The sequence below is a fragment of the Gossypium arboreum genome, chromosome 3, assembly GCF_025698485.1.
Source record: "Gossypium arboreum isolate Shixiya-1 chromosome 3, ASM2569848v2, whole genome shotgun sequence".
NCBI classification, from domain to species: Eukaryota; Viridiplantae; Streptophyta; class Magnoliopsida; order Malvales; family Malvaceae; genus Gossypium; species Gossypium arboreum.
The window spans coordinates 133462750-133534838 of record NC_069072.1 but is presented as its reverse complement, the minus strand read 5'-3'; the positions used below and the strand labels follow the sequence as shown (position 1 = coordinate 133534838).

General features: G+C 33.4%; 4 protein-coding genes and 2 long non-coding RNA genes across 11 annotated transcripts; 2 read left to right on the top strand and 4 right to left on the bottom strand.

Moving 5' to 3' along the window:
• Positions 1–3336: 3336 nt before the first annotated feature.
• On the bottom strand, positions 3337–7503 carry LOC108471661 (receptor like protein 29-like). Of its 6 annotated transcripts, none has more exons than XM_053025958.1 (6): positions 7237–7503; positions 6085–6223; positions 5627–5798; positions 5306–5460; positions 4285–4401; positions 3337–3737 (listed from the first exon to the last, which is right to left on the bottom strand). In XM_053025958.1, the coding sequence occupies exons 3-6, from the start codon at positions 5745–5747 to the stop codon at positions 3654–3656; spliced, it is 477 nt and encodes a 158-aa protein (XP_052881918.1). In that variant the 5' UTR covers positions 5748–5798; positions 6085–6223; positions 7237–7503; the 3' UTR covers positions 3337–3653. The 6 variants fall into 6 exon arrangements, 3 of the variants coding, with proteins under 3 accessions (XP_052881918.1, XP_052881917.1, XP_052881919.1); XM_053025957.1 differs by having other exon boundaries at positions 6085–6218; XM_053025959.1 differs by having other exon boundaries at positions 5627–5785; positions 6085–7503.
• Positions 7504–7779: 276 nt separating this feature from the next.
• Positions 7780–8104, bottom strand: LOC128290428 (uncharacterized). The gene is made up of 2 exons (XR_008280275.1): positions 7966–8104; positions 7780–7829 (listed from the first exon to the last, which is right to left on the bottom strand). It is a non-coding gene; the product is annotated as an uncharacterized LOC128290428 (long non-coding RNA).
• Positions 8105–11745: 3641 nt separating this feature from the next.
• On the bottom strand, positions 11746–14635 carry LOC108474842 (uncharacterized). The gene is made up of 3 exons (XR_008280441.1): positions 13867–14635; positions 13082–13136; positions 11746–12139 (listed from the first exon to the last, which is right to left on the bottom strand). It is a non-coding gene; the product is annotated as an uncharacterized LOC108474842 (long non-coding RNA).
• Positions 14636–34842: 20207 nt separating this feature from the next.
• On the top strand, positions 34843–35253 carry LOC128290613 (glycine-rich protein 5-like). Its single transcript, XM_053026333.1, has one exon. The coding sequence runs from the start codon at positions 34843–34845 to the stop codon at positions 35251–35253; it is 411 nt and encodes a 136-aa protein (XP_052882293.1).
• A 10291-nt stretch (positions 35254–45544) lies between these two features.
• On the bottom strand, positions 45545–46710 carry LOC128290612 (uncharacterized). Its single transcript, XM_053026332.1, has 2 exons — positions 46525–46710; positions 45545–45985 (listed from the first exon to the last, which is right to left on the bottom strand). Exons 1-2 carry the CDS (start codon positions 46708–46710, stop codon positions 45545–45547), a joined length of 627 nt encoding a protein of 208 aa, XP_052882292.1.
• Positions 46711–47084: 374 nt separating this feature from the next.
• LOC108475204 (glycine-rich cell wall structural protein 1.0-like) lies at positions 47085–67242 on the top strand. The gene is made up of 3 exons (XM_053026331.1): positions 47085–47145; positions 66399–66466; positions 66865–67242. The coding sequence occupies exons 1-3, from the start codon at positions 47085–47087 to the stop codon at positions 67240–67242; spliced, it is 507 nt and encodes a 168-aa protein (XP_052882291.1).
• The last annotated feature ends 4847 nt before the right edge of the window (positions 67243–72089 follow it).

Sequence of the window (72089 nt, the reverse complement as noted above, 5' to 3'; positions counted from 1 at the left end):
TCCGTACTGTCATCTACCAAGATTAGTACGAAGCCTCGGTCGTAGCCCATCACAGGCTCACGAGTTTAATTCGAGGGATTACATTTACTTATGCCTATCCGGAGGGACAAGTTAACTCACGAAAGCATAAGTCGTATGTAATCCGAAAGTATTCACTAGCCTGTGCGGAGGGACGAGTTAACTCACGAAGGCATAGCGTTTACTTTCACTTAAACGGACCGAGTCCGGGTATAGAGCTCATATATAATAATGATATTAAGAATATGTACGCAGAATATATATATGTAAATAATAATAGTATTAGAAATATGCTATATAATATTCAAACATATACATGATATGTATAAAATACAACATTTAGAAGGTATATATATACACATAATATATGAAAATACGTATACAATACAATGTTAAAACACTTATATAATGTATACATACATAATTATAATGTTGAAAGAAAACATAATAATATTAATAACAATACTAATATAAAGATATACCTATATATATATTAAAGATATATACATGTATAATAAAATATATGAATAATATGATAAAAAATACATATACATAATACATATAATGAAAATAATAATACATATAATACACATAGTATAAGAATATAAGAGTGTTAAAACATTTACATAATAGTATAAAAAACATACATAATGCAAAGTTAAAAATAATATATGAAATATATATACATAATATCTATTAAAAGAAAATACACATAATATATATATACGCATGTATAAAAATAATAATGATATTTTAAAAAAATTATCAACAATGTTATATAAAAATAGGTAATTAATAACACTATGATATGAATACGCATATATGCATAAAAAATACATGCCCAAAATTCAATAATAATAATGAAACTAGAAATAATAACTAAACACACATAAATAAATAAAATATAATAATATTAAAATAAAGTAAATAAAAAATACTACATATAGACATATATACAATAATAAAAAATGTGATATATAAAAAATGTACATAAGGTCGTATAAAATATATAACTATGACACTAAAGTACATACATGATATATATGAAAACATAATATAGCATTAGAAATACATCTTAGAAATGTCTCTACGTAATATGGGGTTAAAAATATACATAAATAATAATAATAAGTAATGAATAAATATAATGAAGATAGTAAATATAAAAGTAAAAAGGAGAAAATATAATATATAAACAAAAAAACTAGGTATAATAATGATATAAAGAAAATAAAACAATAATATGTTAAAATAAATTATAATAATGTTCAATAGTAAAAGGCATGTCTATACGTATATAATAAAATATATATAAATAATAATAAGGATAATATAAGGATATATACATGAAATGGTACAAAAATATATAACTAATAATATTAAAAAAATAAAAGGTATACATGATATATACATAAACATATATGATATATATTAGAAATGATAATAATATAGAAAAATTATTAATATAATGCATAAATACATACATGTATATACACATATAAATATTAAATGAAAATCAATACTAGTACTAATAATATTATTAATAAATGTGATAATAATAATAGTATGTTAATAACAACAATAATACTATGGTAAAACAATAATAATGCATAAAATATAGAATAATGCGTGCAAAATAAATTTACAATTAATCAGGCTACAACATATAAATAAAGAAAATAATGCAAACAATATAATCAATATCAATAAATAAACACGAATAATAAAGAAAACTGTAAAAAGAATCTAAATAAAACTTAATTGAAACCGATTCAAAATAAGGGGGATAATTGATAAACAAAACAAACTACTGGGAATAAAATAGGGACCCAGGCGAATGCGTGAAAAACCAAGGAAGACCAAATGGTTAATAAACCCGTCCACTCAAAATGCACCGCTTGATTAGGGACCAAAATAAAACAGTAAGGAATTTCAGGGGGAAATTAAAAGAAATAAAAGTAAAAGGGGACCACATTAAAACCATCCTCAGAGGCAAAGGGACTGAGGGCGCAAATAGCCCCTCAGTCCAAAAACACGCGGATCCTAGGCGGTTTTCGGGTCGGGGTTCTGGTCAGGCGATCGAACGACGCCGTTTTGGTCCTTAAGTATTTGCCCCAAAACGACGCCGTATAAAGGGGCTATAAAAACAAATTTTTTCTGAAAAATTCATCATTTCATCAGTGCAGAAGAAAAAAAAAGAAAAGAGGGGTGAGACCCTTCGGCCTTGGGCGATTTTTGGTCGCCGGATTGATGCCCGTCCGTTGCCTGCGTCCGCCGTGCACGGCGGTCGGAGGTGCAAAAACCTCCAAATCTGCTCCCCTCGTTTCCCTCACTCTATATTCGAGTTTCAAGCAAGCCAAAAGAGGCCTAGGAGACCGGATCGAGCCATTGGAACCAATCGGTTCTGACTTCTCCGATCTTCGAGACGGTAACAAAATCCTTTCCTCCTTTTTTGAATATGAGTGTATTTGTGTGTGTATATGTGTTGAATCGACTGGAAGATAAAATGCTAGACTAATCGGTATGAAGAAACAACCTTTTCTCCTCTTGAAAATCTTTAATTTCTGCTATTTTATTTCTTTCTCATATGTGTTTTTTTCGTTTCTCTTTTTTTTTTACAATATTTTCCATTTGGCTTATATATTCCATCTGCTATACTGTCCGTTTCCTTTTTGTTGCTGTTGCGTGTCCTTTTTGTTCTGCAGGTGGAGCAGGTGGTGGATGCGGCAGATGGCATGGGGTGCTGCGGCGCTGAGGTGACCTTGGCGACAGGGTAAGTGGCTAGGGTTTGTTCTTCATTTGGGCTGCTTGGGGTTAGTTTGAGCTTAGGTTAATACTGGGCTTAGAGTCTGGGTTAAAGTGTTGTAAACGGGCTTGGGTTCACTATAGGAAAACAGACTTTTAGCGGCGTTTTTTTTGGCCTTTAGCGGCGTTTTCACAAGCGCTGCAAAAAACGCCTCTATAGCAGGCGCCGCTAAAGACCATGACCTTTAGCGGCTCTTTTTTTGCAAACGCCGCTAAAGGCCATGACCTTTAGCGGCGCTTTTCCCACAAACGCCGCTAAAGACCATGATCTTTAGCGGCGCTTTTCTCAAAAAATGCCACTGAAAACTATAACCTTTAGCGGCGCTTTTTCATAAACGCCGTTAAAAACCATGACCTTTAAAAAATTATATTATATTTAATTTTGGAATTTGAACTTTAAACTATATACTTTTAAGAATAAATAAAAATATTAATTAAATTAAATTTTCCATTAAAATTTAAACTTCAAAACTAAATATAAAAATTAATGAATTTAAATTTAACACATAAATATTGATTCAATATGTAATTTAATACAAAAAAAATACACAAAGTATTACAATTACAAAAACAAAATTCATCCTGGTGAAAAGATAATGCCAAATCATCATCACCTCTCATTAATCAAAGGAAAAAAATCAAAAAAGAAGAAGAAACAATATACAACAGAGGGCTGGCTCAAGCTTAGATGAAGCCAAAGTATTGCAATGCCTGCATATATAACTTAGTGAAGTACTTTGATCTTGATCTTAGTTAAGACTTGTTCCAGCAATAAAGAAAATTGTTAAACGGAATCTCAGTCACTTGATTGAGCAAAACCATAAATTATTTTATGGCCAAACCATTAGATGCAACGAATGACCCAACTGATGACATGGCTGTGAAAGTGGATGCCATCTTACTCTCTTAATAAGCTGAAAAATATTCAAAACCATGGTTTTAGAATGAAGGTTATCTCAAATGTAAATTGATGAATAATTTTTTTTCAAATATTTTAATTTCTACAACTAAAACACAGAAAAAAAAAACAAATGAAGGTAAAATTCACAGTTAAAACCAATAATTTTTGAAGCATTTCAAGTTTTAACAAAGTTCAAATACATAAACGAAGAATTTAATAGAAGGGACACACACCACATATATGCATGTATATATATATATATATATATTGTTTAATATGCTCTAACTGACAGAATAAATAGACAAAATTTAATATTAAAAAGAAAAGAAAAGAAGCATGCCTCTTGACAGCATTTAAGGCACTATAATAAGTTGTTCATCCAAATGAATTATTTAAATTTCAGATCATAAATACATATTAAAAAGCATAGTAAACTTAAAGCAGAATTGAGTCATTGACAATCCTGTTTTATCGCCTACACCTTAAGTAGCTAACAACTGACAGGTAAAAAATCAAAAGAAAGATCCAAAAGAAAAAAAAATGAGATCCAAAAGGTTCACCTGGGTATTTACTATAATCCATAACATGGGGTGTATCTGTGTATAATCGGCAGCCATCTCACAGAAGTGATTTGCAATATCAAAGGCAACAGGATTATAACTTGCATACTCATAATCCTATAAAAGTAGGCAGCCAATCAACATCAAGAGAATTACATAATCATTACTTTGAGAGAAAACAAGTCTCGGACAAAAAAGAATGATCACTTATCGAGTAGCAAATTCAAGATCATATGAAATTTCTATCATCCACTAATTATTTAGATCTCTTTCTGCTTGGTAACTTACATACAAGTACAACTTGCTCTCTTCCTTGCAAGTAGAATGAGTAAAAGAAATCAAAGTAACTTATAAGTAGCATACTTCTTGGTATAGAATGGTTGAAATCGTAGTAGACATGGGGCCATGGAAAAGGAAATGTACAAAGCTCTCCATATAGTTTCTGGAGGCAAATTTCAAGTCTGACAATCTGAATTATATATTGAACAAATCAAAGTAAAATTAATAAAGGGGTGTAAAGGAAAATTCCAAATTTGTGTAAAAAAATCAACGAAAGCTAATTTAAAACATTATATTCTCTTTTGTGGGCTGTGGCATATGCTCAAAAAAATTACAACAATTCTTTACATATTTTTGTTTGCAAAAAGTATGCTACATGTGTTACAGTATAAGAGGTTTTAGGTAACAAAATTATTTAATATAATGAAAGGTGAGATAAAATCAATTAATATATTATAGCATTAAAAGAGTTTTTGCGAAAAAATAAACTCATCCACAATGGTGGAATATTTACGTACTACCAACTAAATTGAAAATGAAAATAAAAAAGAGAGACATAATATTTTAAGAAGGTTTGCAGAATTTAGAAACCTTGTGGTTGTAAAAACATAATGAAATATAATTGCCCAAAAAGAAGACAAAACAGCAGAGGCAGATACTAATTTAGAAATGCACTTATAACTAACTACATATTTCAACTCATAACTTGGTAATTAAAAAGAATCAGGTAAAATCAGTCTACCTTGAATATGACCCTTCCTTCCAAGTGATTATCGCTCAATCTTAAATTCTTCAAGAATGAAAGATTTCTCATATGGAGAAGAACACTATTCTTCAAAGAATTCCCACTTAAAACAAGAGTTTCCAATTTGGTGAGTCTTGAAATCCATTGGAAACCTTATATATATTAAAATTACTTGTTAACTGTTTTTACTTTCTCAACTATATGAAAATTTTACTAAAGCAAAAGCAGAGTTACATTACAGGGGATAAAAAGAATTGAAAACCACTGTCAAACGCCACAATACAAATAAAAACTAAAACCGGACCATATTTAAATTACCTCTTGAATGACTTGATCCTTCAATTCGATTGTATGATAGATCTAAATATCGAAGAGATGAAAGCTCACTCAGAGATAACAGAATGCTATCATTCAAGTAATTGTATTTTAAGTCAAGCATCTCTAAATTACTCAATGTGGATGATAGCTTTGTAAAACCTGCAAGAGTGTTCTTTTAAATATAAACAATGGGTTAGTGGTTTTTCTTCAATAAAACAAAATAAATAATAAGTAATTGTACGTAGTAGAATAATAATATATGAAATTAAGAGTAAATTAAAAGTAAGACCTTCATTTTCAACACAACCAGCTATACTGTTTTTACTTTCTCAATTATAAGAAAAATCATAAACTACAATAATTCAATACAAATTATAAAACGGATAGCCTTTATTAGTACTTGTCAAGTTAATCAATAGTTTAAAGAACATCAAGAAAAAAGTGGAACTTCAACAAACCTGAGCTAATGTCAATCCTTTGTTTCCATGACACTTAACAAGCTGATCGTATTGTTGCTTGATATTTCTTTGCGTTGCACTACTCGTTGATGTAAAAGGGTACAAACAAACCAACTGGGGCTTGACCTGAGAACCTTTTCTTATAGTAGAAAGAAAATAAAAAGAACAGGAAAAAGAGAGCGAAAGAGAAGAGAAAGCAGATGAAAAACATTTGTAGGGATTATTAGTTTGAAGTTTATGAAACAAAACTAAACATAAAAAAAATGGAAAAGGAATGAATGAATGAAAGAAAAATTAGAGAGGAATAATATTTCAAGGTTCATTATGAAGCTCTATTCTGTATAACATAAAAGTGAATTTCCAACAGTATAACATAAGTTTCAATCAAGGATGTAACAGGTGTGCTGGATGCAGGCCTCTTGTAAGATCATAAATGAAAAGAAAAAAACAAGTTAGAGATGAAAATAGATAAGAAAACCTTCGAGTTTCATCTAGTGTATTAAGAGATTCTCAATGTACCATGATCATGAGTTCAAAATATCAAGAATTTAAGTCCACTCTAGTTTTTGCTACAAATGCATATAATCATATTGGTAGTCCTATAGTTATCTGAGTTTGAACAAGACCAAGTTCTGAATATAATTAATTAATCAAAGGCACTATGTATCAAATTAAAATTAGGCAATGCAAAAAGTATAAAGTAGCGTTAGAAAAGCTTGCTCGCCTATTAATTTCTAAAGACTGGAAAATGAGACATGCTTCTAAGTCTTAAACTATTCTAATTCATCTATGTCTGTAAGGTGAAATTGTCATCAATACGTAACATTCAATTGAAAACTTTCCTAAGTCAGCTTCTATGAAGATCTTAAGTATCTGACCAGGGACGCCTATTATGATATGTCAACATAATTGCCAAGGTCAGATCAAGTTATCTAGCAATTAGCAACAAACTAAATTCCCAACTTTAACAAAAACCAATTGAAATTTCAAGTCTTGAAATATATATGATGATTCAAGGCTCGAAAGTAATAAAAAAGGAAGGAAACTGAATATATGAAGTGGCAAGTGCATGTCATCTACAAAGAATGAAAGAACTCCAAGCTCCCACGCAACAATATGCAATAGTAATGTTTACAATAAGAAACCACATACCTCTGGGGAAACCCTCTTTACATAAGCAGCAATGCCAGCTATGAGCCCACCACCACCAACGGGAACAAAGATTGCATGCAATGGGCCTTGCATTTGGCGCACAATCTCCATTCCAATAGTACCTTGTCCCATGATAACGTCTGGATGATCAAAAGGGGGTATAAAGGTACGACTTTCCTCTTTAGCCCGCTTTTTAGCATATGATTGTGCCTCATCATAAGAATCTCCAACGAGAACAACAGTTGCACCCAACCTCTCAACAGATTGCCACTGCAAAAAGAGAAACCCACCATTCAAATTAAAATATCCTACAGACGGCACAATTGATATGAGAAACTTCACAAAGAAATACCTTAATTTCAGGAGTTGTAACAGGCATAGCGATAACAGCATTGCAACCAAGCTTCCTAGCAGCCAATGCAACCCCTTGGGCATGATTTCCTGCTGATGAGCAAATAACCCCTTTTTCAGGAGTTTAAACAAAGCTTGTCCACCGAGAAGTACAAGAATCCTCCGCCGGCGTGCGTCACAAACGACCCAAAACTCTTCCCCACTATGCAATGCCATGCCGGTCCGTACAACGCATCAAATTCCTGCATCCCCCAAAAAAACATTTTTTTAGGAAAAAAAAAACTCAAAACCCCCAACATCCAAAAATGTGACTGAAGAAGCAAGATTTTAGGTTTACCTTCTTAAGGCACATTGCGACCTGCGTAGGTTTGGTAATACCTGGGTTGTTAGCGTCGACTAAAGCTCTGGCTCTCCGGATAGCTCGCTCTTGCATTGCGAGAGGCATATCGGCGGATCTCAGGCGGACGTTCAAATCGATGGCCATTGCTGCTAGTTTCAATTGGTTTGGAATGCCATCACCTCCTATCACCACCTCTTCCACCACCTCCTCTTCCTCTCCCTCTTCCACCATCACCTCTGCCCCTAAACCCACCACCACCACGGCCTGAAAAATGATTAAACCATTAGGAATGCCATAACGGGAGTCTGTAACTAAAAATGATAGGAAACGTAAGAGACGTTGGTTACTTACCTCTTGGAGGTCTCATCGCTGAGAGAGTTTGAAGTAATGAAAGTGAAGAATCAGAAACTAAGTGAAAACAGAGAGTGTGAGGCGATAAAAATGTGTTAAGGCAAATGCTAGGATTAAAAATTGCATCGTATATTATATGCACAAACTGTAAAAATATAATTTTTATAATGTTTTGTATATTATGTAATTCGTATGTATTATAAAATTTATAATACATAAAAATTAAATTTATAATAATATTATATATTACTACAATGTCAACATTAAAAATGCTAATACAATTACATATAAAATTTTAATACAATTACATATATAGGATATTAAATATTAAATTAAAATAATATAAATATATATATTAAATTGGGTTTAGGTTAAGCCTTTTATTAATATGGGCATACTTAGATAAAATTTTAGGCTCATATATTGAATGAAGTGAGACTTGAATAAAAATAAAATATATTAATATCATGCTTAAAGCACGATCATGTTTAAGTTAAACAATTATGTTTTTTTATTAATATATATTTAATGACTTTAAAAATTAGGAGTTTTAGTGTCGGGCATGAGAAAAAGAAAACATTTCAAACAGGAAAACGACCCCGTTTAAGTTAAATTTCCAATTAAATTTATAAATACTTAACGTAAATTTACTTAAACCTAATGATATTGTTTTAATTTTTTTATAAATATATACATGTTATTTTCATTTGATATTTATTAATTTTTAAATATAAACAAGTTAAATATTTTTAATTATTATTATTTTTCTATTAGTCATTGAATTATATGTAAGTTGTGGATTTAGTCATTTTACTTTAATTTTGTTATTTTTTAGTCATTGTAATTTTGAAATTTTTAAATTGTAGTATTAATTAAATGGTAGCTATTAAATTCATTAAGTTTTGCTATTTCTAAAATCTAATGTAACAAACATATTACTCACAAAAAGCCGCTTTGGATTTAATGGTTGTCATTTGTGTCAAAATTAAAATTTCAAAAGTCGAGAAGTATAGGGACCAAGAATGATCTAATTGGATAACATGAACTCAACCTACAACTTTACGCACAATATCAAGACTAATAGCGAATTTAACCAAACATATATAATTGCTATCATTTGAGTGATCATGACTAAAATTTTAAATTTTGAAAAGTACAAAAGATAAATTTGATCGATTTGAAAATACAGGACTAAAACTAATCAAATTAAAATATAAGGACTAAATTTTAAGTTTAAATTTCACTTAAATAAATTAAGTGTAGAGGAATTAATTTGAATTGAATTATTTTAATATATCAAAATATTTTTAGATTAAATCTTAAACCATTTAATATATATATAAAGTTTATCTATTATCTCTTAAATAATTTAAACTATAATCATAAGTTTAATATATTCAAATTAAGATTATAGATCTCTTTTACAATTATATAAGAAATTATTTAATATATAAATTAAAAATACTAATTAATTTAAACCCTAAATCTCTTAACCCCTATCCCATAAATACTAAAGTCTAAACCCTTAACCCCAAACCCTTACACCTTAAACTCTAACCCTAACCCTTAAACCCTAAACCCTAAACCCATAATTCATCATAAACCTTCAAATACTAGTTAACTCCTAAACCTTAAACCCTAAACCATATATCTTAAACCATAGTTAACTCATAAACCTTAAACCCTAAATCATATATCTTAAATCATAAACCATAAACTATAATGATAATTAATTCAATATTTTAAATTCAATACTATCTCTTTTACGATTATATAAGAAAATATTTAATATATTGTATAACCATAAATTTTAATAATTATTATTTTAGGGGTTATAGATTAGTGTTTATGGTTTTTTTGAGGTTTAGCGGTTATGTGACTTTTAGCGGCTTTTTTCCAAAAGCGCCGCTAATGCTCTGGTCTTTAGCACAAAAGCGCCGCTAATGCTCTGGTCATTAGCGGCGTTTTTCCATAAGAGCCGCTAATGCTCTGGTCTTTAGCGGCGTTTTGCCAAAAGCGCCGCTAATGCTCTGGTCTGTAGCGGCGTTTTTCCATAAGCGCGCTAATGCTCTGGTCTTTAGCGGCGTTTTTCCAAAAGCGCTGCTAATGCTCTGTCTTTAGCGGCGTTTTTGTGAAAAACGCCGCTATTGCTCTGTTTTTAGTGGTGTTTTTGGTAAAATGCCGCTATTGCTCTGTGTTTTACAATTTTTGCGGCGTTTTTTGATAAAACGCCACTAAAAAAGCCGCTAAAGCCCTATTTTCCTGTAGTGGTTTTATGTTGGGTTAGTTTTTTTAATTGGGTTTTGGTTTAATAATTGGGCCTCTCAGGTTTGGGTTTGAAAGTGGGTTAAGGGGTTTGGGTAATGTATTGGGTTTTGGTTTAATGTAAATGTAACTGGGCTGGGTAGTTTAAAACGGCCCAAAATTGGCCTATAACAAATACTACAATTGTCACACCCCATACTCGGCCTAGGCTGTATGGTCGAATTATAGAGATTACATCGCATAAGAAAAAGCAACAAATGTTTAATTTTGATGGAATCCATTTTCAGCGGAAAGAAAATTCAATTTGTTCAACTCTTTGTAAAACATAGCAATTTCCGAAATCACATCTTAAAAGTATTACTAAATTCAAAACAAATTTATTTGAAAACATTTGCAAACTAAAACATTTAGAGAATTTCAATTGGTCTTGCAGTGGAAAAACCATATAGCATATTGTTTATAAAATCGTGGTTTATTATCTTTAGTTATCTTAAGTCAAGTGTCAGTTAAAAGATTATGGCTTTTGCATAATAAATACTAGAATAATCCCAACGACCTAAACAAACATAAAATGCCAAAAAAAAAAAATTCCAAGAAAGTCCAAAATGCCCATATTAAATAAAAATATAGTCCATAGCACTTAATTCAAAAACGTGAAACCCGAGCTCCAAAGTCGCCGTCCAATCTTAAATCAGAAGGTCACTTAAAACAAATCAAGCAAAAATATGAGCGAGCCCAGTGTGTGATTAAGCCTAGAATGATAGTTTAAGAATTAATAATCAACAGATTGTTTCATAGCATATTTTAATTCAATCGAAGCATATTTAGCCATATCATATCGTGTCACACACCGAAACCTGGTTTAGAAATTTTGACTGAATTTTGAAAGTGACATTGACCATCATAGTGGCTTTCAAAATAAATGACATACGATTTCATAAAACTCATTAAAAATCCATCATTGCGCGTTTTAAAAAAAAAATTCGATAATACCTCCATTAGATTTTTCAAACATAATTTTCAATAGTCGCTTAATTTAATTAAAACCTGTTTATCGAATTATGCACCAGTACGAAAGTGCCAGATCAAATCCAGAAGTAAACCGTAAATTTAAGACTTAAGTAGTTACCAGATAGACACAATCATCTAGATTAACCAAAGCCATGATTGAAAACATTAAATTAAATCAAATCCAAAAATCATACTACAGATCACTTAACATTTATTTTCAAAATCAATAAGACATAATTTACAAATTCATAATTAAGTTATTAAAGATCAAACTGAAAATGGAAAACCTTCGAGACTTTCGATTTGTTGAGTCTGAGATCTAGCTACTTGAATTACTTGAGAAAGAGAAATAAGGGGAGTGAGCTACATAAACTCAGTGTGAGTCCAAAACAAAATTAAATGACAAATGATGAACTAATCAAATATACAAAAAAGTATTTACTGACAACATACGAAAATCTTGAACCTATAGTCAAATGAATGCAACAAGTAAAATCCCAACCAACCATCCTACACCCCTCAATTAGGCTATGGTAGGCTTATCCACCTTGCACACCACAAAGGGCTATGGTAAACTCATTCACCCTACACAGCACGATAGTGGATTTAAGCCACTCAAATAGAAATATGCAACTGAGTTGTCATATATATTGCGGACATACTGCTATCAAAATAATTTGCAGTTTGGCTACCAAAATAGATTTCCTTCTCTTCACAACCAAAACCCAAGATTTTTATGCAAATGAAAATATGCACACAATATGCAAACGGACATACAAAAACAAGAATACACATTCGGTTGAACAGATTCAAAATCAGAAATACTTGTATTCAGTTATAACGTAGCAGACAAACTAATCACAATGTCACAATTATCACATCCTAAACTCATACTAAAGTCAAAACTAATTTACCATACCATAAACATGTTTATACAATAACAAAATTAAATCTAATGAATGCCTACTCATAATCAAATTTAAACCAAATTAATGACCCATACAATCTTACAAAATTTAAACATATAAGGATACACAGAATCGATCAGGGACCGAAACAAGACATTTTGCAAAAAGGTTGCAAAATTTACAAAATAGAACCACACAGCCGTTTGGGAGGGTCTAGACTGTGTGAATGGAAGACAGCCCGTGTGACAGACACATACAGTCGTGTGGCTGAAACACGCGCTTGTGCAACTGAGACACACAGCCGTGTGAGCAGAACATGTAACTCACTATTCTCTTGTAACTAAAATTACACATTTCTAAGGAGCAAAGCAGACACGACCGTGTAATTAAATGACACGCTCACGTGATAGTGATACACGACCGTATGGTTGAGACACAAGCTTGTGTACAATCGACAAAAAAATTCCCCAACATAAAGGTCACACGGCCGTGTGGACTGCCATGTGTGACACACGCTCATGTGGCCGCCGGTGTGGTTCGTAAACCACCCCATAATAGACTAAAAATTGTGAAACACCTCAAAAAACTGACCCTTAATTAAAGCTGTTCAGAAACACACCTGATTTCGTGATTCAAAGCACCAAAATCAACCGATTCGCCTCCATTCTACCGATCTGAAAACTCAATTACTATTACTCATAAAATATTTACAAAACCTCGATCAAACAGTATTAAATTATCAAAGAAAACCAAATTACAAACTCAAAAGGAAACACTTACACGCTACAAAACTTTGACGAATACAAATGCTGATCCTCTAATGAAGCGACAGAAATTAAAGCTTTAATGCAAAACAACGTTGGCGCAAAACTACCAAAAATTTAATACTCTAACAGTGAAAAAAGCAAAGAAAATAAGAAAATAATGGCCAGCAAAATAAAAAAACTTGATATTGGAAGGAGGAGGAGTTGACGTGAGTGAGAGGGAAAGAAAAAAGGAACGTGAGCCAATTTTTTTTTGGGACTTCTCTCTTTTTTATTTAAAAAAACAACAAAAGAAATAAACTAAAAGAAATTAAAAACGTAATCAACTAAAATAGAAATTAAAAAGATTTTAGTAATACTTTGACCTATCAAAATTTTCAGAACTAAAACTAAAACAAAAATATTTCCTACTAAGCGTCTTAAGGAATTCGAACACAAGAACTAAGAGAGTACTGTCACTTAGCCACTGAACCACTAGCCTCACTGATGTCCCAAAAACACAATAAGAAAATATAAATGTCTAACTGAAGTCTCTGACTCACATGCAAGTCTTAATTTTTCTAACTCCAACGTATCATATCATGTCATATTAGAGCAAAACATTGTAAAGCATATCATATTATATCATATTAAGTCTTACCCCATCTGCTACACATCATCTCCGTCCAACCAATCGCGCCATATAGGACTACAAGAGTCCATCCATCCAATCACACAAGTATGGCGGTGTGTCACTTATATAGTTGCAGCTGAGCTGATGCACATAAATTTACGATTTAGCCGCTATATTTGCAGTATAAACTGCTATATAACACTTCTTCCATCATATCATATCACACCTCGAAACAAAAACAAATCATAATCATATATCATACTTATATGTAATATAAATCTGATAGCATACATACTTACATATTTTCATACCAATCATAACATATCACATGATTAAATGGTACATTTCCTACTTAACATACCTCCTAAGCTTAACTGTATACTTTTACGTACTGAAACTTAGGCTTTTCCGGCCCCATACGATGCATACGGACCCAAATTTTGAGTCCAAAAAGGCCCACACAGCCCAAAAACCTACTTCGTGCATCCACACGGTCTACCAACACGGTTTCCAAAATTTTACACGATTGTGTTCCACACACGGTTTGGCCACACGTCCTGCAGAGTTTCACAAGGTCATGTGCCCCACACGGCCTGGCCACACAGTCTGCAAGATCTCACACAGCCGTGTGGCTCACACGGTTTACCACACGACCGTCTGGAACTGAGCAGTTTCGAAAATAGCCCCAAATCACGATTTGACAAGTTTCCAGTGAGTTTTGGGATTGATTTCACACGCCTGATTATTGAAACGATGAAACCCACAATTAACGCACTCCGAGCCCTACATACAACGTTAAAACGAACTGATTATAACTTAATAAAATCCCAAAATCTTACTCTAAAACACAAACCTTTTTCCCATAAAGAAACAACCCCAAATTAACGTTTGAATACTTACCACATTTGACACAACGAACAAAACGACAATTACTCCGCTAGAAGATCTTGATTCACCCCACGTTCACCTAATTAGAAACCAATAAACAATCATCAACCAACTAGCAATAATAACATCAGCAATTTTATTCCTACATGACGATAAAATAAAACCCAAAAATCACGGCCAACATAACTGAAACTTACACTATCTTGATTATATTCGAATTCAGGAAATCACCAAAACCCTACAAAAACAGTAGCAAAAAAGATTATCCAAAAGCAAAAGTAAAGAAATCGCAAGAGAAGGAAAAGAAAGCAAGTAAAAAGAACCAAAGAAAAGAAAATAGCAACAAAGAAGTAAACAAAAAGAAGAAACTGATGTGAATAGAACAGGAAGTGTTGGACGGTTATTTGGGTTGAGAGAAAATAGGGATTTCGGAAATAAAACACAAAATAAAAATAATGGAAAGTTTATCCACCAGATTTTAATAGAATTCCAATAGAATTCAACCTCTCACAAAAGTAGAAACAAAAGAAAATAATTCCAATACACACGAAATAGGGTTTGAAAATGAGACCTCTAATTCCATACCGTTGAATCAGCAAACTTAACTTAAAAGGTCAAAATTAACAAAAAAATTCAAAATAAGGGAATCAAACAAATAATAAATTTGGGGCGTTACAACAATAATATGTTAAATGTAAAATTATATTAGGTTAAAAAGTAAAATAAAATTTTGGTCTGTTCAAAGGTTTCTTCACACCCGTATTTATATATATAGATATATCATTTCCTTTTTAACAAAGTTAAAATACCATAACCAAGAAATCAAACTAAGAATTAAACATTTTCCCTTTTCCTTTTATGTGAAATTCTCTATCTACCAAGCACATGGATATGGCTTTGTCTTTCTAAAACTAAAGAATAGTACAAATTATATGGGTTTGTTGAGTTTGGAGCCCATGGTCATGCTTGTTCACACTTGAACATTAACATTGAATTCGTGTACGTGTTGGATAAATAAATACATTCAAATTTTAAGATTATTTAGATTGACAAACCCACATATATATACTATACACATTTCACAAAATAAAAAGATTATTAAACTCATATGAATAAATTAGCTAATATGTATAGTGTGCATGAATAAGATTTTACCATACTTACTGCTAGATTGGGTGAATTTGTAGATAATATTTCTAGCTTTTAATACGTTATTAACGAAGTGTTTTGTTTTTTTTAAGTTATATTAAGTGGAGTAAATGACTATTTGACTTAATGGGTTAGTAGTTGAAATGAATTAATGGTGTCTAATTTGGCTTATAAAAGCACTTGAGATGTTAGAACTATCATGAACCAAACTAAAGCTCAAACAAAATGGTGAGTGTTACTAAAAGAGTTGTCTTGTTATCTTTGCTTTGTTTTAATGTGTTTTTAGTGGATGTGATTGCTAAAAATATGGTGAGTACGAAAGAGGATAAGTACTTAACACAGGGAAGTGGCCTTGGAGCTAGGGGCATGGGTTATTTTGGTGGCGGAGTTAGAGCTGGTGCTGGTCTTGGTGGTGGAATTGGAGCTGGTTTTGGAGGTGGTGGTGGTGGTGGAGATGGTCTTGGTCTTGGTGGTGGAGGTGGTCATAGTGGTGGTGGTGGTGTAACATCTCACCCGACCTGTATGCTACATTCGGATTATATATGGAGGTTGTACAAACCCAATTTGCGGGCTCAAATATAACTAAACCCTAGCCCCAAAACCCAACAACCCACTAAACCCAACAGAAGCCCAAAACCCAACTAACCCTTAACCCCATTACATTAGCCCAATCCCAAAAATACCCCAAACCCAAAAATTAACAAGCCCAAACCCCAGGCCCATCAATCAAACTAGGGTTTCAGAATCTGAAACCCTAAACCACTTGCCTGGCCACCGCCTCTGCTTCCACCGACAGGTCAAATCCACCGCCATAGCACCTGCAAACATTAATAGGAATAGACAAAAAGCAAGAACCAAGGCATGTAAACGACTATTTAAAGCCAAATCCAAAACTATTGTAGGTTCGGATTTTTCTTTTCAAATACAAAGAAAAAGCATAAGATTCAAGCATACAAAAATAATCAATAGTGAGTAACAGGCAGACAAGGCAAAAAGAAAGTCCAAACGCCTCAAGGTCGATTTTTCTTTTATTTTCTTTCTCTATTCGAAGCTATTTATACCTATATCTGTTAATCTTAGAAGAAGTCTATGAGGGCGTCTGTGGGACACACGCTAATGGTTTTACAATGGCCAGGCAAATTATGAGGTTCGGTTATTATTGGTCCACCATAGAAGGAGACTGCATTAACTACGCCAAAAGATGTCATAAGTGCCAAATCTATGGAGACAAGATTAATGTACCTCCTTCGCCTCTGCATGTCATGACTTCACCATGGCCTTTCTCGATGTGAGGCATGGATGTGATTGGGCCAATTTCGCCAAAAGCTTCAAATGGGCATCGATTCATCTTTGTGGTCATTGATTATTTCATCAAGTGGGTGGAAGTCGCTTCATATGCCAATGTTACAAAATCGACAGTTAGCAAGTTCCTAAAAAAGGAAATCATTTGCCGATATGGAATGTCGGAAAGGATCATATTTGACAACGCATTGAATTTGAACAACAGCACGATAGCGGAAGTTTGCAGTTAGTTCAAGATCAGACACCACAACTCGTCACCGTATCGCCCAAAGATGAACGGTGCAATTGAGGTAGCTAATAAAAATATTAAGAAGATCGTGGGGAAAATGACTGAGACTTATAAAGACTAGCATGAAAAGTTGCCATGTGCCCTCTACGCTTATCGAACGTCTGTCAGGACCTCCACCGGGGCAACGCCCTTCTCATTGGTCTATGGAATGGAGGCAGATTTACCCATCGACGTCGAGATTCCTTCCCTCAGAGTTTTGTCAGAGGTAAAACTGGATGAAGCAGAATGGATCTAGTCCCGATACGATCAGCTGAATTTGATTGAAGAAAAGAGGCTAAGGGCTATCCGTCATGGTCAGATATACCAAAAGCGAATGATGCGAGCTTACAACAAAAAGGTTCGTCTCAGTGAATTCCACGAGGGAGACCTAGTATTGAAAAAGATCCTGCCCATACAAAAGGATTTCAGAGGAAAATGGATGCCTAATTGGGAAGGACCTTATGTGGTAAAGAAGGCCTTTTCTGGAAGAGCATTGATATTGGCCGAAATGGATGACAAGACTTTACCCAATCCCGTGAATTCGGATTCGGTTAAGAAATACTTCGCCTAAACAACAAAAAAAAAGGGGGGAGAAGCCAAGGTGAAAACTCGCAAAGGGTACCTTGAGACCAAAAGGATTTTGAATTGAAAACCCGTAAAAGGGCGATTCAAATATTGATCAAAGGTGGGGCATACGATACCTAAATTAACAAGGAGGAGAGACGTTACATCTTGGGGCATCTACAAGGATACTCTAAATCCCCTAAACACACATCGAGCAAAAAGGGAATCCTCAAGAAGTTCGTACATAGAAGCTCATGCTGCGATATCTGGGGCACCTACTTTCTTTCTATCCATTTTTGTATTCTAGCAATATTTATTCCCCTCAAGTTTTGTTTCTGACAAATTTCATTCCTGTCATTGTTGTGATCTTTTTCAAGCATTCTGTATTGAAATGATGATTAATGGACTAAAGTCATTTTTGCAAAATGAGTTCTGCATATTATTCTGAAAGTCTCTAAATAGTACAGGAAACTGAAACAGGGCTATTATTTAAAACTAACCAAACTTAAAGATTGGGAGCATTTGAGAAGAATGAGTTTAAATCAGGACTACCTTTCCGGGTTTTCTTTTCAAAGAACTAAGCTGAACAAGAAGACAAAGTACCGTTTTAGTGAAAAAACCTTGATGAACAAAGAGCAATGACAACCCAAGCATTAAAAAGGGATCCATTCTCACTCATGCATTTATTCGACACATTCATAACACATCTAGTTAGGAGCATTTGATTCATTTCGATCATGGCATCTTAATTATTTGACATAAGCATCACATTTAGTTAGGAGCATTTGATCATAGTGTCCTAATTATTTGGCATAAACATAGATGCATGAAACTGATTTTACAGATCATGTTCCTAAGAAGACGGTGCAGTGGAATCGGTGAATCCACGAGCATTATCTCCCTAAGCAGTAGGGTAACAGGCTGAATTTACAGATCTTAACCCCCTAAGCAGTAGGGAAACAGATCGGAGATGAAGGGTCTTAAACCCCTAAGCAGTAGGGTAACAGACCAAATTGCAGATCTTAACCCCCTAAGTAGTAAGGAAACAGATCGAAGACGAAGGGTCTTAAACCCCTAAGCAGTAGGGTAACAGACCAAATTGCAGATCTTATCTCCCTAAGCAGTAGGGAAACAGATCAAAGGTGACAAGCCTTAAACCCCTAAATAATAGGGTAACAGGCTGAAAATTGACAAATCTTAACCCCCTAAGCAGTAGGGAAACATAGCAGAAGTGATGGCCCTTAAACCCCTAAGTAATAAGGTCACAGGCTGGAAATTATAAATCTTTTCTCCTTGAAATAGCACTGGAGAGGCTCGAAGCCACAACAGATCTCTGTGAAGTTTCAGCAGAGAAGATAGAAGTCACAAGTCTTATCTCCCTAAAGTTGCAGATGAGCAGATTGAAGATAGCAAGTCTCATCTCCCTAAAGTTGCAGCGAAGTAGACTGAAGATAGCAAATCTTATTTCTCTGAAGTTGCAAAGGAGCAGAGTAAAATGACGAGTTGCAGTGGACTGGAATGAAGCTACCTGAGGAATAAGAGCACCAAAGAAGTCAGACTCGGCGACCGGGAAAATTGGTCTTTCTTGAAAGTTTTTGCTCTATTCTTGTTACACGACAATGAGCTAAGAGGGGCAGCTGTACAAACCCAATTTGCGGGCCTAACTATAACTAAACCCTAGCCCCAAAACCCACAACCCACTAAACCCAACAGAAGCCTAAAACCCAACTAACCCTTAACCCCATTACATTAGTCCAATCCCAAAAATACCCCAAACCCAAAAATTAACAAGCCCAAACCCCAAGCCCGTCAGTCAAACTATCTGAAACCCTAAACCACTTGCTTGGCCACCGCCTCTGCTTCCACCGACAGGTCAAATCCACCGCCACAGCACCTGCAAACATTAATAGGAATAGACAGAAAGCAAGAACCAAGGCATGTAAACGGCTATTTAAAGTCGAATCCAAAACCATTGTAGGTTCGGATTTTTCTTTTCAAATACAAAGAAAAAGCATAAGATTCAAGCATACAAAAATAATCAATAGTGAGTAACAGGTAGACAAGGCAAAAAGAAAGTCCAAACGCCTCAAGGTCGATTTTTCTTTTATTTTCTTTCTCTATTCGAAACTATTTATACCTATATCTGTTAATCTTTTCGAGTATTCACATACAAATATACATTAAAAACAAAAAATATAAAAAAGGGAGAAAAAATATACCTTTTTCGAAACTCCGGCCATCGCGTGCGGTGGCTGGCGATGGTGGCCGGTGGTGCCCTTGCGGTGGTCCAGCGACTCCCCCTGGCCGGTCCCAGGTCTTCTCCAAAGAGAATAGCCTTTTCTCTCTCCTCTTTTTTTCTCAAACTCAAACAAAATGAAGTTTTTTTTAATTTTTTTTACTTTAATAAAGCCCAGGTACGACGTCGTTTTTGGGCATACTCTCAGCACCCAAAAACGGCATCGTTTGACACCAAACCCGGAAACCCGACCCGCCTATGCCCAGGATCCGCGTGTTTTTGGACTGAGGGTCTATTTGCGCCCTCAATCCTTCCGCTTTTGAGGATGGCTTCAATATGGTCCTATTTTGCTTTTTTTTTAATGTTTTAAATTTGGCCACCCTTTTTGTTTTTGTCGCAATTTGGTCCCCAGACCATTTGAATAGCCTAACACCTGAACGGTGTCGTTTGTGGGGTGGGGATTACTTGCCGTTGGGTCCTCAAATCTTGCGTGCACTTTCATTTTTACCCCGCGTTTTTATTTAGTTATAGTTTTCACTTTTAATTCCATTTTTATTACAATTTAATCCTGATCAATTTGATTTTAATTCTTTCATATCTTTTTCTCTTCTTTATTTATTTATTTTATATATTATTTATTCTAACGGTTTTATATTTCATTTGTTACTGTTTATGTTAAATGGCTTTAATGTTATTTTATTTATTTTATATTTTATCATTCTTACTTAATACTAGAGGTGTGCATGGGCCGGGTGGGTGAACCTCATTGAAAATTTTAGGCCCGCTTTCTAGGCAGGCCCTACCAAATATAGGCCTAAAATTTGCCCAAGCTTGAGCCCGCCCGGCCCGACCCATATTAAATTTTTTAACTTATTTCATTAAATAAAAATTTTAAAATATATTAAATAATCAAATACATTTAAAACAAATATTAAAACAAGAAACAAATAAAAATATATTAAAACAATTCTTAAAACAATACACAAATTAAAAATATAATAAAATTGATTATATTAAAATTAAAATTAAAATATAAATATGATTAAAAATAAAAATATATATTTATTATATAATTGGTAAGGGCAGTAGGCCTGCCAAAAAATTTTATTTGAGCCTGCCCATTTTCTAAAGCAGGCCTCTTTTTTTCCCAAACCCATATTTCGGGCCTATATTTTTACCCGAACCCTCCCATTTTTCAAGTGGGCCTTGAATTTGGTAGTAGCCTGCCCATGCACACCTCTACTTAATACTTATATATATATATGATATGTAGTATTATTATTAGTTTAATATTATTGTTTTACTAATGTATATGTATGTTATATATGTATCCATTTAATGTATATGCATTGTATTCCATATTACGCATATACATATTAACATTATACCATGTATATATTTTATAAATATTATATGTATATATATATAATTTTAATATATTATGTATATTGTGTACATACTTTTAATATTATCATGTATTCATTTTAATATATATGTATATATCTATGTAATATCATTAATATTTATTTTTAAACATTATTATTATTTTTAGCTTGTATATACTATGTAAATATTTCAAATATTGCATTTTTATTATGTATATATATTTTAATGCGGATACATTTTTATATATTACGTGTATATATCTTTTAATATTGTATTTTTATTGTTATACATATACCTTAATATTAAATCATTTATATATTTTATTTCTCATATTATCTTATGTTTATGTTTTTAACTATATCATGTATATACTACTACCATATATCTATTTATATAGTTATAAATAGTTGTTTTTAATATTATGATTGTTTCTAATATGTACGTATTATGTATTTACCTCTAATACTATATATTATATTCTTACTATTATCATTGCTATATTTATTATCATTATTATTATTATTTTTTTATATTTACTTATTTTCTCATTACTTAGTTATTTGTGTTTCTTATTCATTCATATTTTCGCTATTATTATGCTCTAGGCATTATGTTTATTCGTCTGTTCATATGTATCTCAATATATCTGTAAATTTACATTATTCGTCATTATTATTGTTTATGCCATCATCTTTGTTATTATTATGCATGTTAGTGTTGTAATTTGTTTCTCATTTCATCATGTGATTACGATTACGTTGGTCCTTTACTCGACGCATATAATTGTGTTTTCTAAAATAAGACAAGTTTCGTATTTAGACAATTCGAGAAAATTGTGCCCTAACTTACTGAGTTTCGATTTTTCTCGTTTAATCTAAGTAACAACATAATCTTATAAATCACATTATGTTTTTTTACTCGATGCCTTAAAATAATCCTTTCATAAAAGTGATATTCCGTATTTGGTAATTCGAGACGATTGTGCCCTAACTTACTGGGTTTCGATTTCTCTCGTTTACTTTAAATAATCGAATCCCCTTTTAACAAATTAAAATACGCAAATTTTATAAAAGGCAAGCTCGCTCTCGAAAATTCAAGATGTCGTGTCCTAACTCACTGGATGTCACATTTTATATTTTGAGACGAAAAGGTCTTTAACACTAGAGCATTTTCATAAAGAAGGATCGTATTTCAAAAGTCTTCAAAGTTTTCAATCTTCGATCTTAAGACATTAATTAATCAGCTAGGTACCAATTTTGGGCGTATCGAGGGTGCTAATCCTTCCTCGTGCGTAACCGACTCCCGAACCTATTTTCTTGATTTGCGTGGACCAAAGTCATTTTTTTATAAATCAAACCATTTACTAAAAATAACCACTTTTAAGAGGTGGCCCGATCACACCTCATCAAAAAAGATTGGTGGCGACTCCTCTTTTTTTAGTTTTCAAATCCAAGTCGATTCTTGTTTTCGTTCTTCAAAAAAATGGTTACGACAGAGGTTACATCGTACAAGTAAAAGAAACAAACGTTTAATTTTATTGAAAACCAGTTTCAGAAGAAATAAAAATAATTTTCTGAAACCACAACTTATATCATTTTATTAAAATCAAAACCAATTCATTGGTACATTTGTGAGATGAATCACTTAGAAAACTTCAAGTAGACTTGCAACAGAAAATTGTACCGCATATTGTTTGAAAAATCATAATTCTTTTTCTTTTAGTTCTCTTAAGTTCATTAAAAAGGAAAAGAATTTTTCGTAATAAAAACTAGAATGATCCTAAAGATTTAAACAAATTATAAAATATCCAAAAATAACCAAAACCCAAGAAAAGTCCAGAATGTCCAAAATAACAAGAAAAACCAGTGAAATCCATAGTACTAAACCAAAATAAAATGTGACCGAGGTCCACAGTCGCCATCCTATCCTAAGTCGGAGGATCACCTGAAACAAAGCAACAAAGGCGTGAGCTTAAAGCCCAATGTGAGATTTGGCCCATAATTTCAGTACAAACATACATATGTATCAGAATGTCTCGTATTATTTCATATCATATCAGAATTTATACGAATATCTTAACGTATCATATCATATTGAATCTTAGCATATCATGTTATATCGAATCATAACATAGCATATTTTATCATATCATATTATGTCTTACCCCCATCCGCTACACACCATCTTTGTCCAGCTAATCACACCATATAAGACTACAAGAATTCATCCATCCAATCACACTAATTTGTAGCAGTGTGTCACTCATATATTTGTAGCTGAGCTGTCATACACAAATTTGAGGTTTGCCGCCATAATTGCAGTATAAACTATCATTTAGCACTTCTTCCATCATATCATAACCCACCCCAAAGCACAAATAAATCATAATCATATAGCATACATACTACATATTTCATAGAAATCATAAGATAACACATAATTTAATGGTAACATTTCTAACTTAACATAACTCTTAAGCTTATCCGAATACTTTTATGTACTGAAACTTAGACCTTTCCGACCTCATACGAAGCCTATGGACCTAAATTTCGAGTCCCTCAAATAACCCCTAATCGAGCCTTAAAATTAGAAAAAAAAGGCCCACACGTCCCAAAAACCTAGGTCGTGTGGTCCACACGGTCTACAAAGTTTCACATAGCCGTGTGCCACACACGACCTGGCCACATGGTCTACAAAGTTTCGCAAGGTCGTATGCCACACGATAAACAACACGACTTATAACACTGTCATGTGGCATTGGGCAATTTAAAAAACAACCCCTGTTTCACGATTTTTCGAGTTTCTATCAAGTTTAAGGGTCATTTACACACACATGATTGTGTAAACGATCAACCATGCAACTGGGAACCCACGAACCCTACAAGGAATCATTAAAAACGAATTGAACATCAACAAAATCCTAAAATTATCCCCCCCAAAACCCCTTTTTTCCATATAAAACGATCCCTAAAAACGAGTTTGAATACTCACTCGTCACCAACAACGTACGAATATTGCAATTACCCCACTGGAGGTTCTTGATTCACTACTCCCTCGCCTAAGAAGAAAACTGAGTAAACACTTACTAATATATAAAGAGCGAAATTACCCATTAGGGTTCATTCCTAACAAGAACAGTCAATAAACAAAGAATGTAAAAAATATCTATGAACTTACACCAACAATTGCCTTACGAACAAACAGAGACTTAACCCAAAATCCACACGTAACCTGAAACAACAATTGAAGAAAAGTAGTCTTCCAAAACAAAGAAGTAAAAGAAGACAAAAAAAAAAAAATCAAAGAAGGAAGAACAAAGGCACAAAAAAGGGTTAGGAAAAAAAGGTGAAAAGTAATGGGAGAAGTGGGTACTGACGGTTGCAAAAGATTTGGAGGAATTAAAATTAAAATTAATAAAATAAAAATAAAAATAATAAAAACAAATAAAACAATAAGATATACTAATTTGATCCAAATCTCAACTATCAGATTTTAATAAAATTTAAACAGGATTCTAATATCCAACAAAGGCCCAAACAAAAATTTGTTCCAAAATTTATACATAACAAGACTCAAACACAAGACCATAAAAAAACCAAACCTAATATTTAACCATTAAATCACTAGGCACATTGTTATAACAATCCACCAAGGAAATTAATTTAAGCCATAATAGCTAAGCCAAACCTAAAGCCCAAGATTAATAGGAAAAATCCAGAACTTAAGAATTGACCTTGGGCCTAAAACATTCTCTTAAGGAACTTAACCAATACACCAAATCAAATTATTATGTAAATAAACACATTCCAAAAATTAGATATTTGGGGCATTATAGGTAGTGGTTTTGGTGGTAGAGCTGGAGGTGAAAATGACGGTGGTGAAAATGGACACCATTGATATTACAAGCTTCACGATACATGCATGGATCAAAATGCAATAATATTTATTAATCCAAAATGAGTCGCATATATACATATATATAATGTTTTGCATCTTCCTATGCACTCTACCTACTTTAATGTATGACAACAAAATAAATATGTGAGTTTTGAAATATTAAAGATGAGTATGTTTCATTTTATCATAATTCGAATTTGTTTATTATTTACTTGTTATATTTAATTAAAATTTAAATTTAAACATATATTAGCTTATGGTACACTTATATTTGTGAAAAATTTTAATGTATATATTTATTTGTTATAAATATTTTTTTATTAAATAGACACCTATCAAGATTAAAATAAATTTGATATACATTAATACTATAATGTTTATTAAAATAGAATTTTATATTAGGTATACTTCTTATATAAATATAGGTTTTGGAAAAACATTGCAAACATCTTATCAATGAAAATACATTCTCTTTTACTCTTTTATTTTTGTTTCTTTAATTCTCTTTATTATTTATTTGATAACATGTTATCAACATGATACTCGTTTTCATAATTTCTTTTTAAAACTTTTGAAGTTTTTTTCTCAATTCCTTCTAAAAACACCTTAATAACTATATTTGTTACTGTTTAAAAGAATGGACACTTTAGTCATTTTTCAACTAAATTGGTATTTAACTCATAACATCAACTCAATAAAACTTTAAATATAATATAAATTAATTATAAACGGATATTATATTTGAATATTTGAATTTGTTACACATTTAAATAAAACATATTTGATTAACAAATTCAATCTATAGTAACTAATCAAAACCCAACTCAATTAGCAAGTATTTAAAATACTTATCAAACATCTAAAATCTTGTAGGTTAAAATATTTTTAGTCTCTCTATTTTTATTTTTAGGAATTTAGTTCTTTCATTTTTCATATTTTTTGCAAATATTTTGAGGAATAATTTTGTCGTTACACTCTCTAATCTGGTGAATATTTGATTATTCTATCTACGGGTTTGAACCTTCTAAGACAGATTCTCTTATCATGATATGTGCTTGCAATCATCTCATCTATATTATAATTGAGTTGTGATAATGTTAGTTGTCAACAAATTGTAATGTTTTATTCTTATTGAGATTGAAGCAACAACAAATAATCATGATTTCTTTCATTTCCTCAAACTGTATAATAATAACATTTATGAAATAATAAAAAAATCTTTATAAAATGAAATGGAAGGATATTTTTCAATGATGTTTAAAGCTTTCTGTTTTCACTTTTGCTTAGGGATTAGTAACATCCACAACCGATCCCAATTAATATATTCTCTCTCATTTTTATCATTGCAATTATCGATCACAATTCATTTTCAGTTTTGCAGATTCACGAAGGCATAAATCATGATGAAGGTTTTTTTTTTTTTTTTTTTAAACGTTGATATGATGGATCTAATTGTGTTGTATAGATAATTTGTATTAACTTTTAACATTTAATTTATCATCTCAAATTTCATATACAATTGAATTCAAATATAATATTATTGAATTTGCAGAAGAAGAATTTTGCTTTCTACCGTGGGACACCCGAATAAATTTATATTAATTTATAAGAATGGTTAAATCTATACTTCGAAAAACCATGCATTAATTAAAATTTAGTCTTTAATAATAGTCTTTGGCGACAGGACAGTTAGTTGAAAAGATATCACATGCCCACATTTAGCTACACTAACTAGTTTCTTAGTGTAAGGTGTATTTATGGGTTTATTTATTTTAAAATTTATTTTAAATTGTATTTAATTAATATAAATATCATTTAAAATACATGAAAAATTACCTTTATTTTTAAATAATATTTTTTTATAAATTATAAAATAATTAAAATATTTTATAATAAGATATTAGTTATCAAGTCTTCATTTAATAATTAATTTAATCTAACTTTTTATATTTATTACATATGATTTTTTATTTTATTAATATAAATCCAATACTCTATTATATAAAAATAAAAATATAATTAATATGATTTTATCCATTACCATTTGGGGATATCAATTAACCATTACTAATCTAAATATCAACATGATCTCATAATATACAAAACCGACTCAAAACTTAGGCACATGTTATATATCAAACCGTAAAGGAAATATAAAAACTTATTTGAGTCAAAAGTTGCGATTTGGATGTTGAATCAATCCTCGAGACTTCAAGATTCCCTAATACCTATGCACAAAATAAACAAATCATATGCTAAATAATAACGCTCAGTGGTACTTTCATGATTCAAGCCAATGGCATTAGCATTAATATGAACTAAATAATTCAATTCATGATTTAGTCATAACCATTTCATTTCTACCTATTCATGTCATATGTTTAAATTCATGCATTGTTACAATTAGCAAATCTAAATCTTCAATGATATCCATTACCATTTCAATTCATATATTCATAATTCATATGCCAATTGCATATACTATCTCAATGTATACATTTCATGCTATACTTTCTAACAACAAAATACAATCACTTTCATTTGCAATTTATGTCAGTTTAATTAATCATTCATATGCCAATTTGATACTCAACCTCATTTTACTATCTCGCTCTCTCTCGAGTCTCTTAACTCCTTCATATTCAAATCAGCCCTCAGAGTTCGTTTTAAACCGGTTCGCATGGTCTTTAACAAGCTATCAATAATCTCAAATTATATATATGTATTTGTAATATCATTTTGTGCCATCAAATCATTTTAAAGATCATTTAATCGACATACATTTTATAGTCCGATTTTAAAATTCAATTTAATGTTTTGCCCAATGCAATCTTAGTAAACGGACTTGGACATGCAGGTGAACTACATAAGCATAAACCACACCACTCTCAAGCACTGAAGTGCAGAGCCCATAAGTAACAAATGCATATACATATGCAAATACATCCATCCACCACACGAAGGTCTCCGAAGAGACAATGAATACTCGATGATCTGTAACACATCATATCATAATCTCCACATTGATAGCAAACCCCTAAAGAAATGTGCTGACCATATCGGCATACCAAGTGTATCCTAGCCTTTCGACGAAGTTTACATGGGCATCAACCATTCTATATCATAGTTTCATTTCATCATCAATTTATATAGCTTATTATTAAATTAATATCATCACATATTCAACATCATTGTTCCATACAATTTCTATCATCAATTCATAATAAAAAGCATTTATCAATTTATATATTATTTCTATTTTATTCAATTCAATCCAATTCTCGATATTCAATTTCACCAATCACGAATCAAGTCATAAGACAATTAATCATCTTACCTCCATAGTTAATATGCCACAATCATGCATGTATATATATACATATATAAATATATATTACTCAAATCATAAAAGTAAGAATCGATAATTCAACCACCTGTCAACGACTCTCGCCTTTCCTTTCTTTCGCGACGGTCCGATATCGTCTTTCGCTACAATTGATAATTCATTAAATAAAATATTACCATATTTCATTCAATCCACATCCAAATACAAAGCCACACATGTTTTACATTTTATTCAATTTAGTCCTTATACTCGGGATTTGCATATTTTTCAATATCTAGCTTCGGATCAAAACCCGATTTTATATTCTTTTATTAGGGAACCTATAATTAATATTCATAGCACCATCTCATGATATGTTTTCAATTTTATTCAATTTGGTCCCTAATATTACAAAGTTAACTGTAACACTCTGAACCCGGTCAAAATGTTATGACCAGATATTGGAGGTTACCTCGACCACAAGTGATTTTTAAACATATACCACCTTAATAAACAGGGTTTGATTTTTCAAGGAAATAATTTAGTGAAACTCGATTTTGTTACTTGTTTTCAACAACTTTCTATCGCTTGAGTGGAAGCCCTCTAAAACATTCATTATAAACGAACCAGTTGTTTTGAAAACCATATGATCATCTTGTTGTTCTTTTAAAAGACCGATTTACTTTACTTTGATTTGCAGCGAAAAAAACTCGTAATTTATCAATTTTGAAAACATTTGTACATCTGAATTAATTAATAGTGAATACTTGCAGTTTATTTAACTATCTTACTAAAACCCAATAAAAATCCAAAATCGATGCAAAGTCCCAAAAATTATAAACAGTCCAAAAATAACAGTTCATGTTCTTTAATTAAGAATAAACCTTAAAAGCCCAATTTGATTATGAGAATCTGACCAAGAGCTTCCAAACACCGCCCAATCCTAGTCTTGAGGGTTACTTGAAAAGATAAGGTAATTGAGTGAGCTAGAGGCTCAGTGTGTGCCATGGCCCCAAAACAAAAAATAATCACTTAATGCACTGATAACATATTAGAGTAGAAATTCAGATATGGAGCATGCTTAACAGTGAAACGTCATACATAATAATTCTACACCCAACCACTACACACCATCTCCGTCTCACCCAACACACAATTAGGGTAATTATATACCCATCCAACCCATATACCAAACTAGTGGTCATGTGCCATTGTATCACTATGTACTCAATCTGCCATATATAATGCAAAAAATCACTAGAATAGATAAACAAATTTTTTAAGGTAAACCGCCAGAATTACAGAACATAGTCTATCAGAACTTCCTCCATACCATATTCATAACCCACCCCAATGCATATGCAACATCATAACTCATATTCAGATATACTTGGATTAATTATGCTCAATTATGAATATAATAGATCAAAAACATGCTAATGGTACTCACATATTTATAGATCAGACATAAAATTTACACGAGTTAGCATGCTTTTAGAAAATATACATACAACAACAAATATAACAGATAATATTTATTGGACAAAAAATGTAACACTTAACAGATTCAACAATATCACTAGCCTCGAACCAACGACCCAAAATATGGCCCTAACTAAACTTACTCAGAATGCGTCCACACGCCCTTACTTGATGAACCTGTGTGGCCCACACATCCAGACACACACCCATGTGGCTAACACGGGCAGCCACATGCCCATGTGGGTCACACGGCTAGATACACGCCTATTGGCGTCAACTGTCAATTTTTATTTTTCACAACTTTATGAGTTTTTGGGTTAGGGGCACACACCTGACTGTTCTTGGGACGTCAGCACTATAGTGGCAGCCAAAATCTGCAGACGACACCTAAAACTTAACCATTTAACAAGCATTCTCAAAGAATCGGCCCTTGCTCCCTAGAGCATTCGACCAAAATCATTAGGGTGTTTGACCTTAGTAACCAAAATCAGTCATTAGCTGGGGCATTTGACACTTACCCTTAGAAGCAAAGGTTTCCAACGCACTCAAATTATCGAGGGAATGTGTGGCTCACGATCCTCATCTAATAGCATTACAAACAATCAATAACCATGCTACAAAACCAACAATCCCCACATTAGAAATCGAAGCAACCTTTTTAAAAAAATGAGTGATCATATTATACTTACTTAAGAACAAAATTATGATATCACACTAAAGCTTCAATTCACACACGACTAACACCAACACCCAAAGACAAGTGATGGCACTAGGACAAAACAAAGTCTAGATGACAACAAGACAGAAGATAGGGATGATAATGGAAGAATAAAAAAGGGTGTTAATCGTGTTGTAATGGAACAAACGAGAAATCAGAGGAAAGAGGAGATAGGTAGAAGGAAAAAAAATTCAAGAAAAAAAACTACAGCAACCTAAAGTGAAAGAAAGAGAAATGAAGAGAAAAGAAAATAGAACATGGAAAAGAGAGGAAGAGGGGGACAACAAAAAGTGGAAAGGTCTCAACTGATTGGGTCAAGTATTGGGGCAAATTTCATAGCCAAGGGCACATCTTATTACTAAATCTAGTGCATCTTTTTGTAACATAGATTAGTAGTACCTTTGCAAAGGACTTTTTGAGTGAGGGCTTTCATCCTTAGATGATGACAGCATATCCCTTCATTTACCTTCTTAAACATGTAGCTAGCTTCTTCTAGGGAAATGCGTTGTAATAAGGACTTCAAAAAGATTTTCTTATTACAAGAAACCGTCTTTTAAAATATACCTTACGACATGTTTGGTTCACTAGAATGGAATATGATTGTAATGGAATAGCCATTCTGTGAGACTAAATAGGGCTGTAATGGAATTGAATAGGCATAACAGTGGTTCGGTTGGATGGAATGGAATGAGTATTGTAATAGTATTCATAAGTTTGTTTTAGAGGAATAGATATGTAATAGAAAAAATACTCGAACTAACGAATATTCTCTTCAATAAATTAAATTATGTTTTTAATTTTGTACAAATATAAAAAAACCCATTGTCTTCAACCTTGTTCTTTCTCTTCAACCCATTGTCTATGTAAATTGTCACCCTTCTTTTTACACAAGTTATCTTCTCTCTTCCTAAACTCAAAACCCACCATATTATTTACTTTCCGCCATACTTGCTTTTACCGACTACTGTGGTTTCCATCAGCAATCACCATGTCCTTACCTAGAAAATACTTTGATTTCTTCATATATTTTTTCACCTCTATTCCTCTTTCTCCTTTCCAGAATTCTCACCCAAACCTTCTTTAACATTTTTTGCTTTTGAAGTTTTGATTACCATAAACAAAAATTGTCTTGATTTTTCTCACTTTTAACTAAATGCATAAGTTGTATATATTTTTCTTCATACTTTGATTTCTTCATATATTTTTCTCACTTTATTGCGTTTAGTTCGTTCTTTGGATTTAGGTGGGAGTTCTCAAATACTTTTTCTTTATATCATTTATTTAATGTTTATAAATATTAAATATTAAATATGCACTATTTAAAAATAAATACGTAATGAAAATATATTTCTACAATATATGTATATTTTAAGAAAATTTTTCGAGTCACCGACTCACCACGGCATATCTTGAAAATATAACTGACTCATACCTTAATAAGATAATTTTCTCCAATCCAAGTACCTCTGAGTTTATGGAGATTTATCATCCATGGGCTTGATTGCCCAAAGTTTCACTCCTAATTTATTGTCCAACCAACACTCTTTTCATGAGCCTTTAATCTTTGTCATGCATTCATTCAACTAACACTCTTTATAGGTGAATATACCTAAAGGGTCATTAGATTTTAACTGATTAAATTAATTCTTCTAATATTAATTGAATTAATTTAATCTTGGCACTATTAAAAATAATCAAATAATGTTAAACTAGAATATAATTAACATTCATTGTTTAAAAATATCATTTACTATTTAACATAATTAATACTTTTAAATCTTCAATTGTTCGTAAATGAAATTTTTTCTTTGAAATTTAATTGCAATTGAAAAATAATTTTCAAGACACGATAAATGTTAACTCTGTAACAATTTAGACTTATAAGATTCTTTTTAACAGTAAAGAGACTAAATTGATCAATTTATAAGAGGAACTAATTTGATTTACTCCTTATAATACAGAGACTTTTCAAATACTTTAACCCTATTTTCATCCTTGCCCTTTAATCAAGGGACCCAATATACATGTTCAAGGGTCAGGCTACTTGCCTAAGCCTGAATGCTGTTTTGAAATTTCTAAGGGTTTAGATAAAAATATCAAGCTTAAAAATTTCGTTTGGATACAAAATTAAACTCGTTTAAAGTATGGGTCAAACTCATGCTCAAACATACAAGGCTTGAACCCAACTCGTCTATTAAGTTTGTGATATGTTATATTGTGTTATTTTTATATTATGTATTTTATAACATAGACGAGTTGGGTTCAAACCTTGTATGTTTGAGCACAAACTCAACCCATATTTTAAATGAATTTAATTTTTTATTCTAACCAATTTTTTAAATAAAATATTTTTATCCAAACCTTCCTAAATTTCAAAAGGGCCTTTAAGTTTGGGCAAGTAGCCTGACCCTTAAACAGCTATACTAGGTCCCTTGATTAAAAGGCAAGGATGAAAAGAGGGTTAAAGTACTTGAAAAGTCTCTCAGATTATATGGACTAGATCAAATTAGTCCTCTACTATTAAATTGATCAATTTAGTCTCTTTATTATTAAAAGGAATAAAAAAGTCTAAATTGTTACAGAGCTAACATTTATTGTATAAAAGTGTCTTGAAAATGATTTTTCAATTGCAATTAAATTTCATTTACAAAACAATAAAAATTTAAAAATATTAACTCTGTTAAATAGTAAATGATATTTTTAAACAATGAATGTTATCTCTATTCTTAGTTGGCCTTATTTGATTGTTTTTAATAGTACAAATACTAAATTAATCCTTTTAACAATAAAGAAATTAATTTAATCATTTCAAATCCCTATAATAGAAGGACTTTTGATATATTCGCCTAAAAAGAGTGTTAGTTGGATGAATGGATGGCAAAGACTCATAAAAGAGTGTTGGTTGGACAATAAATTAGGGGAGAAACTTTGGGCAAGTAAGCCCAAAGAGGTACTTTACTTAGATTGGATCCAAACCTGATTAAGGCATGGGTTATAGCTATATTTTCAAGATATGGTGTGGTGAGCTGGTGGCTTAAACACGTTTATTAAAATATACAAATATATTTCATTACGTATTTATTTTAAATAGAAAAGATTTAACATTTAATAATTATAAACATAAAATAAATTAATATAATAAAACTTATTACATAGAAAAAACATATTTTAAATGTGTAAAACTTTCTTTATCATATTTATAAAACATTATATGGGTTGTTGAGTTTGGAGCCTATAATAATGTTTATTCACACTTGAACATTTACGTTGAATTCGAGTATGTGTTAAACATATAAATACATTCAAATTTTAAGATTATTTAGATTGACAAACCCATATATACTATACATATTTCTCAAAATAAAAATATTATTGAACTTATATGCATATATTAGCTAACATGTATAGTATGCACGAATAAGCTTTCACCACACTTACTGCTGGATTGGGTGAATTTGTAGATAATATTTCTAGCTTTTAATAAATTATTAATGAAGTTTTTTTTTTTTTTTTGTTTTTAAGTTATTGTAAGTGGGGTTAAATCACTATTATGACTTAGTGGGGTTAGTAGTTGAAATGAATTAATGGGGTCTAAATTGGCTTATAAAAGCACTTGGGATGTTAGAACTATCATGAACCAAGTTAAAACTCAAACAAAATGGTGAGTGTTACTAAAAGAGTTGTCTTGTTATCTTTATTGCTTTGTTTTAATGTGTTTTTAGTGAATGCGATTGTTAAAAATGTGGTGAATATGAAAGAGGACGAAGAGAAGAAATTAATACAGGGAGATGGCTTTCGAGCTTGGGACAAGGGTAGGTTCTATTGGTGGGCATGGTGTAGTTAGAGGTGGTATTAGTGGAATTGGAAATGGGGATGGAGCTGGTTTTGGTGGAACTGGAACTGGTGTAGTTGGAGGTGGTATTGGTGGAGCTGGAAATGGAGATGTAGCTGGTTTTGATCGTGGTGGAGTTGGAGATGATTTTGGTTTTGGAATTGGTGGTGGTGGTGGTAGTAGTGGTGGTAGTGGAGGTGGAACTGGAACTGGAACTGGTGGTGCTGCTAGTGGAACTGGTAGTAGTACTGGAGCTGGTTATGGTTTTGGAGCTGGTGGAGCTGGAGAAGTTGGTGGTGGTGGAACTGGAATTAGTGGAGTTGGAACCGAAGGTGAAAATGGCGATGGTGAAAATAGACACCATTGATATTACAAGCTTCACGATGTATGCATGCATGAATCAAAATGCAATAATATTTCTTAATACAAAATGAGGCATATATATATATACACAAATAATGTTTTGCCTCTTCCTATGCACTCTAACTACTTTAATGTATGACAGCATAATAAATATATGTGAGTATTGAAATATCAAAGATGAGCATGTTTCATTTTATCATAATTCGAATTTGTTTTCTATTTACTTATCATTTGGATTTATATTTAAATAAAAATTTAAACTTAAACATAAATTAGCTTACGGTACAATTATATTGGTGAAAAATTTTAATTTATATATTTATTTGTTATAAATATTTTATTTTTAAATGGATGCCTATCAAGATTAAGATAAATTTGATATATATTAGTACTTTAATGCTTAGTTTTATATTATATTTATAAATATAGATTTTGAAAAATATTGTAAACATCTTATCAATTAAAATACGTTCTTTTTACTCTTTTATTTTTGTTTATTATTTATCCGATAACACATTATCAAGACGATACTTGTTTTTCATAATTTTCTTCTAAAATTATCCTAATTTTTTTCTCAATTCTCTTTTAAAATTTACCTAGTTGTTTTTTCTAACTCCCTTTTAAATATAATATAAATTAATTATAAACGGATATGATATTTCAATATTTGAATTTATTCCACATTTAAATAAAACATATTTGAATAAAAATTCAATTCGATAGTAAGTATTTAAAATACTTATCAAACATCTAAAATCTTGTAGGTTAAAATCTTTTTAGTCTCTTTATTTTTATTTTCAAGAATTTAATTATTTTATTTTTCAAATTTCAAAAGTTAAATTCAATTTTCAACAGCGTTAAAATTTTTATTTTATTTTATTTTTGAAATTAAAAAAAACTCACTTGATAATATGTAACAAAAATAATGATGTTCAAATGAAGTTGAATTAAATAAATTAATATAATAAAACTAATTACATAGATATTTATTTTCAATATCTGGTGCGGTGAGTTGGTGGCTTGAAAACTTTTCTTAAAATATACCAATATATTTCATTACGTAATATTATTAAATTATAATATATTAATATTCAAATCATGGTGAATTTTATATTATTTTTAAAGTTGATTTGATAAATCCAATTGTGTTGTATAGATAATGTACCCATATTATGCTTCATGAAAATGAAAAGAAAAATAAGTACTCATTTTTTTTTTGAACAATTCTACTATAGATTTTGATCATATCTATTACCCATAGCTCCTTCTCAATTCATAAGTAGGAGAAAAATGCGTTTCATTGCACTTAAACCCATGTCCTCCTGCATTGGTAACAATGCCCATGTCAATCGAATTAAGATTCAATCAGCAGAAACGAAGGCATATTTTAACCACAAAAACATATTTTAAATATATAAAAACTCTATTGTTGTAACATCTCATATCCGGCCTTGAAGTTATGACCGAATCTTGAAGGTCACATCGACTACTTGAAAACTTGGTTGTTGCTATTTATTAGTTATAAAACTTAACCATTTATCCAATAGAGTTTTTCCAAATCCATTGCTCTTTACTACCGAGTTAACATAAAAGGCATATTATTAACTCAATTATTTTTTCGAAAACACAATTGCTCATTTCAAAGTTTTGTAACGGGAAAATTCATAACTTCTTTTATTTTGAAAATCGATCATCTTTTAAATAACCAGAAAATCAGGCATATAATTTAAAATATTAACTAAAAATCCAACAGAAAAACCAAAAATCAAAAAGATAGTCCAAAAGTTACTGTAACACCCTGAATTTGGGCCTAGAAGTTTTGGGCCTTGAGCATGGGAACGGTTAAAGGTAGCTTATAATATTCTGTTGTGCGTGAAAATTTCGTAGTTGAAGGCTTGTTTTAGTGGTTAAGTGTGCAGAGAACTGTTGGAGAAGTCCTGGGTTCAAACCTGAACTCTAGCAAAAATTTTGGTTTAAGGTGAATCAAACCCTGGGTGTAGTAGGTAGGCCTTAAGAATATTGTTGGAGAAATTGTGACACAAAAGCTTTGTGGCTTAGTGGCAAGTAGCGTGTGGAGCATTTAAGGGAGGCATGGGTTGAATCCTATGGCAAGCAAAGAGCATTTATTTTGCTAACAGGTGCAAGAGTTGGTGTTGAATTTAAACTCGATGATAGAGGATCCCAAATCGGAAGCTAACATAAGAGTGGATCTGAAGCTAGCTTTAAATAGAGAGAACCATGAGGAGAGTAAGGTACCTTTCTTGGTCGATCCTTTCGCTTTATGGCATGCTCGTTTGGGTTGGGCGTCGGCTAAGAGTGCTCGGAGCGTGGATTAACTCCAGTCTCCAATCGGTGTGTATTTCTCACTACTCTAGTCAGAGGATGGCTACTTGGTAGAAAGGGGCCATGTGGGCCCAATGGGCCTACGGGTCCAATTGGATAAGTTGTTTGATTGTGTAGTAAATATTGGACTAGGCTAGGTGAATCTCATATCTGTGGCTAGATTTGGGCTAAAAGGGCCACACAAGCGTGTGGGCCCATTTGGGCTGAGAATGGACTTTAGTGCCATTCGTATTATTATCCCTGTTTAGAATACTTTAGTTTACCAAATTACCAAAATACCCCTGGTTTGTAAAATTACCAAAATACCCTTGGTTTACAAAATTACCAAAATACCATTGGTTTACAAAATTACCAAAATACCCCTGGTTTGTAAAATTACCAAAATACCCCTGGTTTGTAAAATTACCAAAATACCCTTGGTTTACAAAATTACCAAAATACCCTGTAAAATTACTAAAATACCCTTTGTTTATAAAATTACCAAAATACCCCTGGTTTGTAAAATTATCAAAATACCCCTAGTTTGTAAAATTACCAAAATACCCCTGATTTGTGAAATTACCAAAATACCCCTGATTTGTGAAATTATCAAAATACTCTCGATTTGTAAAATATCGAAATACCCCTGTAGGGTAGAATCACCGAAATACCCCTGTAGGGCAGAATTACCGGAATACCCTTATAAGGTAGAATTACTGAAATACCCCTGTAAGGTAGAATTACCAAAATACCCCTGTAGGGTAGAATTACCGAAATACCCCTGTAGGTAGAATTACCAAAATACCCCTGTAGGGTGGAATTACCGAGATACCTTGTGGGGTAAAATTACCATTTTGCCCCTAAGGTGTTAAATGATTGTTTTGCCCTTGTGGCCAAGTGACTAACTTGGACTGTGTGGTTGACGAATTTGATTGTGAATATATGTTGGTATATGAATGACTTGACTGTGATTGTTTGATTCAAATATGGGCATGACATTTTGCATACATGACATGTTGCATGGGTTGGAATTTTGTACGGAGGAAGATATGATCTGTTAGGATCGCATGGTTGCTTGACGACTGTAGATCCACCGAAGGCTTAAGAGCCGTATATTCGTACTGATTTGATAAGGTCGCACGGGTCGCCCAAGACGACTGTGGACCGATCAATGGCTGAGTGCCGATCATATTTACCCGAGGCTGTGTGCCGACTATATTTCCGTCGCTGATGGCTATGTGCCTAACATGATCTGACTCTTGATGGCTTAAAGCCTTCGATTATGGCTTTGTGTCAACCTACATATGGCTCTATGCCAACCTGATTATGGCTGTGTGCCAAACGTATTTGCCTAAGGCTATGTGCCAATGTATGGTTATTGACGACTCTGTGTCGATCATATTTACCTATGGCTGTGTGCCGGTTATGTTACTCTAGTTGATGGCTATGTGCCTAACATAACGCAGTTATCGATGGCTTTGTGCCACGATTCATTAAGTGGCTTTGCCACATTATTCGCTTTCTTGTGGCTATGCCACAAATATCTGCTCGTGGCTCGCCATAATATTCGTGATCGGTGACTCTGTCACAATATCTCGATAATCGGCGAGAATCTTTGCAACTGTGGGTGGGTTGAGCTATTCCCCACATGGAGTGTAGGGCTGGTACGGGTGGAGTGTAGTGGTTGGTTATAGGCTGAACTGGGTTGGGATTGCATTCACATTCTGATTTTTAATTATGTTACCTAATACTAATTCTAATTTTGATTACATTCACGACATCGATTCGATTCGATTCATCACCGATTCGATTCGATTCTAGTTCTAATAATGTTTTTTATTCTGTAATGGGTTAACGCCCATCTGGTACTGTCTGTTAAAATGGGCTAAGGCCCAATTGATATCTGAAATCAGAATTCAAGGTCAGGGCGGACTTTTAATTCTTTTATATGACTGACTGATCTTTTTATAGTAGGGGATTTCACACTGAGTTTTCGTAAACTCACCCCGTTTATTAACCTTTTAGGTAATTTCCAGCCTTAGACAGATCGGGGCTGCGAGGGGCTCGAAGGAAGCCACACACACTGTTTATGTTACAATTTTGATTATTACTTTTAAATGTTTTTATGTGGGTCGTAGTAAAGCCGTTCTAATTTTCTGGATTTCAAATTTAGAATTTTATTTATTGCTCTTATAATTGCTAGTATTAGAAAACGGTTTTCCAAAGCAACTACTGTTGTTCAAAACATCACGTAACCGCAATTGTTTTTAAATTAAGCTTCCAAGAATCGCTGAGATTTTTACAAAGTTGTTAAGAATGTTATTCAAATTGAGGTTTTCTAACAAGGTTTAAAAAGGGTATAAGTTTTAATTATTTAGAAGGGTTTTTAATGGAAACATGGTTTTCGCAAAACACTTCAATGTGACACGCCAGATTCGAGCCAAACTTCCAGGCCGGGTTTGAGGTGTTACAGTTACCAACAGTCTAGAAGTCCATATTTAAACAAAAAGTCTCTTAAAAATTGTTTTATACTGAGAATTCAACTCGAGCTCCCATGTGCTGTTTGTTCCTAAGTCTACGAAATTCTTGAGATGATAAAATATTGGGCGAGCTAGAAGCCCAGTGTGGTTTTAACTCAAGTATATGAACAGTTAACATATCAAACAGATCAATTTATTATAAAGAACTTACAAATTTTAAATTTGCAAATTTTAGTATGCATGTTTATGATAATGCAAATTTTTTAAAAATTTCCTGCCTAACTCGGTACACACCAATTAAAGTTCCTTAGAACTTGTTTATCCAAAACACACCAACAGATAATTGTGGACAGTGCCACCGGAATCGCAATTAAGCTGCCAGAACAGATATATGATTAAACCACCAGATATTGCAGATCATTAAACTGCCAGAACTTCCTCCTTACCATATCGTCCCAACCCCATATAATGTGACATGACATGCAAATACAGAATCAGAACAGTAAGAATATTGAACATGCAATCATATATTTAACATAAATCAACTAGCATGAGATATCATACTTTGCAGAACAGATATGTCAGATTTCAATAAGAACAAATCAATTAAATCAGAATAGCCACAATTTACATGCCATGAGAATTGGAACAAAACATAACTTATTAATAATCGCATAACAATTATTTTATGGATTTAAATAGAATACTTACCTTCTTTCAACATAAATATCCTTTAGCACATACGGCTACTCTATGTTACTTGTAATAATTTTCACATTACTAAATTAATCGAAAATCAAAACATGCTATATGCTACTCATACGAGATAAAACACACACCTTAAACCAACGATCCAAAATCACCAATCTAAATCGTCAGTTCATTGGAAGAGGATTTGCCTCCTGAACCTCACCTAAATAGAATTGAAACAAGTAGACCAATACCGTTAAGCCAAAACCTCCACCACAAACCTCTCTCGTAACACATTGAAAATAGACAAACAAATAGCAATCCTAAGATGAAAACGATTACTATACCGAAATTCCTTACCTCGCACGGCCAAAATAAATTAGAAGAATGACGACATAACAACTTGAGGTTTGAACAACAATAAATCCTGATTCTTGATACTTGCTATCCCGATTTAAGGTGCGTTCTAAACTATTTAAATTCGGTAGCGAATTACTGTTGGATTTTAGGGAAAGCTATAAAATTTTAATGCTTCTTGAATGGTTAGCATTTAGGGTTTGTTTTGTTGTTGCAAAACTACAATTTCAGCTTGCTTCAGTGTGGTTTTGTGACCACACGGGTGGCCACATGGGCGTGTGCCGCACACGGGTGGTCCATACACCCGTGTAACTTCAGGAATTCGGGATTTTAGACGTTTTCAGTGCCACACGACCGTGTGGTGACTATTTGGGCTATTTGTCAATTTTCACACAGGTGTGTGCCTTGGACAGTAAGTTACATGGGCTTTTCACACGGCCATGTAACTTGGTCACACAGGCATGTGTCTCCTCTCCAAAGGTGTGTGTTACTTGCACACGAACATGTAGACCCTCACACGGCCTAGGCACTTCCACACGTTCGTGTGGCCCTATTTCACAAGTTTTTGTTCTGTGTTGAAATTTGACTCGTTTTATGATTCTGTATGTTCCGACCTTCAATTAAACTTTGGTATGTGTGTTTGGGACTCGGTCAAGTTTGGATTCATGGATATTTGTGCATTTATGGGCTTTAATTTAATTGATCATTTTTTTGATGAATAAGTTTGAGTTTATTGTTGTTATCATAACTGAGTATTGATATGCAAGTGTAATCAAATCTGAATATGTTCAATTGGAAACGTGAATGTTTGTTTTTGTATGTTTGTTTGTGTACTGTGTGCATTACTACATTATCATGAAAACTTTGGGAGTTGGTTATGGAGAGAAGGAAGACTGATCTGATTTGGTAGTTTTAACTACAATAATTTGTACAACAGTTTACCACACTGTACTATACATATGCACTGTATATTGTTATTTCAGTAGGTTAGTTCCACATTGTAGTGTGTAGGGTGGACGAGCCCATTATGGTTCTATGTGGTGTGCAGGGTGGACGGGCCTTCTGTAGCCCTTATGTAGTGTCATGGGGTGAGGTTTTAATTTGTTGCATCTGTAACAGCCTAATTTTCAGTGGTGTCTGAACAGTGATTCGAGATAACTAAATCCGACAAATGAGTAGGAAATATTATTAATTTAGTGAGTATAAGTTAAATGTGAAGTTAGGAAAAATTTTGAAATAGTGAAATGTACAAAAAAATATATATATTAAAATAATTAGAATTGAAAACAAGGTATCGAGACCTCGGAAATTTTAAATCGAGCCATAAATATTTTTATAAATATGTATGGAGTATTAATAAGTTAGTATTAAAGTTTCACAAGAAATTTTAAAATCTTGATAGCTAATTGAACAAAAAGGACTAAATTGTATCAAATGCAAAATTGTGGGAAATGATTAAATAACTTAAATGATAAAAGAAAGAGGGTTTAAAAGGAAAATAGACCCAAGGTCTATTTGGGCTGGACGGCAAGAGCATGAAATCACCAAGAAAATAAGGGCAAAATTGGAAAATTGGAAAATTTACTTAATAAAGCTAGGACTAAAGTGGAATTATCTAGATTTCTCTTTATTTTTCTGCATTATCATCAGAAAAAACACCATGGAAGAGTTCCCTTAAGCTGGTTTTTCATATTTTTACTGAAAGTAAGTTCAATTCTTGACTAATTCTTGAAATTTTTGTATTTTTGTGGCTTTTACAACTAGGTCCATTTGTTGAATTCATTAGTTCTTGATTCTATGAAAGAAATTGAAAGTTTCTATGAATATGTGCTGGAAGTATATGATGGTTTGACATAGAATTAGAGCTTTAAATTGTTTATATACTGATTTTATTGAAAGAATTGAATAGAAAGTGAATGTTTGGGACCTAAATTGTAAAAGAGTTTGAAGTTAGAGTTTTATGTGGAAATTCTGAATTTCAATAGTTGTGAAATAACTTATAATGTCTAGAAAAAGTATTAATTGAGAAATTATCTTAATTGAGGGGTTAATTGAGCAAGGACTGAATTGTATGAATTGTGAAATTTGGGGTAAAATGGAAGTCAACATTTTGCACTAAAACTGTTTTGGGCAGCAGCAGTAGTTTAAGTTTGAAAAATCACCAAAAATTGTATAAATCGAATTAGAGGATGAATAAAATATGAAATTAAATCTTATTGAGTATAGTTTCTTATAAAATAAATTATATAAGCAATGGAATTGTAAACCATGAGATACAATAACTTTTGTGAGACAAGGTCAGAATGATTTCGGGTTCCCCTGTTCTAACTTTGGAAAATCATAAAAAATTGGAGAAAAATAATTAAGGAATTAAATTTATGTGTTTAAAATCCTTAAAGTGTCTATTTTCAATAGAAATAAGCGGGAACATCATCTGAATCTCGTACAATGAGATAATTAATCCTTAGTGAAGAAGGGTCGGAACTGTCAGACAGCAGAATAGGGGCAACTTTAAAGAATAAACTGTACTTATTGGCTAAACCAAAAATTATGAAAATTTTATGGTAATAAGATAAGTAAGTCTAGTTTCAGGAAAAATTAGCGGATCTTAATTTCGAGTTTTTTAGCTTAAGATATAAATAATTTAGTGACTATGACGCAAATGGACAGTTTTGAATATACATAAGTAAATAGTCAAATTATTGATAATGTTACTTGTTGCATGTTATATAAATTAAGAATGTGGAATGGAGAGGAGGAGGAGGAAAATATGTATGAATATTCAGCTAGCATGGCTAATTTGTATGTTTTAGGCTCATGGACTGAATTAAATAAAAGTAAAATTTTATGGGCAATTTTGTAAAAAAAATGTTAGAAATGACCAATTTGCATGAAATGGATTATTTTATTATTTAAATTACAAAATTTAATGAAATTATTAATTTAGCTCAAGATCAGGGAAAAACATGTTTTAAGGATTAAATTGAAAAGTGTTGAAATTATGGAAAATTCTAACATGTATAGAATTCATAGGTTGTTATCAATTTGTGTGAGAATAACGGCTGGAAATAAGGATTAAGTTGCAATAATTTTATTTTATTTTAACCTAAGGATGAAATCGTCATTAATTAAAAGTTTAGGGGTAAAATGATAATTTTGTTTAGAGCATTAGTTGAATGTATTATAACATGAAATAAATGAAAACGACGATCAAATTTCTTTATAAAGATCCGGATGACTTGGATATGAGACTTGAACGTGGAAAACAAAAGATATCGGATTAATGAAATATCTGATAAATGAATTGGTAACTCAGGTAATGCTCCGTAACTCTATTCCGGTGACGGATTCGGGTTAGGGGCGTTACAGCATCCATCTCACACCTGAATATAAGTCTGTTGGTGTGACCATTTGGTTATTGATAATAGGGTTAATGTGTTTTGATGTGTTTTGATTATTACGTATTGTTGGGTCATTGTTTCTTTGGTTAGGTATTGTATTCTGAGTTATCGGTTTGAGATTTTCGAAAGTAAATTTTTATACATATACTTTTCTAAAATGATTGTTGCGTCACTCCGTCTTTTTCTTTCTATTTAAGCTTCATACTCACATCGAGCTCGCGTAGCTCACCTCCATGTAGTGTACTTCCTTTCAGATACTTTTTGTGTTCGGAAGCTAGACTCAACATACCGGAGGTCTCAAAAGATATGGTTTGATTCAGTTTAAGTAAAATCTCATAAGTTTTATACGGTTGGTTCTAAGTCAGTTTGTAAAGCGATTATGTAAACTGTGGTACAAAATTTTTACGTTGGAATTTCGTAAAGTGTTATTGGATTGAATTTTAGAAACTGTGGATTTTATGTCTGAATGTTTTGACGCCAGTTTAATATTATTTCAAAACATAGCTAAGTTTCATTTAGTTTCCTTAAGTTGAAACGAACAAAAAGGTTTTCTTGGTTTGAATTAAACTTTTTTTTTCTGCCACCTTTGGTGGCTAATGTAACTTTTGAAATTTGGTCTAAACTTCTAGGCCGGGTTTTAGGGTGTTACATCTAACCTCGAACCTAGAGCCTCGTGAAGCTTCTTTCAAAACCTAAAAGTGAAGCGAGGATCTCTATCAGAAAAAATCGAGATCGGAACCCCATAAAGTCTTACGATTTCCGAAACATATAACTTGGCCAACTTCTGAAATGAGTAACCTGTCCTAACCAGAATAAAGTGAGCAAACTTGGTCAACCGATCCACGATGAAAAACACAGAATCCTTCTTAGTGGGTGTTAAGGGCAACCCACTGACAAAGTCCATAGTCGTCTGTTCCTATTTCCATAGGGGAGTTTTAACAATTTGAAGCAAACCCAAAGGCAACTGGTGCTCAGCCTTAACTTGTTAGCACGCCAGATAACGAGAAATAAAGTTTGTTACCTCCCGTTTTAAATCAGGCCACCACTACAACTCGCGGAGATCTCGATACATCTTATTTCCGTCGGGATGCATAGCATAAGGACTACTATGCGTTTCCTGCAGAATGGAATGCCTCAAATCAGAATCATTGGGTACATAAGCCCGTCCTCGAAAACACAAAACCCCATCACTATATAGCCCAAAGTCAGAAGTACTATCATCCTCAACTAAATGAAAACGTGTTACCAAAGAATCATCCCCTAACTGCTTAACCCGAATATGTTCAATCCAAGTCGGCTTAACTTGTAACTCAACTAACAAACTCTCATCATAAAACAGACTTAGGCGAGCAAACATCGCTCTCAAATCAGACATTACTCTACGACTGAAAGCATCGACCACCACATTGGCTTTATCGGAATGATACTCAATAGTACAGTCGTAATCCTTAAGCAACTCAACCCATCTACGTTGCCTAAGTTTTAACTTCTTTTAAGTAAGAAGATATTTAAGGCTCTTGTAATCCGTGTAAATGATACACCTCTCACCATATAGATAATGCCTCCAAATTTTTAAGGTAAAGACAACTGCAACTAATAAAGATAATGCATAAGGTAGTTACCTTCGTGTGACTTAAGCTGTCAGGACACATAAGCCACAACCTTACCGTCTTGCATCAGAACACAACCCAAACCGATGTACGATGCATCACTGTAAACCACAAATTTCTTCATGGATTCAGTCTGTATCAAAATAGGAGTCTAAGTCAAAATAGATTTGAGTTTCTCGAAGCTTGATTGTTGCTCATCAGTCTAGACAAATGGGGCGTTCTTACACAATAGCTTAGTCAGAGGAGCTGCGATAAATGAGAACCTCTCGATAAAATTTCGATAGTAACTGACTAGCCTAAGGAAACTACAGATCTCAGAAACATTCCTAGGCTATTTTCACTCAAGCACAGCGTCGATTCTCTTATTATTAACTTCGATCCCCTTAGTAGAAACCACATAACCCAAAAAAGTTACCTCCCTCAACCAGAATTCACATTTGCTCAACTTATCATAGAGCTGTTTCTTCCAGAGTATTTGAAGAACTACTCTAAGAAGTTCATCATGATCATCTTCAGTCCTAGAGTATACCAGAATGTCGTTGATGAATACCATGACGAACTGATCCAAGCATGGTTGGAAAACCCAATTCATAAGATCCATGAATACAGCCGGAGAGCATGAATAGGAACTTGTAATGCCCGTAACGAGTCCTAAAAGAAGTCTTATCAACATCAATTTCCTTAACCTTAAGCTGATGGTACCCAGAATGGAGATATATCTTGGAAAACATAGAAGCCCTACAAAACTGATCAAACAAATCATTGATCCTCGGAAGTGGGTACTTATTATTTACCGTTAACTTATTCAACTGACGGTAATCGATACACATCTTTATAATACCATTCTTCTTCTTTACAAATAAAATTAGTGCCCCCTACAGAGACACACTAGAACGAATGAACCCTCAATCAAGGAGTTCCTGAAGCTGAGCCTTTAACTCCATAAGCTCATTCACTGCCATACGGTAAGAAACAATGGAAATCAGAGTTGTACCTGTTAGAAGCTTGATACGGAACTTGACGTCTCGATCTGGAGGCAATCTCGATCTGGAGGCAAGCTCGATAACTCTTCGGGAAAAACATCGGGAAACTCCTTAACAGTTCGAATGCCCCTAATAGACGAACCCATAGAAGCTAAGTCATTCACAAAAGCCATTCAAAAATATGGTAATATAAATGCTTAGCAAATACATTCAAATAGTCATTTGAAAAACTAGTATTCAAGATTGAATACGTAGAATATGAGAAAATATGTGATGTTTTCATGAGGGGAAGTAATTACGTGTTGTACTCTTTTTCCCTTAACTGAGATTTTGTCCCATTAGATTTTCCTGGTAAGGTTTTTAACGAGATATGTGTACTCTTTTTTATTCATTAGGAAGTTTTTTTCTCATAGGATTTTTATCTTAGTAAAGGTTTTAACAAGGTATATTATCTACCAATAGACATTCAAGGAGGAATGTTATAATGAATATCTTATTAAGTGGATGTCCATCAAGATAAGTTTTAATGTACTTTAAATTCTAATAGTGATTAGAAGAAGATCTCTACTTCATTTATACTTCTTATGTCTATAAATAGATATTTTAGAGAAGCTTTGTAGATATTCGATTGATTAATAAAATATACTCTCTTTTGCTCTTCCATACTCTTTGTTCTTTATTCTTCCTGTCTATTTATTTTACAATAATTATAATTTTTATATGTTTTATATTTGTTTTAACAAAAAAAAACATATAAATTTTGGTTCGTTAATATTTTCTGAAAAATTTTGATTTAGTTAACAATTAAAGGATTAAAAATTTAGTTAATTCGATTAATATTAATTCGATTTAATTAACCGTTCTAACACCTTAAATATTGGTTGGACAATAAATTAAGAGAGAAACTTTGGGCAACTAAAGCTGTACTTGGATTGGATCCAAACCTTAAGAAAATTACCTGATTAAGGCATGGGTCATAGTTACATTTTCAAAATATGGTGAGGTGAGCTGGTGGCTTAAAAACTTTTCTTAAAATATACAAATATATTTCATTACGTATTTATTTTTAAATAGAACATATTTAATATTTAATATGTATGAACATTAAATAAATTAATATAATAAAACTAATTACATAGAACAAAAATAATTATAAAATTATAAAACAATCAAATGTTAACAATTTTAATAATAAAATAAAATAATTTTGGAAAAAGTATATAAAATAAATGAGCTGTAAGAAATTATTAATAATATTATTTAAATTGTAATATATTAATATTTAAACCATGATGAATTTTATATTATTTTTAAAGTTGATTTAATGAATTATAGCTAAATTTACCCATAAATATTTTCATGAAAAGAAGTGAAAACATTTTTTGACAATCTTATTATAGGTTTTGGTCATATATCCTATTTTTGACACAATGTTTAGAGTTACCTATAGCCCCTCTCCAACCCATAAATAGGAGAAAAATATATTTCATCAACTCGAACCCATATTCTCTTGCATTGACAACAATACCCATACCAATTGAACTAAGACTCAACCGACAGAAGTGAAGACATATTTTAGCCACAAAAACATATTTTAAATGTATAAAACTCTATTATCATATTTAATAATTAACCTAATATTTTTATATTCGTACCAGCCCATTTTTGCCCGGGCCCGTAAAACAAACCCAACAACTAAACCCAATTACAAAATTAGACCCAAAATTACAAGCCCAAAATTAAAAAAAAACCTAAGGGCCTAAATGGCCTACAACCTAAACCAATTTCAGTAAAAAAAAAAAACCTAACCCTAACCCTAGCCGTCAGCCACTGCCCCTAGCATCAACCACTCCAACTACTCCTACCTGCAAAAGAAGAGAAAAACACGTAAGAAAAAGAGCAGCAAAGAAACAATATAATATGTATTCAAATCGGCTATAAAGCTGGAGAAAATGTAACACAAAAGGGGTTTTTTTTAAATAAAAAAATCAGGAGATTGTGAATGTAAAATCGTTGTTTTCAAACACATATCTGAATACCAAAAAAACAGCAAGGATTGAAGCAAAAAAAGAGATTCAAAAGTGCCAAGGTCCCATTTTTTTTCTTCCTTTTTATTTTCATTTTTCGGCTACACATAGCTACACATACAAACGTACTTTCTCTAATTTTATTTTTCTTTCAAAAACAGTATATATATATTTATATATAAAAATATAAAAAAATACCTTTTTAAAATTCCGGCCACCACGCACGGTGGCCAGTGACGGCGGCGACGACGATGGTCCGGCGACCGGGGCTCCACCGGAGGGGAGAGGCTTCAGAGAAAAGGGGAGACGGAGAAGTTTTTTTTTTTTAAAGGGGTGTTGAAATGAATTTTTTTTTTCGGAAAATTTACTTAAATAGAGGGCCAAAACGACGTCATTTTGGCCTGGGTCCTTAAACCCCAAAACGGTGTCGTTTTGAGACGACCCGCGTGCCGACCCGACCCGCCTCAGAGGATCCGAGTGTTTTCAACAGAAGGGCTAATTGCACTTTTAGCCCTTCTGCTTTTTTATTGTTTTAAAATTTAATTTTTCATTATTTCTAATTTTACCCTATAATTTATTTTGGTTTTCATTCTGGTCTTCCCTTATGCTGCGCGTTTTGAAGGTAGGGGTTATTGTCCATTTTAGTCCCTCCTAGGTATTTGCGCATGCAATTTAGTCCTTTTCTCTTTTATATATTTCTAGATTTCCCCGAACTTTTGTTTTGAATTTAATTTAATCCTTTTTTAATTATTTGGTTACTTTACTATAAAATTAGTTAATTTTATTATTTTTACTATTATTGTTATTAAATATATTATTGTTATTATTGTTATTATTATTTACATGTTATTATTTCTTTTCTTTTATTATGGTATTATTATTATTGCCATTATTACTATTTTTATTTTTATTATCATTATTATCATCTTATTTTATTGTCATTTTGTACTATTATTATTATTTTATATTTTTTTACTACTATTATTACTCTTTTTTGTTATTATTATTATTTTTACCATATTATTATTTCCTATTTTTTATATGTTATTATTGTTATTAACATATTATTATTATTATTATTAATGTACTATTATTTCCTATTATTATTATTACTAATATCACTATTACCAATTTTATTACTGTTATTATTATTATTATTCTTCACTATCTAATATATTATTATACCTTTTTATTATTATCACTATTGTATTATTACTATTATTATTATTATTATATTTTCTTTTTTTGTATTTAGTTATACGTTATTATTTTTTATATATTAACCAATTTAATATATATATATTAGCACACTTATTTTATTTATATATCATTACTCTTATTATTATTATTATTTCATCATTTATTTTATTTATAGTTTTTAAATAACTTCAAACTTTAAATTATTTATTATTTGTATTATTATTGTTAATATTATTTTTTTATTTGACATATTACTGTTATTACTAAATTTTCTTTCTTACTATCATTGTATTGTTATTATATTTTTCATCTTATTTATTTTCCAATTACTTAGTTATTTATATTTCTTATTCATTCATATTTTCGCTATTATTATGCTTTAGGCATTATGTCTATATTAATATTTAGGTACTAATATCGTGTTTTACTATCGTTATATTTTTCCTATCATTATCATCACTATTACTACCTTATTAAATAGACTCTCATAATCTTCATTATTTTACGACTAGTTTTTTTATTTTCAAACATTTAGCTTATTTATTATTTCCCTTTCTTATTATTCGTTTGATGCATTTATTTTATCTTTGTTTTTATAGTTATCATTGACATTCGTGTTTATGTTTATTTGGTTATGCCTATCAATTTTTATTTGTTATGCGTTCTTTATTATCTCGTTTCATTACGAATTTAGGTTTTATCCAATCTAATATTAATTCTTCCATAAAGGCAATCTTTCGTATTTGGAATTTCGAGAAAATCGTGCCCTAACTTACTGGGTTTCGATTTTTCTCATTTAATCTAAATAACGGAATATTCTTTTAAACTCGCAACACGAATTTTGAATAAAAGGCTTATTCTCGGAGATACGAGGTGTTATGTCCTAACTTACTAGATATGACATCTTGTTACTTCGGGATAAGATTTTTGCTAAAAAAGGCAATATTCGGCATTTGAAAATTTGATATATCGTGCCCTAACTTACTAGGTTTCGATTTTTCTCGTTTACTCTAAATAATTGAATACCCTTTTAAAAAAGGTTCAAATACACAAATTTTAACTAAAAGGCAAGCTCATTCTCAAAAGTTCGAGATGTCGTATCCTAACTTACTGGATGTGACATTTTATTACTTTGAGACGAAAAGGTCTTTAACATTCGAGTATTTTTTACAAGAGAGGGATCATATTTTAAAAGTCTTTCAAGTTTTCAATTTTCGACACTAAGACACTAATTAATCAACTAGGTACCAATTTTGGGCGTTACGAGGGTGCTAATCCTTCCTCGTGCGTAACCGACTCCCGAACCCGTTTTTTTGAATTCCGTGGACCAAAATCGTTGTTTAAATAAATCGAACCATTTATTAAAAACAACCACTTTTACGAGGTGACCCGATCACACCTCATCAAAAAAGATTGGTGGCGACTCCCCTTTTTTTTCATTTTCGTTTCCAAAATCAAGTCGACCCCGTTTTTCAAAAAAATGGTTTCGACAATATTTATAACATAATTAATATTATTTTAGCTATTATTATTAATTAATATTACAATAATACGTCAATGCAAATTTATATTACGTAGAAAAGTAAAATAAAAGATAAAAATAAAATTCTGTTGGATTCAAAAGTTTTTCACACTCATATTTTATATATATATATATATATATATAGAAATATCCTTAAGGCTAAAATACCATAACCAAGAATTCAAGCTAAGAATTAAGCATTTTTCCCCTTCCTTTTATATGAAATTCTCTATCTACCAAGCACATAGATTTGGCTTTATCTTTATGAAACTAAAGAATAGTACAAATTATATGGGTTTATTGAGTTTGGAGCCCATCGTCATGCTTGTTCACACTTGAACATTCAAATTTTAAGGTTATTTAGATTGTCAAACCCATATATATATATATAGTATACATATTTCACAAAATAAAAAGATTATTCAACTTATATGGATATATTTAGCTAACATGCATAGTGTGCATGAATAAGCTTTCACCACACTTACTGTTAGATTCTGTGAATTTGTAGATAATATTTCTAGCTTTTAATACATTATTAATGAAGTGTTCTGTTTTTTTCTTAAGTTATATTAAGTGGGGGTTAAATGACTATTGTGACTTAACGGGGTTAGTAGTTAAAATGAACTAATGGGTCCAAAATGGCTTATAAAAGCAGTTGGGATGTTAAAACTACCATGAACCAAGCTAAAACACAAACAAAATGGTGAGTGTTACTAAAGAGTTGTCTTGTTATCTTTGCTTTGTTTTTGTACGACGTAAAATTTTTAGCTTGGTCACTAATTGGGGTGTCTGATTGAAAGTTTAAAGACCGAGGTTTGATTTTTTTAAAAGAAGGGAGTCGCCACTTATCTTTTTTTTCTGGGTGTGATCGGACACCTAATAAATCATCTTTTTTGAAAAGAAAATTTATTCTCGAACAAAAATAAAGGTCAAATTTGGGTCTACGTGAAAAACAGAGTAAAGTAGGGTTCGGGAGTCGGTTACGCGTGAGGAAGGTATTAGCACCCTCGCGATGCCCAAAGTTGGTATCTTGTAAAACATGTGTTATCTCAAATTTCAAAAATGCGAGTTCAATGTAACATTTAGTCGTGATCCGGTTGAAAATGAGGATTTTTTAGTTTTTCGGTTTTTAGAAGGGTATTCCGTCTTTAACACGAGCCGACAAATTTCATCCAACATAGCGATGAAATTTATGGCTTAATGTTAAATCGATACATTGCCTTATTTATTGAAATTAATTAGAAAACAAGAATAAGATATTCGAAATAAATGCAAAGCAAATTAATAAATAAAAATAAGTAAAAGGCAGATCTAGAAGTATATTGAAGCAAATATAAGTGTGACAATAATATTACAAACAATAAAGATATATGTAATACTAGAATAAAACATGAAATGGAAATAATGAATGTATATACATGATATTAAGAGTATGTATGTAAACTATATATAATGTTTGAAGTATATACCTAAGATAGTAAAAATATAACTAGTAATGTTAAAATATATACATAATATATACATATATATATATATATATGAAATAAATATTGAAAAATGTATGTACATGATATATAGGAAAAGTACATACATAATAACATTAAAATAAAATAATAAGTGATAATGGTGAAAAGAATAGGTATAATAATAAATATACGAAAATAATACTATGTAACACCCCGAACCCGAGACCATCGCCGGTGTCGGACACGAGGGGTTAACGGGCCAAATCCTCTCAAGGTACCAACCAATTTGGCATTTCCAGACAGGCTGGAAAACTGCGTCACTGTCGCCTTAAAAATCATATCTCGAGTTCCAAAACTTGGAAACTGATTCCGTAAATTTTCCCTGAATTTAGACTCATATATCCATCCATGGATTTATTTCTAGAATTTTTGGTCGGGCCAATTGGTACAGTTTATTAGTTAAAGTCACCCATGTTACAGGGGTCGACTACACTGACCTTCGCGCGTTACAACTTGAATATCATCTCGTAAAGAGCTCTAATGCTCATGCCGTTTGTTTCTAATGAAACTAGACTCAAAGGGGAATCTATTAATATAAGGAATGACTTCTAATTGTTTCTTAATAATTTATGGTAAATTTTCAAAGTCGCAACAGGGGACCCAGAAACCGTTCTGGCCCTGTCTCACGAGAACTTTAATATTTCTCAGTATACTGCTCATATGGTCGTTTCGTTTCGTCCATATAAAAATAGATTCATCAAGGTTCAATTTCATAATTTACTCACTATTTAATTCTACTTCTACTATTTTTAGTGATTTTTCAATCTCATCTCACTGCTGCTGTCCGCAACAGTTACTGCAGTAGACTATGCCAATTTCATGAATCTTTCCTTGGCCTTAATCATCCATCACACATGACACAAATTATGGCCACCTTATCAAAATTAAAGTTTCTAAGACTCGTGGCTATAGGTTCTAGCATCCCACTCGACGACCACATAGGCCATTTTCACATGGCTTAAAGTTTACAACCCACAGTTCAACAAAATATAATAGCCTATACATGCCAAATGTTCTTCAACAACGAAGACAATACCAAAAGATTTCAGCCGGTGTGATGACTTCAACGATGGTTCCGATCACGCAAACAATTCGAGTCCGAGAGACCTAAAATGGGTGACAAGAAAACACCGAGTGAGTTTATAACTCAGTAAGTCATAAGCATTCATCAATCCACTGATAAAGTTACTACAACATGAACAATAAACGAGGCTAGGTACTCATCCATATCGAATCTATACCATAATTCCTCGGACCTTTTGGTCCAATCTCATACCAAGTCATACATCCACATTTCATATTCTACACAACAAGATATTTGAAGCATTTTCACACACTAACTCATTTCCACCACAATCATACAATTTCAATCATCACATAGATTTAAGGCTTACCAAATTCAACCCCGAGCATGAACGTATTTTCTATTCGTCATGAGCTCGAGGTACTTACCCGATCCGCTGTCCATACTCAACTCGATGGAGACACACCCTCCATATATATAGAGTACGCACACACAGTGCTTAATACTCGATTTCGCACACTTAGTGCCACGCAATTTAAGCCCGCACACATAGTGCCATACCCTTCGAGCTCGCACACCCAAAGGTCAGTATTTTTCCAGCATGCACACTTAGTGCCATATATTTCCAGCCTGTACACTTAGTGCCAATCTCGTCACCGTACACACGTATTGCCAAGACACTTAGTGCCGAAAGCAAACTTTCTACACATTTCACTATTTCTTTTACATTCAACAATTGTCATCACTCCATACACATACAATTTCATTTATATATATATAGCATCCCATTAAATACAATTGCATAGATTTTACAATCATTTAAGCAATATCAAACATATGTGCTTAATGACTTACCTTGTGTTGGGCAAAATGGTTCCAACTCAGCTACTCGATGTTCTTTCCTTTGCCTTTGCTTGTTTCTCCACCTCGAGCTTCTTGAGCTTAGTCAATAAATTAACTAGTTTAACCGTCTTGCCAAATATTTATACATATATACATGACATCAACTATACTATCATCATTAATACATCAATTCACAAAATTTTATCTCATGAGCATATGACCCATTTTTACCCCATATGGCGAATGCTTCATTCATTACCCAACTAGCCATTCAACAATTTTCAACCTCATTACCACCCTTTTATGTCTAATTGTCTAAATGAGATTATCAACATGCCTATCTATAGCCGAATGTGCTAAAATTGATGTAACATCACCTACACACTTGATTAAATGGCGAATACCTATACTATCAATTATGGCATCATTTTTTTATTCTTTCAAACACTTAGTTTTCCTCCCATGAACACTTGGCAATTTCTTTTCTCTTCTAGCATAGCTTCACACCTATTTGTAACATCCTATGAATCCACATACATCACATTTCTACATAAATTTCTTTTACTTTTCTTCTACTTCCATTCACAACATCAAAGACACCATACACATATATCATTACAAAGCTTGACACTTAGCATGCAAATGACATCCAAACAAACCCACCTTAGCGAAACTTAACTCATCTTCATGCCTCACCACCACAACATCAAACATCAAACATCAATGATACCAAGAAGACAACACCCATGGTCGAATATCATCCCCATTTCATGGTAAAGGTTTAGACCATGGGTTAGGTGGAACTCAAACTATCAACTAAAACATGCATGAATCTCATGGATAACATCAACATACCTTAGTCTAGCAAACTCCCATGGCTGATTTTCTCAAGCTTTCCCCTTTCTTCTTAGTACATTCGCCAAGCAAGGAGAAAATGAGAGAATGAACACTTTTTTTTCCTTTTCTTTGTTTTTCTTCATATTTCTTTTTTTTTTTTTTCATTTCTTTATTCTTTCTACATAATCCACTAACTAAACATGTTGGCAACATGTTTCCACTCATAGCATGGCCGACCATCATGCTTCATTTTGGCTAATTTGACATGCAAGGACAACACTTTCCCACATGTATTAATAGGCCACCTTACATTTGCCTAGCACATTTCTAAATTTTCTCACATAAGTCCTATTTGATAAAAATTCACTTACAATTAACAAAATCCAAACATGAAATTTTCACACATGCATATATGCATATAATGAGCATCAATTATGATGGTTAATTATTATTATGACTCGGTTTAGTGGTCCCGAAACCACTTTCCGACTAGGGTCAATTTAGGGATGTCACAACTCTCCCCACTTAAGAAATTTTCGTCCCGAAAAATCTTACCGTAAATAGGCTCGGTATCGCTCTTTCATAGAGTCTTCAAGTTCCCAAGTGGCTTCTTCCATTCCGTGTTTATGCCACAACACCTTCACTAACGGGATTTTCCTATTGCACAATTCTTTTACTTCACGCCTCATAATGCGAACCGGTTCCTCTTCATAGCTCAAATTAGGTGAATCTCAATCTCGGATGGAGCAATTACGTGCGATGGATCAGACCTATATCGTCAAGCATCGAGACATGAAAACGTTGTGAATCTTTTCGAGCTCGGGGCAAAATTAATCGATATGCGATCGCCCAACTCGTTCGGATACTTCATATGGCCCGATGAACCTCGGACTCAATTTGCCCTTACGACCAAATCTAAGCACCTTCTTCCAAGGTGAAACTTTGAGAAAAACCTTGTCTCCAACTTGATATTCAATATCTTTTCTTTTCAAATCCGATATCGACTTTTGGCGATCCAAGCGACTTTCAAACTTTCACGAATTACTCGAACTTTTGCTCGGCATCCTTAACCAAATCAACCTCAAGAATTTACCTTCACTAAGTTCATCCAGAATAATGGGGTACGGCATTTACGACCGTATAAAGCCTCGTAAGGCGCCATCTTAATACTTGATTGAAAGCTATTGTTGTAGCGAATTCAATCAAAGGCAAATATCTTTCCCATGAACCACTAAACTCAAGGATGCAACATCTCAACATATCCTCCAGATTTGAATTATCCGTTCGGATTGACCATCGATTTGGGGATGAAAAGAAGGTGCTAAAATGCGACTTGGTACCCAAAGCCTCTTGCAATTTCTTCCAAAATCGCGATGTAAATCTTGGGTCTCTATCCGACACGATAGAAATAGGCACCCCATGCAATCGAATAATTTGGGAGACGTATAATTCGCCAATTTATCAGCGAAAAATCCGTGCGGACAGAATAAAATGAGCAGACTTGGTCGGTCTATCAACAATGACCCGGATCGCATCCTTCTTACTTGCGACAATGGCGGTCCGGATACAAAGTCCATGGTGACTCGATCCCATTTCCACTCGGGTATCGTGATCGGTCAAGTAATCCCAATGGCACTTGATGCTCCGCTTTCACTTGTTGACATATTAAACATCTCAAACAAAGTCGAGATGTCTCGTTTCATACCATGCCACCAAAACCGACGCTTTGTGTCATTGTACATTTTAGTACTACCCGGGTGGATTGACATTCGACTACTGTGAGCCTCGTTCAAAATCATCGAAACAAGTTCCGAATTCCTTGGAATACATAATCGACCCTTGAACGTCAAGCAATCATGGTCGTCAATCTGAAATTCCGATTCCTCCTTCGAAACACATTCGGCTCGCTTAGCGACCAATTCGGCGTCGACCTTCTGAGATTCAAGTACTTGTTGAATCAATAACGGTTTGGTCTCTAATTCGACTACTAGCACCTCATCGGGTGAAACGGATAGATGAGCATCCATCGCTCTCAAAGCAAATAGTGCCTTGCGACTTAAAGCATCGGCCACCACGTTGGCCTTTCCCGGGTGATAATCAATGATGAGTTCGTAGTCTTTCAACAACTCAAGCCAACGTCTTTGTCGCAGGTTTAAATCTCTCTGAGTCATCAAATATTTTAGACTCTTGTGGTCCGAATAAATGTGACACCTTTCTCCAAACAAGTAATGCCGCCATATCTTCAAGGCGAACACTATGGTGTTAGTTCAAGGTCATGGGTCGGATAGTTTCTCTCATGCGGCTTTAGTTGTCTCGACGCGTAAGCCACAACTCGACCTTCTTGCATCAACACACAACCTAACCCAAGCAAGGATGCGCCATCAGATATGACAAACTCTTTCCGGACTCATTTGTACTAGCACTGGGCCTCGGTTAAACAAGTTTTAGTCGATCGAAACTTTCTTGACAGCGTTCCGACCACTCGAACTTAACATCTTTTGGAGTAGCCGTCATCGACAGCTATCATCGAAAAACCTTTCACAAATTGTCGATAGTATCCGCAAGCCCCAAAAGCTCCTAACGGTAACATTCCTTGGAGGTTTCCAATCGACTATGGTCGAAATTTTGTTCGGTCGACTCGAATACCGGCGCAGATATCACATGACCCAAGAAGCTAACCTCCTCAACCGTAACTCACACTTGTGAACTTAGCATATAATCGCTTATCCCGTAAAATTCGCAACACTATCCTCGGTGTTCAGTGTTCGGTCTCATTTTGCGAATAGACCAAAATGTCATCAATGAAGACAACTACGAACCGATCCAGATATGGTCCAAGATCCGATTCATCAAATCCATAAATACCGCAAGGGCATTAGTAAGCCCAAATGGCATCACTAGGAACTCGTAGTGACCATATCTCGCTCAAGGCGTCTTGGGTACGTCCGAATCTCGAATTCAAGAATCGATAATAGCCCGATCTCGGATCTATTTTCAAAACACCGAGGCTCCTTCAGTTGATCGAACAAATCATCGATACGCTGTAACAGATATTTGTTCTTTATCGTCGCTTATTAAGTCGACGATAGTCGATGCACTGACCTCATGGTTCCATCCTTCTTTTCACAAACAACACCGGCGCACCCCAAGGAGAAAAACTCAGGCGAGCAAAACCTCTATCCACCAATTCTTGCAACCGAGCTTTCAACTCCTTTAATTCCGTTGGTGCCATACGATACGGAGCTATCGAAATTGGAGTGGTACCGGTACCAATTCGATGCCAAACTCTATCTCCCGGCGGTGGCAAACCCGCAATTCTTCAGGAAAACATCCGGTATTCACAAACCACCGCACAGATTCGGGTTTCTTTTTCGACTCCTTGTCATCGAGCACATACGCAAGGTACGCCGCACCCTTTTCTTACATATTTCGGGCCAACATTGCGATATTACGGTTGGCAACCCTTTAAGTCCGTAGACTCAACCCGAATTATCTCGTTATTCGCGACTTCAGATCGATAGTCTTGCTTTTGCAATTTACAACCGATCGTGCATGGTCAACCAATCCAACCCAAGAATAACGTCAATTCGTTGAACGGCAAAAGCATCAAGTCCGCCGGAAAACAAGAACCTCAAACACTAGGGACTTTTTTACACACTTTGTTGACAAGCACGTAATGACCCAAGGGTTTGACACCAATTACAAACTCGATGAGACTCAATAGGCAAAGTCTTATTGGATGCTAAGGTTTCGCATATATAAGAATGAGTAGAACCAGGGTCAATCAAAGCAATCACATTAGTATCGAAAAGAGTGAAAGTACCGGTGATAACGTCAGGGGAGGATGCCTCCTCTCGTGCGCGGATGGCATATGCTCTAGCAGGAGCGCGGGTCTCGGATCGAACAGCCGTATCAGTGGTTCCTCTCTGATTACCACCCCTACCTCCTGAAATCCTCGGGGGTCTACCTTTAGCTGTCACCCCACTAGATCTTGCACATTGCATCTTATTCTTCTCATCTAGTTCCGTGCAATCTCTAATGAAGTGGTCCTTCGAACCACATCCGTAATAAAGTCTTGTTAACGGACTTACCCCAACATTCACCTAGGTGTCGTCTTCCACATTGGGGGCATTCAGGTTGCTCTTGAAGATTATTGCCCACACTAGCTACCGATGTAGCTCGGGAGTCCGTCAATGGTCGGGCTCGATGGAAATTCCCGATCGCCTCGACTTACTAGTGTCCTCCCCGAATTTCTTTACGGTCGAGAACGGAGCTTTACTCGCTGATCTTTTACGATAATCTCTTGCTTCAAATTCAGCCTTCTTCTTCTCCTTTTCAAGTTCTTCCACCTTGCAGGCTCGTTCGACTAGTATTACGAACTCCTTTATCTCCAAAATACCCACTAGTAGCTTTAAATCTTCATTCAATCCTTCTTCAAATCTTTTGCACATAGCAACCTCATCAGCCACACACTCCCGAGCATACCGACTAAGTCTTACGAACTCATGTTCAGATTCGAGACATTGTCATACGGCCTTGCTTGAGCTCCAAAAATTCCTTACGTTTCGATAGATGAACCGTTGACTAATATATTTCTTCCGAAATTCGTTTGAAAGAAATCCCAAGTAACTTGTTCCTTTGGGACTATGGAAATCAAGGTCCTCCACCAATAGTAGGTGAGTCTCGTAACAAAGATATAGCACACTTAAGACATTCATCGGTGTGCATGACAGTTCATCAAACACTCTAATGGTGTTATCAAGCGAAATTGCCCTTTCGGCATCATCGGTAACTATGGCCTTAAACTCCTCGCCCCACGCTTCCTAATCAAGTCCACGGTGGTTTACTCAGCCTCACAGGATCGAGAATCGATGGCATCACGGGCTCTTGGGGTGGATTATTTAAATTCGGGAATGGTTGGACAGCCGGATTAGTTTGGGCATCTCGCGCGACCCACTCATTCATCATGGTGAAGAAGGCTTGTTTCGCCTTCATTTTGATTATTCGCGGATGACCGAGGCTCAACAGGCGGTGTCCCTTGCGCAGAGCAGCCGCTACACTTTCAACGTCATCCGCCAAGGGTCTCTATCCCGGTTCCATCGCTAATCAAAACAAAAATTTCAACCGTCAAGTCATCACATTATTAAGCACTAACAATTTGGCATGTATAGCTAGACTCACACGCCTATGGTAGTCCTAGAACCGACTAAACCATAGCTCCGATACCAATAAAATTGTAACACCCCGAACCCGAGACCATCGCCGGTGTCGGACACGAGGGGTTAACGGGCCAAATCCTCTCAAGGTACCAACCAATTTGGCATTTCCAGACAGGCTGGAAAACTGCGTCACTGTCGCCTTAAAAATCATATCTCGAGTTCCAAAACTTGGAAACTGATTCCGTAAATTTTCCCTGAATTTAGACTCATATATCCATCCATGGATTTATTTCTAGAATTTTTGGTCGGGCCAATTGGTACAGTTTATTAGTTAAAGTCACCCATGTTACAGGGGTCGACTACACTGACCTTCGCGCGTTACAACTTGAATATCATCTCGTAAAGAGCTCTAATGCTCATGCCGTTTGTTTCTAATGAAACTAGACTCAAAGGGGAATCTATTAATATAAGGAATGACTTCTAATTGTTTCTTAATAATTTATGGTAAATTTTCAAAGTCGCAACAGGGGACCCAGAAACTGTTCTGGCCCTGTCTCACGAGAACTTTAATATTTCTCAGTATACTGCTTATATGGTCGTTTCGTTTCGTCCATATAAAAATAGATTCATCAAGGTTCAATTTCATAATTTACTCACTATTTAATTCTACTTCTACTATTTTTAGTGATTTTTCAATCTCATCTCACTGCTGCTGTCCGCAACAGTTACTGCAGTAGACTATGCCAATTTCATGAATCTTTCCTTGGCCTTAATCATCCATCACACATGACACAAATTATGGCCACCTTATCAAAATTAAAGTTTCTAAGACTCGTGGCTATAGGTTCTAGCATCCCACTCGACGACCACATAGGCCATTTTCACATGGCTTAAAGTTTACAACCCACAGTTCAACAAAATATAATAGCCTATACATGCCAAATGTTCTTCAACAACGAAGACAATACCAAAAGATTTCAGCCGGTGTGATGACTTCAACGATGGTTCCGATCACGCAAACAATTCGAGTCCGAGAGACCTAAAATGGGTGACAAGAAAACACCGAGTGAGTTTATAACTCAGAAGTCATAAGCATTCATCAATCCACCGATAAAGTTACTACAACATGAACAATAAACGAGGCTAGGTACTCATCCATATCGAATCTATACCATAATTCCTCGGACCTTTTGGTCCAATCTCATACCAAGTCATACATCCACATTTCATATTCTACACAACAAGATATTTGAAGCATTTTCACACACTAACTCATTTCCACCACAATCATACAATTTCAATCATCACATAGATTTAAGGCTTACCAAATTCAACCCCGAGCATGAACGTATTTTCTATTCGTCATGAGCTCGAGGTACTTACCCGATCCGCTGTCCATACTCAACTCGATGGAGACACACCTCCATATATATAGAGTACGCACACACAAGTGCTTAATACTCGATTTCGCACACTTAGTGCCACGCAATTTAAGCCCGCACACATAGTGCCATACCTTCGAGCTCGCACACCCAAAGGTCAGATTTTTCCAGCATGCACACTTAGTGCCATATATTTCCAGCCTGCACACTTAGTGCCAATCTAGTCACCGTACACACGTATTGTTCAAGACACTTAGTGCCGAAAGCAAACTTTCTACACATTTCACTATTTCTTTTACATTCAACAATTGTCATCACTCCATACACATACAATTTCATTTATATATATATAGCATCCCATTAAATACAATTGCATAGATTTTACAATCATTTAAGCAATATCAAACATATGTGCTTAATGACTTACCTTGTGTTGGGCAAAATGGTTCCAACTCACTACTCGATGTTCTTTCCTTTGCCTTTGCTTGTTTCTCCACCTCGAGCTTCTTGAGCTTAGTCAATAAATTAACTAGTTTAACCGTCTTGCCAAATATTTATACATATATACATGACATCAACTATACTATCATCATTAATACATCAATTCACAAAATTTTATCTCATGAGCATATGACCCATTTTTACCCCATATGGTCAATGCTTCATTCATTACCCAACTAGCCATTCAACAATTTTCAACCTCATTACCACCCTTTTATGTCTAATTGTCTAAATGAGATTATCAACATGCCTATCTATAGCCGAATGTGCTAAAATTGATGTAACATCACCTACACACTTGATTAAATGGCGAATACCTATACTATCAATTATGGCATCATTTTTTTATTCTTTCAAACACTTAGTTTTCCTCCCATGAACACTTGGCCGAATTTCTTTTCTCTTCTAGCATAGCTTCACACCTATTTGTAACATCCTATGAATCCACATACATCACATTTCTACATAAATTTCTTTTACTTTTCTTCTACTTCCATTCACAACATCAAAGACACCATACACATATATCATTACAAAGCTTGACACTTAGCATGCAAATGACATCCAAACAAACCCACCTTAGCCGAAACTTAACTCATCTTCATGCCTCACCACCACAACATCAAACATCAAACATCAATGATACCAAGAAGACAACACCCATGGCCGAATATCATCCCCATTTCATGGTAAAGGTTTAGACCATGGGTTAGGTGGAACTCAAACTATCAACTAAAAACATGCATGAATCTCATGGATAACATCAACATACCTTAGTCTAGCAAACTCCCATGGCTGATTTTCTCAAGCTTTCCCCCCCCTTTCTTCTTAGTACATTCGGCCAAGCAAGGAGAAAATGAGAGAATGAACACTTTTTTTTTCCTTTTCTTTGTTTTTCTTCATATTCTCTTTCTTTTTTTTTTTTTCATTTCTTTATTCTTTCTACATAATCCACTAACTAAACATGTTGGCAACATGTTTCCACTCATAGCATGGCCGACCATCATGCTTCATTTTGGCTAATTTGACATGCAAGGACAACACTTTCCCACATGTATTAATAGGCCACCTTACATTTGCCTAGCACATTTCTAAATTTTCTCACATAAGTCCTATTTGATAAAAATTCACTTACAATTAACAAAATCCAAACATGAAATTTTCACACATGCATATATGCATATAATGAGCATCAATTATGATGGTTAATTATTATTATGACTAGGTTTAGTGGTCCCGAAACCACTTTCCGACTAGGGTCAATTTAGGGATGTCACATACTATATATAAAATATGTATACAAGAATAATAAAATATATGTACTAATATTAATAATAAATATAGTAGGGTAAAATAGATATAATAATAACACGTACATAATACAATAAAAATATATATACATATATGTGATAAAGTATTAGAAAATGTATGCATAGTATAAATACTAGGGATAATAATAGTGAAGAACAACCATTAACAATGCTACTTAAATGGACGTAAAATAGTAGTATGTACATAAGATCGTATAAAATATATAATTATGATACCAAAGTAAATACATAATATATATGAGAACGTAATATAATATTAGAAATATACATCCATAATATAGAATAAAAATATATGTATATATAGCACATGCTAAAAGAATATTCACATAAGTATACATATATATGTACTAAAATATATATAATAATATCACTTAAAGAAATACATATTAGAAATGTCTATACATAACATGGGATTTAAAATATATATACATAAATAATAATAAGTAAAGAATAAATATAATGAAAATAATAAATATAAAAGTAAAAGAGAAAATATAATATATAAACAAAATTAAGTAAAATGATGATATAAATAATAATATGTTAAAATAAATAATAAATATAATAAGGTAAAATAATAATAAAAGTATGTTTATACGTATATAATAAAACATATATTAATAACAATAATAATAAGGATAATATAGAAAATATATACATGAGATAGTACATAAATAATCTAAATAATATAATATTGAAAATGTATATCCCTAATAATATATAAAATATAATGTTAAAAGCGCATATAACGTATAAAAATATATATATATATATAATATAATACATAAGTATATTAAATACATATACATATATATAAAATATCATACGCTAATACATGATAATAATGATAATAATATTGAAATAAAAAAAACAAATATAATAAAGATATTAAAATGAAGTAATAAAGTAATACCATCAATAAATATGCATATACATATACGTACATAGTAAATATACACTACTGCATGTAATAAATAAATATTATAAGTATATAGATTATAATTAATAATACTAAATAACAGAAAATAATAACAAGTAATTTGAAAATAAAATAGTAAACTAACACAAAAAGGACTAAATCGAACATAAAACAAAATTTTGGGGCGAATTTGAAAAGAAATAAAGAAAAAAGGGTCATTACGCAACACGTGCGTAACCTAGGAGGACCAAAATAGCAATTACCCCTCTTGTCAAAACGTAGCGTATGTAAGGGGACTAAATTGCAAAACACAACGTATTTTGGGCCAAATTAAAATAACGAAAAACTTGATTGTAAAATAACAAAAATACGGAAGGGCCAAAAGTGCAATTAGCCCTTCCGCTATAAAAACACGCGGATCCTAATTGGAGCGGGTCGGGTCGACCCGACCCAGGGCCAAAACGGCGCCGTTTCAGGTTTAATGGGGGGGACCAAAACGCATCGTTTTGGTCCCTATAAAAGACAAAAAAAAAAATTTTAAAAATCATTTGAACGGTAGAAAGAAAAAAAAAGGAGAGAAGAGGGAGAGGGGGAGGGAATCCGGCCATGGGCCTGTCACCGGTCGACCGTCGGACCACCGTCCGTCGCCGGCGCCAGCCACCGTACACGGTGGCCGGAAAGGTAAAATTTTTCCATTTTTTTTTGCCTTTTATTATTTTGTATTTTTGTTATGACTTTTTACTTGTTTTAATATATGTGTGAAGTGTATAAAAGTAGATCTGAAAATAAAATGAAAATAAAAGATTAAATCACCTTAGACTTTGATATCGGTATTTTAGTTGCCCGTTTTGATGTTATACCTGTGTTTTTGGTATCACTGGAATCTATTGCTTGAAATGGCCGAATATGCTACTTTCATTTATCAAAAATTCGTCCTCTCCCCCCTTTTTTTACAACATTTCATTCGGGTTTTATAACCCTTTTACATTTATTTTTATATTGTTCCCATCTCTTCGTGTTTAATGTTTGCAGGTATTGTGGCGGTGGAGCAGAGCTGGTGGCGCCAGGGGATGGTGTTGGTGGCTAGTGTTAGAGGGCAGGTGGGCAGGTGGTTCGGCTAAGGGTTGATTAGGGTTAGGTATTTTGTTTTTTTGTTTTGGGTTTGGGCTATGGGTTGTTTGTAATAGGTTAGGGATTTATTTTAGGTGGGCTTGGGTTTGATGATGTTGGTTGGGTATTGGGTAGTGGTTATTGGGCTGATGTATGTTGGGTTTGGGTATTAGGTTGGTTTATGCTTTAGTAGGCCATTCGGGTTTGGGTAATATTTTGGGTTTGATTTGTTGGGTTTTAGTTGTAAACGGGTTTAATGTAATTGGACTCCTGAATCTTAAAAATAATCGGGCCAAAATTGGCCTATAACAGTTTTAATGTGTTTTTAGTGAATGTGATTGCTAAAAATGTGGTGAGTATAAAAGAGGAGGAAGAGTACTTAACGTAGGGAGATAACCTTGGAGCTTGGGAAAGGGGTAATTCCTACGGTGGGCATGGTGGTGGAGCTAAAGATGGGCATGGCAAAAATGTAGTGAGTACAAAAGAAGAGAAAGAGAAGTACTTAACACAGGGAGGTGTCTTAGGACTTGAGGGCAAGGGTTGTCCCAGTGGTGGTGGTGGAGAGGAAGGTGGGCACAACAATGGTGATGGAGCTAGAGGTGGTAATGGTGGTGGTGGAGCTAGAGGTGGGCATGGTAATGGTGGTGGAGAGGAAGGTGGGCACAACAATGGTGGTGGAGCTAGAGGTGGTGGTGGTGGTGGTGGTGGTGGTGGTGGTGGAGGAGCTAGAAGTGAAAATGGCAATAGTGAAAATGGATACCATTAATATTAGAAACTTCACAATGCATGCATACATGTATCAAAATACAATAATATTTATTAATCCAAAATGAGGCATATATATTTATTTATATAAATATTGTTTTGCCTCTTCCTATGCATTCTACCTACTTTAATATATGATATCAAAATAAATATATGTGAGTTTTGAAATATCAAAGATGAGTATGTTTCATTTAATCATAATTCAATTTGTTTATTATTTACTTATCATCTAGACTTGTATTTAATTAAAATTTTAAATTTAAACAAATAGTAGCTTATGTACGCTTATATGGTTGAAAAATTTTAATACATATATTTATTTGTTATAAATATTTTATTATTAAGTAAATACCCATTAAGACCAAGATAACTTTGATATACATTAGAGTGATCATGGGTTGGGCGTGCCTACCGCCTCAAGGCCCCTTAGAAAAATGGGAGGTTTGGGTAAAATATAGGCGAAAAATGGGCTTGGGCAAAAACGAGGTCTGTTTAAAAACGGGCAGGCCTCGAGTAAGAGTTTTTTGGCCGGTTCTACTTACCAATTATATATTAATATATTTTTTTATTTTTTTAATTATTTTAAATTTTAATATAACTATTTTTATTATATTGTTAATTTGTGTATTGTTTTAAGAATTGTTTTAGTATTATTTTTATTTGTTTTAATATTTATTTTTATGTTTTTAAATATATTTGATTTATTATATTTTTAAATTTTTTATTTAATGAAATAAGAAAAAAAATTAATATGGGCAGTCGGGCCAGGCTCTAAGCTTAGTAATTTTATTTCGGTCGGGCTTGGGCAAAATTTTAGGCCCATATTTGGGCGGGCCAGGCTCGGGCCTAGTAGACGAGCCTAAAATTTTATTTGGGCCCCTTGAACTCCAACCCGGCCGGCCCTACCCATGATCACCTCTAATATACATTAATACTTTAATATTTATTAAAAGTAGAGTTTTATATTACCTATAAATATAGGTCTGGAAAAGAATTACAAACATCTTAAAAGTACAGTTTTACATTTCTGTTTCTTTAATTCTCTTTATTATTTATTTGATAATACGTTATCAACACGATATTCGTTTTTCATAATTCCCTTCTAAAATGTTTCCAATTTTTTTCTCAAATCACTTTTAAAATTTATCTAATTTTTTTCTCAACTCCCTATTAAAAATACCTTCAAAATAATATTTTTTACTCTTTAAAAAGTGTAAATGCCCAAATTTGATCAGGCCTTAATAAATAACAGTCCATTAACAAAATTACAGGCCCAAATAATAAAAAAGTACAAGCCCAAAATACAAAGAAAACCCTAAGTGGCCCGTTGCCCAACAACATAAACATATCCAGTAAAAACCAAAAAAAGAAAACCCTAAGTCGTAGCTTCTACACGCGCAGGCGTGCTGTCTGCCACTCCTCTACGACTGTCACCTATAAAAAGGAAGAAACAAATACCGATGCAAGTGCAAACATGCAAAGCAATAGAAACAACAAAAAAAAAACAAAAGAATAGTAACAAATAGTGTTGTAATTAGGCTATAAAAGCCACAACAACTACTTTGTATTTTTTTTTTTACACACACAAAAAGAGTAATCAAAAACAAAATTCAAAAATCCAAAAGGTGATTTTTTTTCTTTATTTGTTACGAATTTATTTCATAAGAAAAACATAAAATAAAAAGGGTTGAAAACCTACCAGGCTCTTTGCGTTTTGCCGTCCTAAGTGGCCAAGGACAATCATCTCCGATGAAAGATGACATCTTCCGGGTATAGGGGTTTTCAAAATTCAAAAAATCGAAAGGTTCTCTAGAGATTTCTGCTATTTTGACAGGTTTTTTTAATAAAAGCAATCTCAGATCTGGGTTTGGAGGGGTCGAAAGGCTAAAAAAGGTTATTTTTTCTTTTTCCGGCCACCGAGAATTACGAAGTCCGTCGCCGGAGACCGGCAGCCTCCGTGGGCCTCGCCAGACGTGATTGCTGGACAAAAGGAGGCTAGAAAGAAAACAAAAAAAGGCTAAGTGTTTTTTTAAAAAAAAAAGATTTAAAAATGATTTTTTGGTTCAATTTTTAACTTATATAGCTCGTGCTAAACGACGCCTTTTCAACGCATCTTAAAATGCCCCAAAACGTTGTCATTTTGGGGCCAACCCGCGTCCGACCCGATCCTTCCCTTAGGATCCGCATGTTTTTGCTGGAGGGGATAATTGCGCGATAGGCTCTTCCGCTTTTGAAACCTATTTTGATCTAGTCCTATCCATTTTTTATTTTTTTATTTTGCCACTTATTTCTACCTTTGTTTCAATTTGGTCCTTAGATTATTTTAGAAGGTGAACACCTGAAACGATGTCGTTTTGCCAACTTGGAGACCCGACCCAAAAACAGCCAAGATCTGCTTGTTTTTGTAATACCCGACCTAGACATTATGGCCAAATTCAGAAGTGGCACATGAAATGCGTTAAAAAGAACCATTGTCGTTAAGTTAAAACCTTTCCAGTTCATTAGCCTTTAGAGTTATTATTAATTTCAAAGCTTTCTTTCATTTAATCATTTAGAGATAAAACGTGTTTGTAGCAAAAGCTTGTAAAAAATGTTGTATCCAAAAAATCCGTTCAAGATTTTAGAAAAACCATCACAGTTATAAATAAGTAAAAACCAAAAGCCCAAAACCAACATCAAAATTTTAAAGAGTCCAGAGTCTCAGAAAATACAACCTCAATGCCAAAACTTAATAACCCAAAAACAAAATAAAATAGTAAAATAGGTGGTCACCGTTGAGTCCTCCGCTGCACGGATCCACTTTAGATTGTGGGTTACTTGTACAGACAAATAGAAAAGGGGTAAGTTTACGTAAACTCAGTGTGTAACCCAGCAGCATTAAGCATGTACACATACAGAGTATCACAAATCAGTCAGATACACAAATCGGGCCTGTGCCCATGTTAGATACAGATACAGATTCGGGCCTGAGCCCATTTCAGATACAGATACAGTTACAGATATGAAAATCAGATATCAGAATCCTACCCCTATCCTCTACACACCATCTCCGACCATCCCTACACACCTTATGAGGTTTAAAACACCCACCCAGCCCTACACACCACACTGTACCAATGTAGCACATATCAGATATAATGTAGCTGTGCTACCAGATATTAGGCATAGTCTACCTTTCAGAACACTTCCTCCAATATACATCATCCCACCCCAATCACGGTAACAGAACATGCATACAAAATTAACAAATAAATCAAGCTTAACATGCTTTCATAATCAGATAACAGATAAACAAACATAAGCATAATCATAACCATATTTCAGTCTAACAGATCATTTGGTTATAGGGTTAGATAGCATTTACTGACCCTACGGTAGGCCCACAGTCGATTAGGACGACCTATACGACCTTACGGAAAATTTTAATAATATGGGCCCATACGCTCATGTAGCCCACATGCCCAAATTAGCCTTGCTTCTATGGATCACACGGCTTGGCCCAGTTACCACACGCCCAATTTGGTTTAGCCCGTGTTGCCCACACGACCACACTCCAGCCATCACATGGTTGTGTCTTGCGCATAGCCTGGCCTTTGTCGTTCACACGACCGTGTCATTGCACACGGCCTACCACACAGCCGTGTGACGTCGACAGTGGGGTTTTTTGGCTTTCGTTGAACCTTATTTTTTTACGTTTCAGGTACAGACCTAGTTCACTTTTGTAGCTAACGCAATCCTAAGACCACCAGAACCTATAACCGGAGTACCCGACATCGGTTTAGCAAATGCTTAACAAATTTCGACAATAATAAACTTACAGAAACTTGACTTACCATCGACAAAAAACCTCCTTTAGTACCGCTAAAACAATAGAAGTGAAATTCATCGTTCAGGCCTTCTCCTATACCAATAATTATAGAAAAAAGAAAAATCAAATCCATGTTCACTTGCTACTTGATTAAGACGAAAAGAAGAGAACTTACCGAACCCGTATGAGTGCAACTCACACAACAAAATAAAAGATTGATTAGGGAAAATGAAAGGAAACAAAAGGAGAAGGGAAGTTTAAGAGAAATTTCGGCAGAAAGGTGAGGAAGCAGAACGTCAGAAGGAAAGAATTTTCGTAAAAAAAGAAAATAAAAACTTAACAACCAATAAATACTGACAACCCCCAAATTCCCTTAGAAATCTCCCCACTAACACACTACTTAACTCCTCAGAAGTCCTATTTGACCAAAACTCTCTCAGTCAAATAAGCAAAAATAAGCTCCCACGCTCACGCAGAGATTCAAACACAGGATCCTCAACACCAATTCCCTTACCACTTGAACTAGCAGGCTCATTCTATTATGGTTTTACAAACAATCTAATAGAAGCCTACTGAGCAAGTATAAGGCTTAAGTTAGAAAAATACCAAAATTTACCAAAGGTAAGACTTAAACCCAAGACCTCTCTAACACTTCCAGAACACTTAACCACTGAAGCAAATACACATTTGTGGTAAAATTTTACAAAAGCGGACAAAAGAAATTTAGGGCGTTACTCTACCCCCTAAAAAGAAATTTCGACCTCGAAATTTACCTGATCAGAACAGATGAGGATACTATTAACGTATCGAATCTGTAACACCCATAACCTGTATCCGTCACCGAAATAAGATTACGAGGCATTACCAAAAAATACACCTCATTTACATACATTTAAGTATTCATAATCAACATCCATTCAAATAATCCACATTGTCCCTTATAAGGCTTTACGAGACTTTAAAATATGTTTAAAAGAGGTTCGGGACTAAACCGATAACATTTGCAAACTTTAAGAAATATACAAAAATTTCTTGCATTT

Bases quoted from the DNA above. Each gene is read 5' to 3' on its own strand.
- LOC128290612 (XM_053026332.1), bottom strand. From the start codon at position 46,710: ATGGATCTTATGAATTGGGTTTTCCAACCATGCTTGGATCAGTTCGTC. The intron at 45,986-46,524 runs GTAACTTTTTTG...ACTTAAAAGAAG, and splicing joins GTGAATTCTGGTTGAGGGAG to TTAAAACTTAGGCAACGTAG.
- LOC128290613 (XM_053026333.1), top strand. From the start codon at position 34,843: ATGGCTTTCGAGCTTGGGACAAGGGTAGGTTCTATTGGTGGGCATGGT.
- LOC108471661 (XM_053025959.1), bottom strand. From the start codon at position 5,747: ATGCTTGACTTAAAATACAATTACTTGAATGATAGCATTCTGTTATCT. The intron at 5,461-5,626 runs GTAATTTAAATA...AATATATATAAG, and splicing joins AGGATCAAGTCATTCAAGAG to GTTTCCAATGGATTTCAAGA. The intron at 3,738-4,284 runs GTGAACCTTTTG...AATATTTTTCAG, and splicing joins GGATTATAGTAAATACCCAG to CTTATTAAGAGAGTAAGATG.
- LOC108475204 (XM_053026331.1), top strand. From the start codon at position 47,085: ATGGAAATCAGAGTTGTACCTGTTAGAAGCTTGATACGGAACTTGACG. The intron at 47,146-66,398 runs GCAATCTCGATC...TAATGTTTGCAG, and splicing joins CTTGACGTCTCGATCTGGAG to GTATTGTGGCGGTGGAGCAG. The intron at 66,467-66,864 runs GTGGGCAGGTGG...TACTTAACGTAG, and splicing joins TGGCTAGTGTTAGAGGGCAG to GGAGATAACCTTGGAGCTTG.